This window comes from Bos javanicus, chromosome 25 (genome assembly GCF_032452875.1).
Source record: "Bos javanicus breed banteng chromosome 25, ARS-OSU_banteng_1.0, whole genome shotgun sequence".
NCBI lineage: Eukaryota > Metazoa > Chordata > Mammalia > Artiodactyla > Bovidae > Bos > Bos javanicus.
The window spans coordinates 42399018-42467680 of record NC_083892.1 but is presented as its reverse complement, the minus strand read 5'-3'; the positions used below and the strand labels follow the sequence as shown (position 1 = coordinate 42467680).

General features: G+C 54.2%; 7 protein-coding genes across 7 annotated transcripts; all 7 read right to left on the bottom strand.

Annotated features, from left to right (window-relative positions):
* Positions 1–27324: 27324 nt before the first annotated feature.
* LOC133238864 (ubiquitin carboxyl-terminal hydrolase 17-like protein 6) lies at positions 27325–29093 on the bottom strand. The gene has a single exon (XM_061402460.1). The coding sequence runs from the start codon at positions 29020–29022 to the stop codon at positions 27421–27423; it is 1602 nt and encodes a 533-aa protein (XP_061258444.1). The 5' UTR covers positions 29023–29093; the 3' UTR covers positions 27325–27420.
* Positions 29094–29823: 730 nt separating this feature from the next.
* On the bottom strand, positions 29824–34623 carry LOC133238860 (ubiquitin carboxyl-terminal hydrolase 17-like protein 6). The gene has a single exon (XM_061402456.1). It carries the CDS (start codon positions 33650–33652, stop codon positions 32051–32053), a length of 1602 nt encoding a protein of 533 aa, XP_061258440.1. The 5' UTR covers positions 33653–34623; the 3' UTR covers positions 29824–32050.
* Positions 34624–35035: 412 nt separating this feature from the next.
* On the bottom strand, positions 35036–38976 carry LOC133238859 (ubiquitin carboxyl-terminal hydrolase 17-like protein 6). The gene has a single exon (XM_061402455.1). The coding sequence runs from the start codon at positions 38266–38268 to the stop codon at positions 36667–36669; it is 1602 nt and encodes a 533-aa protein (XP_061258439.1). The 5' UTR covers positions 38269–38976; the 3' UTR covers positions 35036–36666.
* Positions 38977–39068: 92 nt separating this feature from the next.
* Positions 39069–43060, bottom strand: LOC133238858 (ubiquitin carboxyl-terminal hydrolase 17-like protein 6). Its single transcript, XM_061402454.1, has one exon. The coding sequence runs from the start codon at positions 42885–42887 to the stop codon at positions 41274–41276; it is 1614 nt and encodes a 537-aa protein (XP_061258438.1). The 5' UTR covers positions 42888–43060; the 3' UTR covers positions 39069–41273.
* A 2763-nt stretch (positions 43061–45823) lies between these two features.
* Positions 45824–47686, bottom strand: LOC133238863 (ubiquitin carboxyl-terminal hydrolase 17-like protein 6). The gene has a single exon (XM_061402459.1). It carries the CDS (start codon positions 47511–47513, stop codon positions 45912–45914), a length of 1602 nt encoding a protein of 533 aa, XP_061258443.1. The 5' UTR covers positions 47514–47686; the 3' UTR covers positions 45824–45911.
* Positions 47687–48312: 626 nt separating this feature from the next.
* Positions 48313–52304, bottom strand: LOC133238861 (ubiquitin carboxyl-terminal hydrolase 17-like protein 6). Its single transcript, XM_061402457.1, has one exon. The coding sequence runs from the start codon at positions 52129–52131 to the stop codon at positions 50530–50532; it is 1602 nt and encodes a 533-aa protein (XP_061258441.1). The 5' UTR covers positions 52132–52304; the 3' UTR covers positions 48313–50529.
* An 800-nt stretch (positions 52305–53104) lies between these two features.
* LOC133238862 (ubiquitin carboxyl-terminal hydrolase 17-like protein 6) lies at positions 53105–57061 on the bottom strand. Its single transcript, XM_061402458.1, has one exon. The coding sequence runs from the start codon at positions 56752–56754 to the stop codon at positions 55153–55155; it is 1602 nt and encodes a 533-aa protein (XP_061258442.1). The 5' UTR covers positions 56755–57061; the 3' UTR covers positions 53105–55152.
* Between the last annotated feature and the right edge of the window lie 11602 nt (positions 57062–68663).

Genomic DNA, 68663 nt, shown 5'->3' with positions numbered 1-68663 from the left:
AAGACGGTTTCTAGTGATGTGGACTAAGCGACAATGGTAATTTTATATTCTGTGAGTTTTTCACAATTAAAAAGAAAAGAACTCGTGTGTGTGTGTGTGTTATAATGGCCTAGAAAGGAAAATTCTCAAGTCAGAGGAATGAATCGTGTGCTAAACATAGATGAATCTCAAAGACATAGCACCAAGTGTAAGAAACCAGCATACGTGGCCACAGTTGTACAAATCCGTGTACTTTAAATATGCAGAAAAGGCAAATCATTAGGGTCAAAAAGCACACAGACAATTGCTGAAAGCTGGGGGAAGGTGGAAGGGGAAGTGCCTGTTTGGTGGGTAGTGGCTTTCTCTGTGAGGAGATGAAGTGCTCTGATTTAGATAGCGGTGATAGCAGCACAGCTTTGCACACAGATGATGAATCACTGAGCTGCACATTTTACAGAGTAAATTTTATGATATGTGAGTTAGATTCCAACTTAAGAATTGTGATTGATAGAGGATTGGTTTTTTTAAAGAATTCACACAAGAAACACATCTTATCCTGAGTTTTGTTTGGTTCTTACCCTTCTAACATCTGTAGGCAAACAAACATCTGGACAGGGATGAGGATTCAGGTTTCCTCCTTCAGGGACTGACTTCTCTGAGCTTCCCTTCATCACCAAACAACGAGGATCCTCAGCCTCTGCAGCAGCTGCTCTCCATGTTCCTACCATCTCCTCTCCTTCTCCTCCCTCTGCTCTGATGGGCTTCTTCCCTCCAGCTCTGCCTCCTGAGTTCAGTCTGGGCTCCTCTCACCAGCGCTCTTGCTGGGCTCCTGACCACCCTCTGACTGCAGCCTCTCTGCCCTCCTGTTCGCTTTCTCCCTGTGGTACCTGATCTGCCTTAACTGCAGTTCTGAACATGTCCGTTCTCTACTCACAGCATCTGAGTGGCTCCCACTTCCCAGGAAGGATAGTGGCATCCCAGGCCAGGCTCTAAATGCCTTTCACTCTCTCTCACCTGCCCCCTTCCTCTGCCAGCCCTCACCCCCTGCGTCCACCCCGCAGTCCACATCAACTTTGACATCATCCAGGAGTTGAGATGAACGCTCTGCTTTCACATCTGCCTTTCTGGGGGAACCTGCTCTCTGTTACACCTACCACTGGCCCCTGGCTCTGGATTCCTGGCTGCTGAACTGCATTCCTCCGAGGCCTTGGCTTGAAAACCATCTGCTCTGCTGATTTTCCTGACTCCCTTGGGCTGTGTTGTAACTCCTTGTCTTTCTTCTGGTCCTGTGTGCCTTTTCTCAGTGAGCATGTGCCACATGGTGGGGCACTTCCGTCTTGTCTGATGCCCCTCTTAGGCCCAGGGCTTCCTGAGGACAGGAATCCAGGCCCCACGACTCTCCATGACTCTCTCAGGCCCCGAGGTGCTCACTGCTCACCTGCATGGTGACTGAAGGCTGTGGCTCCCCCGTCAGGCTTGCAGAGCCATCTGGCTCTCATCTCAGGCACTGTCCGTGCTGTGGGGTGCCGGGGACCAGCCCCGGCTGATCCAGGGTATTCGAAGGAGAGACGGCATAGGCGAGGATCAGGAAACAATTGCTTAATTAAACGTTAATTAAGGATATAAAGAGTAATAGAATGAGGATAGCTCAGTGAGGAAATTTAGTGGAGAAAAGCGGCTGAAATAAGGATAGCTCAGTGAGGAAATTCAGTGGAGAAAAGAGGCTGAATAATTCAGCCTGAAGGTAAGAGAAAGAACGACATGGTGAGACCAAGTTTCGGTGAACAAGGCCCGCACTTTATTTTCCAAAGTAGTTTTTATACCTTAAGTTATGCATAAAGGATAATGGGGGAAGGGGTAGAGTCAGGCAGCAAGCCAGGCTTTCTTCCTGCAAACTTATCATATGCAAAAGCTTAGGTGATTTGCATCATCTTCTGGCCTGAAGGCCTGTTAACATTTTAAGACCCTTTCTTCAGAAAACTTATTTTTCTCTAAAGGTGATTGGTCAGGAGCCACCCTCCAAAAGCATTAGATAAAGTTGCATTCCTACAGAGCAAAGGTGTGGTGGGCTACAACAAGAAAAAGAATTAACTCAAGGGTCCCAGGTTACAAACATTAAAGCTACTACTTATACCAATTATATTAATCAATACACTGCCAGGGACACAGCAGGTAAGGGATATGGAGACTTAGCAGCAAACACCGGCCCAACAAGTGAAAATCCCTTCACCAATACAATTTCTAATCAATCTTTTAACTGCTCAAAAGAATCTGTGTTTAGACAGTTTAGAACATCTCCTGCCTCTCACAGTTGGGAGGCTCTGAACAATCACATGTGGCCAGAAAAACCTATTCAGGCAGGCTAGAGGATTTCCAAAGGAGTTTGTAGGTTGAAACACTGTCACACCCAGGAATTATTAACTGGAGCTGTAAGCTAACTCTTTTTCAGAGAGGTAGTGGGGGACAGCCCCCCGTAAAGTCAGAGGTGTAGGTGAAAGCACAAAGCAGAAAGTAGGCAGACTCTGGTTTTGGGGGTATATGCTTGAGAATTTCCAGGGGGACTCCTGAAGCTCGATCCCGCCTTTGCGTATGCCGAGCCTCCTTCCTCAAGACCTTTGTCATGGGTGGAGTTCCTCACGCTGGTTCCAGGCAGTGATAGAATTCCAGTTGAGCTATTCCAGATCCTGAAAGATGATGCTGTGGAAAGTGCTGCACTCAATATGCAATATGCTGGCTCCCGGCAGTGGGGAAGCAGCTTCCACTCCAAGAAAGCCCCCTGCGCTCTTGTTGCAGATACAGGCTCTGGGAGGCCCGGGCGTCAGGGGTTGCGGCTCCGGGCTCTACAGGAGCAATGGTCGTGGTGCACGGACTTAGCTGCTCCACAGCGTGTGGGATCTTTCTGGATCGAACCTGTGTCTGTTGCATTGGCAGGCAGATTCTTTACCACTGAGTCAGCAGGGATGCCTGAGATAACACATTTTTGATTTCTGCCAATTTTGCTGAGGCCCAAGGACTGTTGAAAAGTCAAGAAACACCCAAGAGCAACCGGGCCGCTCGTCTTACACACGTGGAGGCCGACACCAGCGGAGCGCATAGATGGTGTCCTTGGGCTCGTGGCGCAGCTCAGGCCGGGGCCCTCACTCCACGCCCAGGGTCTCTCCTGAGGCCTGGATTCCTGTCCTCAGGAAGCCCTGGGCTTAGAGGGGCATCAGACAAGACATAAGTGCCCCACCATATGGCACGTGCTCACCGAGAAAAAGCACACAGGACCAGAAGAAAGACAAGGAGTTACAACACAGCCCTTCCTCCCCCAGGTCAGAGGAGAGCACTGGGACCCACACCAGGCTTCTCAGGGCCTGTGAGCCCCGGGAGGCATGGCTGAGGGTCTGGGGGTCAGACAGAGCCTTTATCAGAAGGGCTGAGGGGGCGGGAGCTCGGCCGGCTCATCTCCTGTGGCCCAGCTCTGTCTTCTGCAGGCTCACTTTCTACTCCTTGCGGTGACTAAGAATTTATAGCTTCCCAAGGAGGTCGCTTCCATATTTTAACAAGTATAGTAAAGGGTCCTTCCTGTCATTGTATATTTTGTTTGCCACCAGAGCTTTGAAGAAGCAGTGACACACTCCGTCAAGCCCTCATGTAATTGTAGACACTTCCAAGGAGTGTTCAAGGTAAAACTTAAAAAAAAAAAAAAAAATCTCCTAGGCAATTGAATCACTTGAGCTGTGACATAAAATCACTTCCCAAGGAGTGTTCAAGGTAAAACTTAAAAAAAAAAAAAAAAAATCTCCTAGGCAATTGAATCACTTGAGCTGTGACATAAAATCATTTCCTTTAATCTAGTTTAGTCATTGTGGATAGCACTCCAAAATAATACTTTAAAAGTTATAGTGGTCTTTTTGCCTTTATTTCTTTTTGTTTTTTCTTTTTTTTTTATGTATTTTTTTTTCTTACCCCATCCTGAACCCCCCTCCCGCCTCCCTCCCCATACCATCCCTCTGGGTCATCCCAGTGTACCAGCCCCAAGCTTCCTGTATCCTGCATCAAACCTGGACTGGCGATTCATTTCTTATATGATATTATGCATGTTTTAATGCCATTTTCCCAAATCATACCCGCCCCTCCCTCTCCCACAGAGTCCAAAAGACTGTTCTATACATCTGTGTCTCTTTTGCTGTCTTGCATACAGGGTTGTCATTACCAACTTTCTAAATTCCATATATATGCATTAGTATACTGTATTGGTGTTTTTCTTTCTGGCTTACTTCACTCTGTATAATAGGCTCCAGTTTCATCCACCTCATTAGAACTGATTCAAATGTTTTCTTTTTAATGGCTGAGTAATACTCCATTGTGTATATGTACCACAGCTTTCTTATCCATTCATCTGCTGATGGACATCTAGGTTGCTTTCATGTCCTGGCTATTGTAAACAGTGCTGCGATGAACATTGAGGTACACGTGTCTCTTTCAATTCTGTTTTCCTTGGTGTGTATGCCCAGCAGTGGGATTGCTGGGTCATACGGCAGTTCTATTTCCAGTTTTTTAAGGAATCTCCACACTGTTCTCCATAGTGGCTGTACTAGTTTGCATTCCCACCAACAGTGTAAGAGGGTTCCCTTTTTTGCCTTTATTTCTGAAGGTCTTTGCTGGTGGGTCCCATTTGTCTGAGGAGATCGGTATATGAACATGAAACAGCATCATTTCCAGTCTGATGAAAGTTGCCATTTTCCTCTTCTGTGCAAAGGAAACACCACCTCGGCTCACCCCGCAGCTATTTCACACCGTCAGGAATGGAGGTCAAAAAAGCCCCTGTGCTGTGCTCATAAATGTATCTGGATCCCTTAGAAACCAGACCAGCTAATCTCCACCCTCAGGAACTTTAACACCTTGCTACTCAAAGTGCAGCCAGGGGTCTGCAGGAATTGGCATTTCTTGGGAGCTTGTGAGAAATGCAGAGCCCCAGGCCTATCCCATCACTGTGTCCAAGTCCATAAGTATCCTTTACATCCCTGAGAGGAAGGGGAGACTGCAGACCCTGAGGCAAAGCTCCGTGCTTCCTCTTTCTCAGCAATTGTGAGAGCGCATACGGTCCTCCACCATTTTCTTTTTTTTAACTGATGCATAGTTGACATATCCCTTCATATTCATTTTGGATGAGCAACATAATGACTCAATATCTGTATGTATTGTGAAATCATCACCATGATGAGTCCATCGCACGTCCATCATCTCACATTGTTACATCTCGTGTGTGTGTGTGTGATGAGGACTTTTTAGATCCCCTCTTTTAGCAACTTTCAAGTATACAAAATAATTTAAAATAATATCATTAGCTGTAGCTGCCATGCTGCACATGATGATCCCATGAGTCACTTTCTGTAATTGGAAGTTTGTACCTGTTGACGACCTTCACCTACTTCCCACACCTACAGCCCACCTTCTGCAAACACCAAGTTGTGCCCTGTATTGAGGACCTTGGTGCTTTGCTTCTTATTTTATTTATTTTTTTAAGATGCCACATGTAAGTGAGCTCACCCTTTTTCTGTGCACCTGTAAGACTAGTGCAAGTCTTAGTAGGTCCTGGATCTGTTACCCTCTCAACATTCCATGTGGAATCTTGGGCTGCTGTGTGAGAATGATCATTCAGTGGATGGTAAACTCGGTAAGATGGGAATGTGATCTCCTCTTACCGCCTGTCATGGGGCAGATTCTCCCAGCCCTGGTGTGTGGCTCTGGGGCACTTCCACTCCACATCAGTAAAGTGTGTGGTCATTCAGTAATCACTCTGTTTCCAACAATCGTGATAATGGACATCACCTTTGATAAACGCTTCATTAATTAGAGCAACTGCTGTTTGGAAACACAGGTCCAGACCTGAATCTCTCCCTTTGAAATATCAAACATCCTGCAGGAAAACAACTCCCTGGGAGACTTTCCCCCAGATTTTAGTCACAGAGTCAGCAAACCATGAAAACTTCACATGTTCTATAGGCCTTTACAGAAGGTTGCTTTTACATTAATTAAACCACAGGAGTGGGGTTGAACCTGCCCTAATCCTAGGTGATGCAGAACTGACTTCTGTAACTCAGGGAACATTAATTGTGCTCTTGGAATCTATGGACAGATAGGAATGAGAATTTACCCATATAAAAAGCCACCAGCAAAGATCTTAACCCTTTCTCAAATTCTAATTGCAGGTATGGCTGGCAGAGTTTTGCCCTGAATATTTCCCATTTCAGAGATAGGTAAAAGCTTTGAATAAAGTGAAATTCCCATGGGGAGGACCCCTTGTGTTTCTAGAGTACAAGTTTCAACCTGATTGATTAGTTCCTCCAGAGGGACCTGGGGTGAGGGAATTAAAGCCAGTTGATCATCAATCCCTTTCCAGTGTCAGTATTTACCGGAAGATAAAGACTGCCATAAGTTACCTTCTCCATTGTCCAGGCATGGCTAGTTCCTAGACCTTCAGAGATAACACTTGGTTCTTTGGCTACAGTGCTTTAGTACCCAGGAAACTATGGCCAAGTGCATGACTATGTGATTGTGGTGGCTGTTCTCTGACCTGTGTAACTGGAGAAAGATCACAGAAATTATGCAGATTATTGTATGTGTGTACCAAGCAGCTGTCACTTTTAACTCTTTTATCCACAGCCTAATCTTGAATCTCAAGTTCAGTACAACAAAACTTCAACCAAATATCTAGGAGCAAATGGAACAGGCTGGGGGTAAGCCTAAAGGTTAATACATGTCAGAGCTGGTGAATGTTAGCAATTACCTACTCCAGTCTCCAAATCCTCCAAAGATGTGTGTCATCTCCAGATCATCGCAGAGCCAGGCCCCTCCCAGCACACCCCCATCACTCATCCTTCAACCATCCAATCAACAGTGACCAAGAATCAAATCTTGTCAGAAGCCAGGAAAGAACAGTGAGCAAGACACAGCCCTGCTCTCGCAGAGTTTTCAGTCCTGCAGAGGTTACATAAGAACTGGCAATCTGATGAATGTTACAGAGGGTGAATGCAGGTGCTCTGGGAGCTGATGGAAGGGTTAGGGAAGACTCCCCTGAACAAGGAGTATTGGACATCAAGATGAAATGATGGGGAGCTGGTGGAACAATGTGTAGGGAAGAGAACTCCCCAGGCAGGAGAAACAGCATATATAAAGCCTTGACTCGGGGGAAACGTATGGTGCCAGGCTCTAAAAGAAGTCCAGGGTGGCAGGGAGATTAGAGTGAGAAGAAACACCAGGGTCACTCATGGAAGGTCCTGGACTCTTGGGCCTGGTGGTAGTGAGAAACTACTGAAAGTTTTAAGGAGGATTTGGGTTTTTATTTTTTTAGTTACATTTTCTGCTGTAGGAAGGATAGGTTGGAAGGAATGCAGAGAGACTCTTTGAGGGCAGGGGGCAGGCAGAGATGGAAAACTTGACAAATCAAGGCAGAAAAGGGTGGGAGATTCAATTAAGGGGTGACATTTGAGACAGAAAGTAGAGTGAACATCACTCTGAGAGCTCGATTCAGCTTGACCATTCTCCTGAGAGGTTTTCCTGGTGGCTCAGATGGTACCGAATCCACCTGCAGTGAGGGAGACCCGGGTTCCATCCCTGGGTGGGGAATATCTCCTGGAGGAGGGCATGGCAACCCACTCCAGTATTCTTGGCAGGAGAATCCCCAGGACAGAAGAGCATGCAGGGCTACAGCCCATGGGGTCACAAAGAGACACAACTTAGCAACTGAGTAGCAACTGAGTACACAGGCTCAGTGTTCACTCTGGCTGAGATCACTGAGAGCAATGTAACCAGTACATCTGCCTACAGGAGGTTTGTTTCAAAGAACAACATTCACAGTGTAATGTGAATTAACTTCACATTAATTTGTAATGGGAACAAAATTCACAATGTTTCTAAAGTATAGCTCTCAGCATATGTGTTAAAACAAACAAACAACAACCAAAAAAAAAAAAAACCCTACCCTATTTCTACAGTGGAGGTGGGCAAACTTCTATAAAGATCCAGAGAGTAAGTATTTCAGCTTTGCCATACGACATCTGTTGCATCCTCTCAATTCAGTCATTGTATCCAAGAAGCACCACAGATAAAAAGTACATGAAAGAGCCTGTTTCAAGAAAACACTTATAGACCATGAAATCTGGATGAATATGAGTATAATGAATATAATTTTCATGCTGCAAATATTATCTTTAAGAATTATTTTCAACCATTTAAAGATATAAAAACCATTTTTAGCTTTCAGGCCCTACCAGCACAATCTGGGAGTGGAATTTGGTCCATGGAACATAAGATGCAATGGGCTATTCTATCCATTTATAGTGGACTCTCCCACCCATAGGGACCACCATTCCAAAACAGAGTGATTGAGCTATGTGCTGTGACTATGAAACCTATACTCAAAAAACAAAACCCAAATTACCAAAAGCTGCCTGAGGTGTGAGGGGTTCAAGTCCTCCCCCCACCGGATGCTCCCCCACCCCCCACCTCCCACTCATGGGTGGCCACCCTGTTACTGCCAAAATCTCGCCTTTCTCTGCCCACCAATGCCCAATTAAAAAATACAGAGACAGAATTTTGGAGGAAGTAGACGGCTTTACTCCTCAGCTGGCCGAGGGGGCACACAGCAGGCTAGCACCCCAGGAACAGTGCCCTGTCCCCACCCGGGGGACCTGAGAGACTCTATACAGCCGGGGTCTCCCAGGTTCCTCAGCCTGCCACCTTCCTTCCGAAATGCAAACAGCCCTAAGAGGTGACTGCTACAAGAGGGTGTAGGGAGAGCAAAAATGTGGTGCAGGATGAAGATTACGTAGATTAGGGGACTTCTGGTTACAGACACTACAGATTAGTAACACTTCAAGTAAAACTAGGAGTGAATAACTCTGACGACTGGTCATGTTTCTTCTCTAGGCTTCGCTGTTTACTTTCCTTGTTCTCAGCAGAGGAAACACTTCGTTTCTATTTTTGCTGCAACAACCTCATCTGTGTGTCCCCAGCCTCCAGCAGGGAGTGAAGCTGCCCTGTCCGGTACCCGCTTTCCTGCTGTGTGCTGGCGCCCATCGAGTTTTGAGCAGCAGTTACTTGCTGGGCAGAGTTCCTCACCCATCAAGTCGTCAGTACCTGCTGAGACTCCCAGAGGGACAGAAGCCGCCACGCTTCGTGTCCCCCGGCCCTCGGGTTGCAGACGTGGCGGCCGGCGGAGCCAGAAGCCGAGGCAGCCCCGTGTCCCCGTCCGACGGCGCCTCCAGCGGCCGCATCCTCCTGGCTGGGTCTGCCGCTCGGCCGGCCGCTCTGGGAAGCCGCGCTCGTGGGGCAGGCGACGCGCACGGAGGGTCCGGGGCCTTGCAAGATCTGCGGTCCCGTCCCCACAGAAGCTCCGGGCCCCTGGCCGCCGCTAGAACCCGGGAGCCGGGTGCGCCCAGAGAAGCCGGGAGGCGGCGAGGAGAGAGTGGGGCGGTCTCCGGGCGTCGGAGCCGGTTCCGATACCCCGCAGGCCGAAGATGCGGGGGACCCAGGGATCCCGCCGGCGGCACAGCGGCCCCTTCTCCGGGCTAAGGGCTTCCGACCGACCGGGCTCGGCCCCGCGGGGAGAAACTGCACCCGCTCCCCGCACGCGGCCACCCACGGGGCGCGAGTCCCCGCCCACTCGCCTCCCCGGGCCCGACCCCGGGCCTCCGGCCGCTGTGCGAACCCGGAGCGGAGGACCGGGAGAAAGGGCGCACGTGGCACACCCGAGCTCGGTCGCGGGGCCCAGGGCTCAGACGTGAGGGCGCCCGGGCCCCTCTCCAGAAGAGGACCGGAGCGGGAAGCTCCAGGACTGGGGATCACCGACGGGGCGGGGCGGAAGGAGTCTCCCGGGGCTCCGGGCTCAGCAGCGCTGCTCTTTCTCAAGTGCTTCTTGATCTCAGCGGTCCGAACCGCCCTCTGCAGTCCTGCCACGCTGCTGTTACCACGTTGTGCTTTTCTGTTGAATGGACGCTGTAGATCAGGACATCACGGGGGAACTAGGAGTTAGAGAGGGTGGGCACTTGCCCAAATAGGTGGTGAGAAGACGCTGCATCTTAGGGACACCCACACCCGCAGCCACATCCTGCCCACCCAGCTCCCACCCTAATGTCTGGGCTCCTCCTGCCTGAACCCTGCAGAGGCCTAGCTGTCCCTTGGATTCTGTGCCTGTGTTCACCGGGACCTCTCCAGGCTCAGCCCTGTCTGTGCAGATCCCACCCACCCTCCCCGACCTCAGGCTTCAGGAAACGACCCTGAGAGGTGTCACCCAAATGCAATCTGATCATTGTTTCTCGCTGGTTAAAAATTAGGAGAGCATTCTTCTAGGCCTGTTCATTGTGAGCCACATTATGACCCAATTGTTGTATTATCTGTATATCATATTTTAGTAGGTGATTATACTCTGAGCTGTTGTGAAGGTACTTCGCAATTGTTTAATTTTCTCTCAAGTTGTGCAGAAAGAGTAGTGTGATCAACAGTTTCCCTCCCCCCAAAAAACGTCTGGGTCCTAATCCCCAGAACCTGTGACTGTTAACTCAAATGGCAAAAGGGACTTGTGTGGATGTGGTTAAAGAAAGGATCTACACCCGGAGGCCCTCTGGGTTACTGGTGAGGGTGCAATGTAGTCCCAAGTGTCCTCAGAAGTCAGAGAGGGAGTCAGGAGGGTCACAGCTGGTGAAGGAGACGTGAGGACATGAGCTAGAGCGGGGCTGAAGTGGCTGCTGGGCCCACAAGCGAGCAGGACAGCGACCCCTAGAAAGAACACCCCCAGATCCTCCAAAAGGAACACAGACCCTCTGACACCTCCATGTCCGCACAGCGAGATCCACATTGGACTGCTCCAGAGGGATGGGAAAGTGAACTTGTGCTCATTTGTTATTCCAGCAGTAAGAAATGAATACAGGTAGGGAAATGTATCTTTTTTAAAGATACATGGGTCCCTACTGGTAGGAAGAATTTCTTTAACATTTAAAATGTGTTCTTTAAAAAATGTATCTTTTTAAAAGATACATGGCCCCCCTACTGGCAGGAAGAATTTCTTTGTATCAGGGAGTTAGAATGAGAAAAGGTAACTTGATAATATGTATCCTCTGAAAAGCAATTCAGAAGCCACTCTCCTGAGAAAGAGGGAAGGGAAGATGTGGGTAGATATGAAAGGCCCTCCCTGGGGGCAGAAAGGGACTGTGGGCAGAGGAGCCTCAGGGAAACAGCTGGGAGGGCTGGACTCAAGATCTTACTTAGATCTGGAGATGCTCTGGAGACAGCTGAGCTGAGAGAGGGTGATGCACAAGGGGCTCCTGGGGCCTTGCACCTGCATCTTGACCACCAGGTGAGCGCCGTCCCTCAGAGATGAGCATCCAGAACCGGGGAGGGGGGGTCCCACTGGAGGGAAAGAGTAACCAGGGAAAAAAATGACCTTATATCACAACGTGCCCCATGGAAACTTAGCTTTGTATCTTTTTTTTTCTTCTTCTGATACCTATCCGAAAGTGACAGTGATATGTTACCAAATGCTGAGGTAAGAAACCAGTCGTTCTCAGTGCACAAGCCTGAAGTAAACTGTGCTTGTGAGTCGGGGAGAACACGAGCCGGCTCTGAGTCACACAAACATCCACATTCTATCGCTACCCCTGTCTACTTGTGTGATTTTGGACAGGACACCTAATGTCTTTAATCACCTGTTTCTTTACTTCTAGAGTAGAAATGGCAATCTTATTGCATCATAGAGCTGTGTGGAAAATTACATGAGATAAGACATGTATTGGCACTTAGATGAGGGTAGCTCAGTTCAGTTCAGTCATGCAGTCATGTCCAACTCTCTGTGACCCCATGGACATCAGGCCTCCCTGTCCATCACCAACTCTGGAGCTTACTCAAACTCATGTCCATCGAGTCGGTGATGCCATCCAGCCATCCCATCCTCTGTCGTCCCCTTCTCCTGCTTTCAATCTTTCCCAGCATCAGGGTCTTTTCCAGTGAGTCAGTTCTTAACATTTGTGAGGGTAGCTAGCGATCTCCCAGATCCCAGGAAATGACTCTTGATACTGAGCACAGGGGGATCATGCTTAGCAGCCTCTGGATTCTGGTCCTGCTTTGGATTATTTCCATCCATCTGGCCTGTTTCCACTTCTGCATCCCCCTTGGTTCAAAAGACCTTATTACTCTCAACTTTAAAAATCTACTTTTCACTGTACAAGGTTGGAGGAGTTGGTGAGAAGCAGCCTTTCTCTGTGCCCACTCTGAGCCCTTTGAGTTCAGGAAACAAGGTTCTGAGGCAGCTGACAAAACTCAGACTTTGGTACTTTTAGAAACCTAGCCAAGATTACATCACAAGTGAGGGTGACCACGATTCAAATGCAGATACGTCCTGTCCCTGGGTCTCAGACCCACAGGAGGCCCGTTTCCCATTCTACTCAGATAGCCTCAGCAATTGCTTTCATGTTTCTAATTTTATAGATTTCTTGGGCTTCCCTGGAGGCTCAGCTGTAATAAATCTGCCTGCAGTGCAGGAGATATGGGTTCCATCCCTGAGTCAGGAAGATGCCCTGGAGAAGGAAATGGCAACCCACTTCAGTATTCTTGCCTGGGAAATCCATGAACAGAGGAGCCTAGCAGGCTATAGTCCATGGGTTCACAAAGAGTCAGACACAACTTAGTGATGAAACCACCACCACATTATTATCAAAGTAATCTATATTTTATTGTAGCAAATTTTGAAAAATATTGATAACTAGGAAAGAAGACATTTAAATTTACCTGTATAGAATTCAGAAAATCTACCTATCAGAGATTATCTTGCTTCATATTTTGGTTTATTTCCTTTCCAATTTAAACATTTCCATGGTGTGAAAATTGCTATACTTTGTTTAACCAAATCTTTATGCTGAGGGTAAAGATTATTTCTCATTTTAGAGTACATATTCTAATAGTCAAAATATTTACCTATTACTTGGTATGAATTCCCAGAATTGAGACTTAAAATTTCCATGCCAAACATAAATCATTTTTACCACTTTTTGATCTGTATGTACTGTCAAAGGACCAAACAAGAAGGAATGTTGAATACTTAATCTGCTAAGGATGATAGCTACAATCTTTGTTAAATGTGTATGATATTATTTTATGAGGCACTTGTCTCTATTTAATAGAAGACAAAATAATGTCTCAGCCTTAATTTGTTGAGGGAAGTTGACTTCTTCTTTTTTTTTTTTTTTCTGTTGTCTAACAAGCATTTGTATTTCTTTATATGAACATTTCAGTTTATGGATCTTGCCAAACTTTTTGCTAGATTACTTGTTTTATTACACACTTATAGGGGCTATGTATTGGTAATGTAAGACTTTTGTCAAGTATATTATAGTTTTGAGTTTGTAATCTTCCTTTTCCTTTTTGACATGTAAGTGTTTAGCAGTGTTGCAGTAAAACCCACAAAGACTTTTCTATGTACTTTGGCATTCAATGTAATGCTTATATATTAGTTTGCTGGGGCTGCCATGACAAAATTGCACATCCCCAGAAGCTTGAATGGCAGACATTTGTTTTCTTATAGCCCCAGAGGCTGGACACCCAAGATCATAGTGTGGTTGGGGTTGATTTTCCCAAGGACTTGCTCCTTGACTGGCAGACAATGGCTTTCTCTGGGTCCTCACTTGCCCCTTCCTCTGTGTGCACGCTTCCTGGGGTTTCTTTCTGTGTTCAACTTCCTTTTCTTACATGGACAAGAGTCATACTGGATTAGGGCACAACTTAAAGGCCTCAATTTATTTATCTCTTTAAAAACTCTGTCTGCAGATATAATCACATTCTGAGTCCCTGCAGGTTAGCACTTCAACACATCTCCCTGGGGGGACACAACCCAGTCCATCTGAGTTTATCAAGGTCTTCCCCATCTCAAGACTGCATACATGTTTATACTTTATTCTTAAGGTTTACGGTATCAGATTTTATATTAAATGCCAATTGGAATTTCTTTTGATATGTGGCACAAATCTTACTGAGAAATAGATTATACAAAGAAAAGCTTGTAGGTAATATAAGTACATAATTTGCAGAATAATAGTAAATCGAATTCTCATTTTCTCAACACCCACCCTTATTTTAAAAAATTCTAATTTTTCTGGATATCTCAATTCTATGTCATTCCCTGCCTTTTATTTGAGATTTGCACATGCATATGAGTTCCTAAGCATTACATAGGCTTTTCTTCTTTTGTCCCTTTATGTAAGTAGAATCACAGTGATTATCATTTTGTGACATACTATTTAATTTGTGTGTGGTATCGGTTTCTGAGGTTCATTCATTTGTATGCATGCCATTGAATTACTTTTACTGCTATATAGTAGTCCATACTTTAAATGTACCAGATCTATCCATTCTATTTTTGCTGGATGTTGGAGCTATTTACAGCTATTTGCTGTTAAGAATATCATTCACATGTATCTGCTTTATGAGCTGGATGGGAATTAATGAAACCTAGGGTGTGCACTTGTGCAGCTGTGCTATGTTACAACAGTTGCCATTCCGATTAACAAGGAATGACAGCTTCTTCTGTTCCACATCTGAGCCAGCCTTTTCATAGTCACTCACTAATGTTTGCTCAACTGTGAACTGTGAGATGGTGTTTTGTTGCAATTTTAACTACTATTTAATTTATCACAAATGAAATTGATCACATTTTAAGTGTTCATTGGACTTCCATGTTTCACCTTCCATGCAATGCCTGTTAACGTGTTTTTGACATCTACTTTAAAAAAATATTTATTGGTGAAAGACCTTTACACTTGCTGCACATGTCACTTCCCACTCCCTAGCTTTTGCTTTCTTCATTTCATGATGTCTTTTTGATGAGCAGCAGTTGTTACTTGTAACATGATCATATTTATCCATCTTTTGCTTACCCGTTTGTTTGGCTTTTTAAAGTAGTTCTTCATTCCCCAGACAGCATAATAGCATTCTGTTAGGTATTATCCAAAAGGTTTCATGTTTTTTGTCTTTCATAGTTAATGTTTATTAATACCTTCAATTTAAGTTTCAACTTACCTGCAGTTTATATTCATGCCTTGTCTCTGAAGAAAAACAGCTTCTTTTCCAGCAAAGCCTGTGGAGAGAAGATACCACCCTACCCTCTCCCCACATCTCCCTTCACCCACAGCCCCATCCCTAGAGCTGTCAGCGATGCAAGAAATAAGAGAGAGAGAGAGAGAGCAGGACAAGTGGAAGAGAAGGATAGAGCTGATGGCTTCCATGTGTGGTGTGGGGTCTCTCCCCCAGGAGGGAGCATTTAAGTAAAGGCCTGAAGCCAGTGAAGGAATGAGCTGTCTGTCGCTGGAAGAGAAGCGTGTTTCAGGGGAATCAGAGAGAAGGGAAATGCTCTGCAACTGCGGGGGCATGGGGATTTCAAAGAACAGCCCGGGATGCCATGTGGTCCAGCACCTGAGAGGAGAAGGGGTTCATTTTCACAAACTTTCCCATTCTTCACAAGAGCTGCCTCCACCTCCAGGTAAAAAAAGTCTCACTTTTAAAGACTCACTTGAACCTCCCCTCCTCTATGAGACTGTCAGGGCCCCCAGACCACTGGGTGGAGCGAGTGGACTCTCCACTGGCCTGTTATGGGGGTTACTTTCTGTATTACCAGCAGAGAATGAGCTTCTCAAAGAGAGATTTGTTCTTTATCACTATTGATAAAAATGTCCAGTAAATATAGGATGAATGTAGAAATGAATCCAAAAAGGAATGATGCTAACGTTTTCTTCCATCTTCACCTTGGCCCATTAGAAACTGGGTATAGTAGGAACCCTGGGCTTCTGTTAAAAAGAATCTAGTAACAGTCAGGTCCATCTTTAACCTTGTAGTAGGTCCTAGGAATGAGACTCAGGCCAAAGCTTCCCGCCTCCCCTCACTGAGAGTTGGTGACCAGTCAGCCCTTCTTTCTTTGTTCTGCCCATTGAGTGACAAGGTCTGCAGGCTCCATGGGCCGATCTTCCACCTGGCTTGGCTCTCCTTGGCCATCCCAGATTCACAAGTGCCCATCTGATACAGGGACCAAGACGCTGGTGTCATTACCTGCTGTGAGTCACAGCCCTGGGACCCTGGCTGATTTGCATTTGCTTCTGGTGACAAGGGCTCCCACCTGTCCCTGAATAGAGGGGCTGGCTATGCTGCCCTGGTCAGCTTCCTGCACAGAGAGCCTCCTCTCGTTTCACCTTGACTTTGCCTGTCCCTTTGTCTTATTGGGACGTCCTGCCTGTCACAGCCACTGCTGTTCCTCACCCTGAATGAGGAAGTAGGTAAGTTCTTATGACCCCGAGAATCCCCGGGTGGTGAGTTATGTGGCCAGCCCTGGCCTTAGCACCCCAGGATGATCAGCGACCTAGCCCGCACTGAATGCAGTTGATTCATTCTGCCTGAGAGAGAGGAGGAGAGGGTGGACTTGGGGTGGGTCCTGGAGGTATTTACTGAGTCAGAGATGCTGAGATCAGGCCTGGTTTTCCTGATGGGGAGTCTGAATCATCATTGAAAGACAGCAATCTTCCACAGCAGTCTGGGGGCTCAGGAAGCCCAGCCAGCCTGCAGGCTCTCTGCTGCCCTGAGTGAGCCCCGCAGACAGCTGCTCCAGGTTCCATGGGCTGCTCTCCTCGTGGGGTTTTCTGGTGGTTTTGGTTCATTGCTCCCCTCACATCTCCTTGGACTATTCAGCACAAGTGATGTGTGCCTGTTCCCTGAGATGCTGAACACACTGGGAATTCCTCCTTTTCTGTGACCTGGAGTTTTGTAAGCATCCGAAATATCTAACAGAACCAGGTACAAAATGTCAGAAGAAGAATGAAAATAAAGAGAAATGAAATGTCATTCTTTTTTTTTTTTTTTTTTTTTGCTGGATTCAGTCTTTTAAAAATGTAACTAATTGGTTGATTTATTTTGGCTGCACCGGGCCGTCACTGCCGCACACCCGCTGTCTGCAGTGTGACCTGCAGAGGCTCCTCTACTGCGGGGCCTGGCTTCTCACTGTGGCGGCTTCCCTTGCTGTGGAGCACCCGCTCCAGGGTGCGCACACTTCAGTAGTCGGGGTGCACAGGCTTCGTTGCTCTGTGGCTTGTGGGATCCCCCAGACCAGAGATCAAAGCTGTGTTCCCTGCATTGGCAGGTGGATTCTTAACCACTGCACGTCCAGGGAAGTCCCCGGACTCAATCTTTCTGAAAGAACTGAATTCAGTTTCAGGAGGGAAGTATAGCACGGCACACCAGGTCAATGGTGGTTGGGGATCTTTAAGGAACTACTCTAAAGGAAGTCCTAGGATGGCTGGGAAGAGCCCTCATGGTGAAATAAATGAAACAAGAAACCAGACCCAGAATTAGAGCTGCTGGGGACAGAATGGGGCGGTGCTGGGCTTCTGGGCACACTCTTCTCTTTCACACCAGCTGCTGCCCACAGAGGTCATTTAGGACAATAGCCCTGAGCAGGGGAGACTTGGCAGGTGAGTTGGGGAGGGAACGCAACTTCTCACCACATTAGCGACAGCTTCTCATTCTCCTGGGGCCACTATATCATCTGAGGTATTTATTTCGAGGGCGAACTTATGGCTGAGGCCCGAGCTCTCTTATAAAGACAAGAGAGTAGGTGGGACTTGTATTCAGAGGAAGCACACCCTTCTGGGAAAATGGGAAACCTAGAGATGAGCAGGGTGAAATGAAACAAATGATTATATTTCTTATCTTTGAAGAAGATGGAGAGTGTCAACTAAATGTCAGAATATGTTTTGAGTGAGCACACAAATTTGTTCGATGAAGAAAGTAATTATTTTAATTTTCCTTCCTCAGAGACAAATACCTTCCTATACAAAAATTATGAAATGAAGAATGTTTCTGCCAATAATATTTAGCAGGAGAGAAATCCATGTAGTATTTCATCATGCCTCTGAAGGTGTCAACTAGATTTCACCCCAAAGTAAACCTGCTCTGCATTTGATGAGTGTGTCTGCCCTGTGGGACTGTGACACCCACCAGGGGACTCATGATGTATGTGCTCCTGCTTCTTTCCTGTGCAAGGGGGTTTAAGAGCTTATCTGTGTGACCAGAGTGCCTGACCTTCCACCAAGACATGACCCCTTAGGTTGTTTCACCCACCACTGAAAAGGTTCACAGTGGCTTTGCCACATATCTGAGGCCTTGACAGAAGTAAGGTTAGGGCTCCAAAGCTGCCTCATTCCCACATGGGGAGGACTCAAGATGACTGAAGGCACTTGCATCCAGAGGGTCAAGGGAGGGCACAGCAGGAAGGGTGGGGACTCTAAACGACTTCGGTGGGTATCAGAGAACAAAGCCTGATGCATTTGATGAAGAATTAGTTATGGAAATGTTTGAGAGTGGTATTTGTTCTGTGGAGTCAAGATTCCCCAACTGATCATTGTGAGGGTTTCCTGGGATTTGATGTAAATCATAGGAATTGAATATTAATTAAATAACTCTGAACAAGTAGGTCTAATCAGAGTATAACAGCTCATGACTTTCATTTTTTTTTTCTGTGTAAAATGGAAATATTACTACGTTGTTTATGTGGGGAGTAGCCCATAGTGCTTTGACCCCAGAGAGGAGGGTTCCCCATATCTCTGCATGCCTGTGGTTTGGTAGGAGGGGTCACCCCCAGATGAGTGGTTGGGGACTCATGCCTGGAATATCTAGCAGGGTTTAGAGGCTTTGATCTCATGATGGTTTCTGTTTCCTGAGCTTTATCTGGTCAGTTTCAACTGTCCTGCATGAGGATGCAGAGGAGGACAGTGGTGGCTGAGTTCTTGCCTTGAAACAATGAGAGGGACTTGCTCTAACTCCTGGTTTGATCTGTGTCTTGCCAAATTGTCCGGTTTCTCCTTTCAGCCTGGATCTTCTAACACCACCCAGGAAATACTAATGCCAGTAACATCCACCACTCTGTTAGGCATATGGCAGCTCAGAGACTGATATGGAAACACCTCTTTCTGTCATTCACACCCAGTGTTACAGCATCCGCAAAGGTTGTGGCTTTAGAGGACAGATGGGAGAGGTCCTATTAAAAGAAAAAAAAAATACAACCCTCAGGCTCACTAGAGAAAAATCCCCTGATTTACCATGTGAATGGCTACCATGGCCTTAGGTGTGTAGTGAGCATAGAGGACAGTGATGAGTGTGAAAGAAGTCTCCAACCAGGAGAACAGGCATGTCGTCAGGTGAGCCCAGTGTGACAGAAGCTGGGGCAGAGGTGGTGATGGGCAAGAAGGAGTAATGAGGGATTATTTACTTTTCCTAATTTTAAAAAAATATTAAGCTTTTATAGACTATATTTGAACATTCTGGTAGCTACAAAAAAGATAAATAAAGTTTCCTCACTACCTTCTTCACAATAACTCAGTTTCTCTCTGCTAGTAAACTTTATTCAGGCTTGAGAATTGAATGCAGTGTGTGTCGATTCTTGTTTCTTAATGATGACTGTGCATTGGGGAGAGAGGGGAGAGTGGACCGAATAAAGCGCAGGGCGCTGGACAGCAAACTGCAGACTAGGGTGCCCCAAGCCCGCACTCCCCATGGTGAAGTCAGCAAAGCAACCAGGGTCTGCCAGCGCAGAGGACCCGAGAAGCAGCAACAATGATCTCTTTTCTGCTCCCACCATTGCCATCCCTAGCAGGAGTCCAGATTAGCTCCTGGGGTGTGTGTGTGCCTCTATGTTTGTACGTGGGTGTGTGTGCATGCATGTGTGTGTGTGTGTGTGTGTGTGTGTGTACTTCGTATTTCTTCCTGCCACATAAGTGAGTCCGGATGCTTCAAGTAAGCAATGGCCATGCCATGCAAGCAGCACAGTGGAAAGGGTAGTGTCTTTGGGAGTTGAGTGTGCACACAGAGTTTGTATCATGGGTCCAGGTGCAAACTTCCGGTTGTTCCCGTGGGTCATACCTGTTTTGTGAGGGGAATGGTCTTCCCTTGGGATATCAGCTCAAAACTTATGGAAAGAAGGACTACATAGGTATATGTTAGAGCCAGCAGCTCTGGGCATGGATGATTGGGCAAACCAAGTGAATTGCTACAGGCTCCTGATGTGAAGGAAGAGACTGTGGACATAGGAACCCCAGGCCTGCAGAGTCAGAGTTCTGATTGCCTGCAGGGGCTGTGGGTGTTAGTGGAGCAGAGAGGTGGAGGGGCTGAGATGCCAGCTGCCTTCCCAAGACTATAGCAGGAGGGAGCAGAGAAGCACGTAGTGTGGCCCATCTTTGTTTCTGGCACGTCTTTCTGTCCAGACACCAGGCTACAGGGCAGACTTGATTCTTGCTCTTTAAAACCGCTTTAGCTATTCTATTTTTCCACTTCACTTTTTTAAAAGATATGTATATATATACACATATATATATATATACACACCCCTACGTTATGCTATGCTAAGCTAAGTCACTTCAGTCGTGTCCGACTCTGTGCGACCCCATAGACGGCAGCCCACTAGGCTCCCCTGTCCCTGGGATTCTCCAGGCAAAAACACTGGAGTGGGTTGCCATTTCCTTCTCCAATGCATGAAAGTGAAAAGTGAAAGTGAAGTCGCTCAGTCGTGTCCGAACTACACCTTTCAGGCTTCTCCATCCATGGGATTTTCCAGGCAAGAGTACTGGAGTGGGGTGCCATTGCTTTCTTCGATGTATACCCCTGGAAGTGCTAAAACTTTCTGTTTTCATTTGACAGTTTGCCATCGACATCTTTCCAAGTCAATACCTATAGATTTAACTCGTTTAAATAACAGCAGTAAACCAAAAAGCATATTGATAGTCTTGTGTTATGTGAATGCACTGAAAACTTACTTAACTGATCCCTTGACGTGTTTTCTAAATATTCTGTTTTTACGTAATGCTGATATCAACATTCTTAATATATATGTAGTCACACAAATGTTCTCACACACCCATTTCTTGTCACCTGGCTTTGCTTGGTAAAGACTAAAAGATCAATTACATAGTCAAGTTTTCAGTCATTTCCTTCCTGACTTCTGAGCCTTGTATTTTTGTACTTTAGTAACATCTCAACTCTGAAATGACAGAATAAGATGTCTTCCGTGCTTTCCTTCTTTCTGTTTTACTTTCGCTGTTTCAGCTCACAGTTCACACAGCCCAGCCCCCTGCAGAATCTCCCTTGCTCAGGTTGGCCTGCGGCCCTGCAGTCTCGCGGGGAGGGCCTCTCCGCCGCGGCCTCCCGCTCTCCGCCCGCCCTCGTCTGCCGCCTGGGCCGCTCCGCGACGCCGCGTCGCGCTGTCCCAAGCAGGGAGCCCCCTCCGAGGCAGAGGCCCCGGGCGAGCTCGGGCGTTAGGGCGGTCGGTGCCGCTGCGGCCTGCCGGCGACTCGTCCCGGGGACACTCGAGCCGGTTGTCGGGCGCCCCTGGCGGCCGCTTTCAGAGCGTTCCTGTCCTTCCGCGACCTTCATAAGGGCTGCCACTCAGCCAGCGAAACCGGCATAGAGCTCCAGAGACTCGCAGCACTGGCAGCGATAACCCCGGTGCTGTGGTGACCTAGGCACGTCTGCTCCTGCTGAAGATTGGATCCGCAGGGCTTTGAGAGGCGGTCGAGTGCCGCGGCCAGCGGTAGGTTGCCGCTCGCTCTGGTCGACCAGCATCTCCCCTCATTCTTCCATCCGTAGAGCCTCGGAGCGGGCAGGTAGAGGATCTTCAGCGCCGGAGTGCCTGTGGCTCGGCGGCCAGGCTCCTGGTCACCGTTAGGGGCGTCCGTCTCCCCTCGGCGGTCCCCCCGCTCCAGGGTCTGTGTCTTCTCCAGCTTGGCCGAGACAGTGGTCGCAGGGTTCGTTGGCGAGCGCCCCTGGGCCCCGTCTCCGTGCCTGGACGCGTCCTGCTCACGCCGTACATGAACGTTCAGGCTTGCATGGCGAGGACGTGCCGTGTCTCTAGAAACTGTGCGGCGATTCGAACGTTTCGTCCGCCTGGGGTACAGCTCGCGGCAAAGAGTAACGGTGCCCCGCGTGGTGTCCTGGGTCCACATTTTCCTGTTTTCCCGCCTCGGGTGATAATGGCCATGTGTCTCCGTCGGCAGACGTTGCGGGGTTCCCGCCTGCCGTCCATGAATTCCGGGCGTCCTACCCCGGAGTGGGGCCTAGCCGGACGCGCTGAACAAGGCTGCGCTGGGCTGCACGCCCAGCCCCCCACGAGCTCGTATCTACCGGCGCCACGTCCTCGCCGCCTGGGGGCCCAGGGCCGTGCGGCGGGGGGCTGCTCCCTGACGGACGCTGTCGTGTCACCAAGCCCTACGGACGTGCGAGCGCGAGCTGCGTCTTCGCGTGGACCGCCTGTAGTTTCTGCTGTTCTTGCGGGCTCGTCGTTTGTGTGAACCACACACGGGTCCCCCGACGCGGGCGAGCAAGGAGGTCGCCTAATGCGCGGCTCTAGTCCTGCCCGGGCTCGGTGGTGAGAAGCGCCAAACAAAACTTTGAGATCCAAAAAGTGGCCGGAGACGTCCGTTGATGGTACCAGGGTTACCGAACCTGGCTCGTTCTTTACTTCTAAAAGAGCCTCTGAACACGCGTCGACGGGAGGACGCTTAGGGGAGAGAAATGCAACCTGCGTGGAACTCGTAGGAAATGAGTGCAGAGTGGTGGTGCTGTACCTTCTCCGCCCTCCGTTCCGGATTTGTACAGGTGGCATTCACGCTGTTTGGTCGTAGCCGGGTGGTCACGGTCGACCAGGTGGCCAGGCAACTTTGGCGCTCTAAAACTCACTATACTATGGGTTGTAGTAGATGAAGGACATTAAAATCTATAATAATGAAAATTACTATTATCGTTATCACTCGCCGTTACTGTAATTATTACCATTGTCTGTAATTAATGATAAAAGTTTACCCACAAAATAGCTAGCTGCTCAATTGAAGAGGACCAAAGAGGAGTTTCAGTATGTCTTACATATTCGTTTAAAAGCAGAGGAAACTCTCTACAGCCCCCGAGGCCCTGCCCCATGCCCCGCAGCAACCATTCTGGAAACCCACACCCCCAAATTCTGCAGCAATAGGCCTCAAGGTCTGGTCTTGGTGAGTGACTGTTTCCTCATTTATCCTTTCCAATTAGAAACAAATAGGCGGGAATATGTTCCTCTAAGCAATCCCGTGGGTGCCCCTGTTCCTGTCAGCCTCCAACTTCCCTACATCACAAGCTCTCAGCAGGACATGCCTTCCTGTTTTGCTACCACTCCTATGCGTACCCCTAGTCTCAGCCTAATGCAAGTGGTGCTGGCTGACCCCTTGCAATGCAAATAGTAGCTGCTCAATGCACTTACTGATCTGTATTTTTAAATATTCATAAACCTGATAATGGAAGGATAATATCGAGTTAGGAACATGTGTGACATTGTTAACAATTTCCTTAGTATTTAGACATTAAATGTAGGGCTCCTTATAACGTTTCCATCCTAAAACTAAAGCTATTGAAAGAGGGGAGAGAAGCTCAAGAAGCAAGTGATATACAAATATATACATATATATAATTATTGGCTAATTTGCACTGTATGGCAGAAGCCAACACAAAATGGTAAAACAATTTCCCACCAATTAAAAACAATTTTTAAAGAATACTCAAGCTATCCGAATGCCTCTTGTATGCAAAGACATATTGCCACGTTAATTTTTTCACTTTTAGTAGGATTCTAAAATTGGAATGACAAGAGGTTTGTTGACATCTTTTAAAAAACTGCTTTCTAGAAACATATCCATTTATGTATGTGTGTACTGCACACTAGCCTTCATTTAATTGCCATATTTTGAAAAAAATTAATGTAGAAGGAATTGATTTTTTGCTTGTGAGACCAATGTTTTATGTTTTTGTGTTTTTATTCATTATGGAATCTCACCTGTGTGTCCTCATATTGATATTCGATAAAGATTTAAAGGGATCATTAAGCAGTTGTGAAACTTTTTCTCTGAGTAGCTCCCTCCTTTTTGATGCTCTGCCACACAGATTATAGCCTCCCTGGCCTCCCAGCTCACCAGTGTTCTCAATTCAGATTTTTGCCAGAATGTTTATGGTTCCTCTACCCTCAGCTGCAGCGTGAAAACCTCCTGAAGGCAGAGAGCTGCAGAGTCATGAGGTTGATGTGTGTGCTCACCTTCACTCGAGGAACCTAGTCCTGGAGCCTAACACTGCCTGCTGTTCAGGGTCTGAGAATCGGTTCCTATTTTGTTCAGCTTTCTAATTCCCAATAGTAGGTGAGGAAGTCTAGACGCTGTTCCTCTTATCGTTGCAGTAAGGGGAACCCTTCCCAGGGCCCTAGAGTGGGCTCACACGTGCTGACAAAGCAAGAGGCTTGATGGGGAAGGGCAGGCAGGAGGACAGCAGCAGGGCAAGGAAGCCCAGGGGACTTCTCACCACGTGACTTTCAGTCTCAGGTTTTATGGCGATGGGGTTGGTTTCCAGGTTGTCTCTGGCCAAGCATTCTGACTCAAGGTTCATTTCATGTATTTTGTTCAGCTTTCTAATTGCCAATAGTAGGTGAGGAAGTCCAGATACTCCTTCTTGTATTTAGAAGCAGAAATCACATTTCATTTTAAGAGAAAATTATACTTTTGAATCAATAATTTAAAATCGCCTAACCACAAAGGTTTGAAGGTGTCTTTTGTTTCATATTCTTTGTTTTGCTCATGAACATGTTAAAATGAAATATCAGGGGACACACTTAGATGGCTTTCCCCCTGCCGCCCCCAGAAGAACTTTCTCCCAATAAATCCTGGGTAAGGTCTTAGGAGTCTCTGAGTTTGAATTCTTAAGGTATATCAAGTCACTGAGGCCATTTTTGCTCCTGTTTTCATAAGATCTGTTGGTCTAATAAGTCACACTAAATTTTCCCACAGTTTATATTGTGGGGAATTTTTTTCACCAGAATCCCAGTGTCCATCTTCTTTTTCAGTCACTAGCAGTTCATTCTGTTCTAAAGTGTGCAGTTCACTATCTCTGGATTGGCTTGAGGTGACCACTTGTGGGAAACTTGGAAGCTCACTTCTCATTTCTAATCCATGAATTTGAATTAAAGGGACCTTAAGGCTCTTGTATTCATTACTAAATAAATACTTATCAACGGAGAATTGTAATCAATGGAGCCACGTTAACAAATGAACAGATAGGGACCCTGACCTCATGTGACTTTCTGGAGTACACAGACTCTTATAAATAAAAATTTTAATTGGAGAAAAGTTTTGATTAGCATTATAAAGAAAAAACTAAGCTTTCCAGGTGAGTCCGTGGTAAAGAATCCACTTGCGAAGCAGGAGACACGGGTTCAATCTCTGGGTCAGGAAAATCCCCTGGAGAAGAAAATGGCAACCCACTCCAGTATTCCTCCCTGGGAAATCCCATGGACAGAGGAGCCAAAATGCGGTATAACTCAAGGTATAAAAAAGGTTTCCCTCCTGGAGGAGGATGACTCTTGCTGTCCTTCTCGGTGTGTGACATGTGTGTTTGTTGGCTCTCCCGTCCTGGACATTATGCTTGCCTTCCAGGACTATGGGGGTTTGACCGTCCACAGGTTTACCATAGCTGGAGTGTTGATTCCGTTGGTCCTTACTAGGAAAGAAGGGCCCTGACCCCGTTTACTTCCTTAGCCTATTGCACCCCTCCCACCTCCCGCTCCCCCCATCCCATCCTAGGAGCCTACCGCTTTGTGCTTTATGATCCAAGTGCTCACACCCTTGCTGTCCCCTTACCTCCTTCCCATGGCACAGAGAAACGAGATCAGCCAGGAGTTTTCTCTCTTTTGCACGGATTTCGCCCAGCATAAGGCCACCTTCCCTTTCCCTCTGTCACGCCACCCCAATCGACATTCTCCTCCTCCTCCTCCTCCTCCTCCTCCTCCTTCTTCAGAGGGTGTGGATGGGGCAAGCAGTAAGTCCATTTGAGACGATGGGGCGGAGGAAGATGCGTGGTGATGATGAGGGCGGACTGTGGGTGGCTCCGCTTCCTCGTGCAGGGCACGCTTGTTCGTGTTCTCGGGGGAAGATACTGCTCATCATTCTTTGTCCTCTCTACGTGCGGAGGGCATGGTGCGGCGTAGGTAGCCATGCGGGGGAAACAAGCCATCGGAACGTTCTCTGTTCCTTGCCACGCCGACTAGCGCAGTCAGGAGCCAGAGTTGGCCCTCGAGGTCGGAGATGTTACATCGCAACTTCCCGGTCTGCCGTTTGATGGAGGGTTTGGGGTTTGAAGCCATCAGCCAAGCCAAAGAAAGAAAAACGCAAGAGGTGGTCGATAAGGGGCCTCAGGTGCCCCTCCAGCGGGTCACGGGCCCATGAGGCAGTCGAGAAAGCAGCTAGGGGAGGACAGCTTCCCCACCGCCCCAGGCACTTTGGAGGCCGGCCGCATCTCCTCGCGTCCAGAGGCGTTTGCCCGGGGCCCAGCTGGATGAGACTGCCAGACAGGACGGGCAGAGTCGGAAGTCCAGTTGTCTTGCTATCACAATCTAGGGTAGGCTCGGGTCTTTCCTCAGTGCGGGGAGGACCTTTGCTTTCAGAAATGAACGTTGCGCGACATGTCTCCACTCAGGCACCGGTGCGATGCTGGTGGAGAAGTTTCTTTGGGACTGGTTGGGTTGCCTTTCTCCCCTTGGCCTTCGTGTTGGTGCTGGTGGTGCTGGTGGTGCTGGTGGTGCTGGTGGTGCTGGTGGCGGTGCTCATGGCCTTGTGGATCGCTTCTCCTGTTTGGCACTTGGAGCTTCTCCAGCGTACTCCTTGCACCGGACATGGAGCCCCAGGGATCTTTGCGGACGAGCGTCGTGCCGGGGACGCGCGCATCCCCGCCTCATTCCTGCCGGACCCTCCGCCAAGTAGCACGAGGCCTCCCAAGGACAGACACCCATAAAGGCTGCTTGCCCGTCTTCTCCCCGGACGCCTCTCGACGTCTGGGGCATTTTCGAGAGCCTGACCGGCCGGAAGGAGACGGTTCATGGACCTGCACCCGCTCTTCCCTGCCCCCCGAAGGGCTCCCGAGATCTTCTCCTTGCTCGGCTGGCTGTGAGCGCTCTGTGAGGCGTCTCCAGGCCGCGTCACTCACCCGAGGCCAGCGGTGCGGCCAGGGAACGGAGACGGGGAACGAAAGGCAAACCCACACCCAAAGTCCCATCCCGAGAGGACTCTCCCACCCTCGCAGAAGTGGGAGGCCCTCGGACCGTGCCCAGGCCCGCTCATGCACCCCATCACCCCATCCTCTCCAGCGACTTCCCAGCAGAGCCAGCCCTCCAGAGCTCAGCCGCTCAGGCACGAGCCCGTCCCAAGTGAACACCGAGACCCCGGGCACACTCCAGGCCCCGCTTTTCCCAGGAGGCTGCATCACGCACACGGCCGAGAGGAACTCGCTCCGCGTCGGAACTCTTGGTGCGTCACACAGGGCGTGCCCCACACAGCGTGTGCCTGGGCGTCTGCACGCATGTGCGTCAGAGCCGACCTACCGCCACAGCCCCAGAGACGGCCGCGGCTTCTTGTTCTTCCCCTTGGTGGCTCTGGCCCTCCCGCTGGCACAAGGGCCGTTGCCGACGTTCCTCGGCCCCGGAGGCGGGGTGTCCGTGCTGGGACGGTCGAGCCGCTCGTGCTCCTGTTGGGGCGGCGTGCGGTTTCTCCCTCCTCCGTGTTTGGACTGGTGAATCACGACTGCGCCGGCCGGCAGGGCAGACGGGACCTTCCGCAGCTCCAAGGCCGCCTTCGGTCGGCTGTGTTCTTGCAGGCGTCTCCACTGCTCTAAGCTCATCCCTTCGACCTCTGTGTCCCCCGGGGACTCCTCCGGCCCAGGAGCTCTGCCGCTGGCGTCTCCTGCAGGCTGCCCGGGGTCTGTGGGGTCAGCCCCGACGGCGGCCGCTGCCCCTCCCCCAGCGCCCCCTTCCCACGCACCCTCCCGGGCGTAGAACAGGACGTAGGCGCTCTGGCTCAGGGCAGCGGTCTCGTCACAGGCGGTCACCTTGGCATCGTCCATCTTATACCATTGGCCGTTGCCCGCTCGGACGTAACAGAAGTAGTGTCCTCGCTCACAGCTCCACCCGGAGTGCACCAGCACGGCATAGAGCACGTAGCCCAGTGGCCCTGCCTTCCGCTCGGACGTGTAGGGCTGCAGGTCCAGGCACTGGGGATAGCGCACCTCCTGAGCCCTTTTGGCCCCGCTCACCGGTGTGAACCGCTTCAGCACCAGCACCAGGACCTGGGAGGTGCTGTGCAAAGTCAACCTCTTGGTGGCAGGCACCTTCCGGAGACAGACGCCACAGTCATAGGCATTGTCCGCGTCCAGCTTCTCGGGCTTCACCAGCTCTCTCAGAGCTTGCTCCACACTCTGAGCCGCCGTGATATCCAGGCTGATGTCCAGATAAGGGTCGAACGTGTCCGAGACACCGAGGCAGCGGAGACACTGGATCTGAGACCTCCAGGTCCCGCCGAAGATCTGACGGATGACGGTGGTGTCCTCGGAGGCATGGCCCGACGGCTGGGATGCACTCAAGCACCCTTGCTGCATGGCATTCAGAGTGAACATCAGAAACTCGTGGGCATCTTCCTGCTGGTGTCTGTGGAAGCCCGCCAGCAGGTCCTTGCGGGGCCGGATCACCTCTCCCGCGTGAAGGAGGGCTCGGGTCACGTGAGCTCGCATGGCACAGAGCGTGCAGGCGCTGCGGGCCGCACAGAGGGTGGCGTGCTGCTGGGACACCATCCAGCTGGCCAGGGGCGGCGTGTGGCTCAGACACTGCAGCGCCGCATTCACGTAGCAGGTGTTCCCCAGGTTCTGAAGCCCAGCCCCCACCCCCCACGGCCCCTTCCAACTCAGGGCGCCTTTCTGGCCAGGCGTCAGCCCTGCTGACCCAGGAGCCAAGTCACCCCGCTGGGGACGCCCAAGCGCCGGCGACGGCCCCTCAGGGACAGAGGGTCCCCGAAGGGCATCCGCACCAGCGGCGCTGGGCCCACAACCTTGCCCTCCGGGGAAGACGTCGAAGGGAGACGGACACACACCGCCCCCGTGCTCAGAAGCAGCCCCCGGGGCTCTGCACACAAGGCCCACGAGGGTTTCCATCTCCTACCTGCAGCTGCACGCCGACGCCTCCTTCCCTCAGACGGTCCGGCTCCAGAAAAGGGCCTGGGCCCCGCCCCTCGGGCCTTTGGGGGCTTCCCCACAGCCCCACCCCCGCACGTGCAGGCTCCTCATTGGCTGAGGCGGCCGAGGGCGTGCCCACTCCCACTCCCGCCATCCAACCACCCACACTTTTCTCGGGGAATTCCCCTTGACGAGGCCCCACACGCACTTCCGACCTGACCCCCTGGACCAAAGGGCTCAGGATGCAAATGATTCGGGGGCATTGGGCCTTCCAGCCTTGCCCGCTAGAGATTTCACTGCGGGGCTTCCAAGTTCAGCACACAAATGCCGGCTGCACAGGACTTCCGTGGGCTCACCATTCACATCCTAACACACGTGTGGAAACATATGTCTGCCCACCGAACCTCTCCCCTTTAGGGGTCTCCCGACCCCAGACCCCTGCCTGAGGACAACCCCTCCCCGGACAACAATAAACCCTTGCCTCAACTTTGCGCTCCAGCGAGGTCCTCCCCAATTTCTATGCGTTCTCACTGGACACTCTTCTAGCGTTCAGGGTCCTAGCACCAAAAGATGCCAGCAGAGTGCCACATATGCTTTTCTCCCTTCAGGGCCGTTGCTCAAGACCCAAAGCGAGCTCATTTAGAAAGGCATAGGCTTCCTGCAACTTTGGATTCATTTCTGCAGCTCCTTTTCTCTCTCCGCTGCCCTTTTTTCTTCCTTTTCCTTCTTCCTTTATCATTTACTTTTTTTTTTTTTTTTTCCTGCTTGGTGTTTTAGGGGTTTTTGAGTTTTTTTTTTTTTCCATTTATTTTTAAACTTTTTTTTAAATTTTGTGTTCATTTTGTTATTTTTTTGTTGCTTTTATTCTCTTTCTCTCTTTTATATACACTAGTTGACTCATACAGTCGTCTTTCGAATTCCGGGGCTCAAAATGCGGTATAACTCAAGGTATAAAAAAGGTTTCCCTCCTGGAGGAGGATGACTCTTGCTGTCCTTCTCGGTGTGTGACATGTGTGTTTGTTGGCTCTCCCGTCCTGGACATTATGCTTGCCTTCCAGGACTATGGGGGTTTGACCGTCCACAGGTTTACCATAGCTGGAGTGTTGATTCCGTTGGTCCTTACTAGGAAAGAAGGGCCCTGACCCCGTTTACTTCCTTAGCCTATTGCACCCCTCCCACCTCCCGCTCCCCCCATCCCATCCTAGGAGCCTACCGCTTTGTGCTTTATGATCCAAGTGCTCACACCCTTGCTGTCCCCTTACCTCCTTCCCATGGCACAGAGAAACGAGATCAGCCAGGAGTTTTCTCTCTTTTGCACGGATTTCGCCCAGCATAAGGCCACCTTCCCTTTCCCTCTGTCACGCCACCCCAATCGACATTCTCCTCCTCCTCCTCCTCCTCCTCCTCCTCCTCCTTCTTCAGAGGGTGTGGATGGGGCAAGCAGTAAGTCCATTTGAGACGATGGGGCGGAGGAAGATGCGTGGTGATGATGAGGGCGGACTGTGGGTGGCTCCGCTTCCTCGTGCAGGGCACGCTTGTTCGTGTTCTCGGGGGAAGATACTGCTCATCATTCTTTGTCCTCTCTACGTGCGGAGGGCATGGTGCGGCGTAGGTAGCCATGCGGGGGAAACAAGCCATCGGAACGTTCTCTGTTCCTTGCCACGCCGACTAGCGCAGTCAGGAGCCAGAGTTGGCCCTCGAGGTCGGAGATGTTACATCGCAACTTCCCGGTCTGCCGTTTGATGGAGGGTTTGGGGTTTGAAGCCATCAGCCAAGCCAAAGAAAGAAAAACGCAAGAGGTGGTCGATAAGGGGCCTCAGGTGCCCCTCCAGCGGGTCACGGGCCCATGAGGCAGTCGAGAAAGCAGCTAGGGGAGGACAGCTTCCCCACCGCCCCAGGCACTTTGGAGGCCGGCCGCATCTCCTCGCGTCCAGAGGCGTTTGCCCGGGGCCCAGCTGGATGAGACTGCCAGACAGGACGGGCAGAGTCGGAAGTCCAGTTGTCTTGCTATCACAATCTAGGGTAGGCTCGGGTCTTTCCTCAGTGCGGGGAGGACCTTTGCTTTCAGAAATGAACGTTGCGCGACATGTCTCCACTCAGGCACCGGTGCGATGCTGGTGGAGAAGTTTCTTTGGGACTGGTTGGGTTGCCTTTCTCCCCTTGGCCTTCGTGTTGGTGCTGGTGGTGCTGGTGGTGCTGGTGGTGCTGGTGGTGCTGGTGGTGCTGGTGGCGGTGCTCATGGCCTTGTGGATCGCTTCTCCTGTTTGGCACTTGGAGCTTCTCCAGCGTACTCCTTGCACCGGACATGGAGCCCCAGGGATCTTTGCGGACGAGCGTCGTGCCGGGGACGCGCGCATCCCCGCCTCATTCCTGCCGGACCCTCCGCCAAGTAGCACGAGGCCTCCCAAGGACAGACACCCATAAAGGCTGCTTGCCCGTCTTCTCCCCGGACGCCTCTCGACGTCTGGGGCATTTTCGAGAGCCTGACCGGCCGGAAGGAGACGGTTCATGGACCTGCACCCGCTCTTCCCTGCCCCCCGAAGGGCTCCCGAGATCTTCTCCTTGCTCGGCTGGCTGTGAGCGCTCTGTGAGGCGTCTCCAGGCCGCGTCACTCACCCGAGGCCAGCGGTGCGGCCAGGGAACGGAGACGGGGAACGAAAGGCAAACCCACACCCAAAGTCCCATCCCGAGAGGACTCTCCCACCCTCGCAGAAGTGGGAGGCCCTCGGACCGTGCCCAGGCCCGCTCATGCACCCCATCACCCCATCCTCTCCAGCGACTTCCCAGCAGAGCCAGCCCTCCAGAGCTCAGCCGCTCAGGCACGAGCCCGTCCCAAGTGAACACCGAGACCCCGGGCACACTCCAGGCCCCGCTTTTTCCCAGGAGGCTGCATCACGCACACGGCCGAGAGGAACTCGCTCCGCGTCGGAACTCTTGGTGCGTCACACAGGGCGTGCCCCACACAGCGTGTGCCTGGGCGTCTGCACGCATGTGCGTCAGAGCCGACCTACCGCCACAGCCCCAGAGACGGCCGCGGCTTCTTGTTCTTCCCCTTGGTGGCTCTGGCCCTCCCGCTGGCACAAGGGCCGTTGCCGACGTTCCTCGGCCCCGGAGGCGGGGTGTCCGTGCTGGGACGGTCGAGCCGCTCGTGCTCCTGTTGGGGCGGCGTGCGGTTTCTCCCTCCTCCGTGTTTGGACTGGTGAATCACGACTGCGCCGGCAGGCGGGGCAGACGGGACCTTCCGCAGCTCCAAGGCCGCCTTCGGTCGGCTGTGTTCTTGCAGGCGTCTCCACTGCTCTAAGCTCATCCCTTCGACCTCTGTGTCCCCCGGGGACTCCTCCGGCCCAGGAGCTCTGCCGCTGGCGTCTCCTGCAGGCTGCCCGGGGTCTGTGGGGTCAGCCCCGACGGCGGCCGCTGCCCCTCCCCCAGCGCCCCCTTCCCACGCACCCTCCCGGGCGTAGAACAGGACGTAGGCGCTCTGGCTCAGGGCAGCGGTCTCGTCACAGGCGGTCACCTTGGCATCGTCCATCTTATACCATTGGCCGTTGCCCGCTCGGACGTAACAGAAGTAGTGTCCTCGCTCACAGCTCCACCCGGAGTGCACCAGCACGGCATAGAGCACGTAGCCCAGTGGCCCTGCCTTCCGCTCGGACGTGTAGGGCTGCAGGTGCAGGCACTGGGGATAGCGCACCTCCTGAGCCCTTTTGGCCCCGCTCACCGGTGTGAACCGCTTCAGCACCAGCACCAGGACCTGGGAGGTGCTGTGCAAAGTCAACCTCTTGGTGGCAGGCACCTTCCGGAGACAGACGCCACAGTCATAGGCATTGTCCGCGTCCAGCTTCTCGGGCTTCACCAGCTCTCTCAGAGCTTGCTCCACACTCTGAGCCGCCGTGATATCCAGGCTGATGTCCAGATAAGGGTCGAACGTGTCCGAGACACCGAGGCAGCGGAGACACTGGATCTGAGACCTCCAGGTCCCGCCGAAGATCTGACGGATGACGGTGGTGTCCTCGGAGGCATGGCCCGACGGCTGGGATGCACTCAAGCACCCTTGCTGCATGGCATTCAGAGTGAACATCAGAAACTCGTGGGCATCTTCCTGCTGGTGTCTGTGGAAGCCCGCCAGCAGGTCCTTGCGGGGCCGGATCACCTCTCCCGCGTGAAGGAGGGCTCGGGTCACGTGAGCTCGCATGGCACAGAGCGTGCAGGCGCTGCGGGCCGCACAGAGGGTGGCGTGCTGCTGGGACACCATCCAGCTGGCCAGGGGCGGCGTGTGGCTCAGACACTGCAGCGCCGCATTCACGTAGCAGGTGTTCCCCAGGTTCTGAAGCCCAGCCCCCACCCCCCACGGCCCCTTCCAACTCAGGGCGCCTTTCTGGCCAGGCGTCAGCCCTGCTGACCCAGGAGCCAAGTCACCCCGCTGGGGACGCCCAAGCGCCGGCGACGGCCCCTCAGGGACAGAGGGTCCCCGAAGGGCATCCGCACCAGCGGCGCTGGGCCCACAACCTTGCCCTCCGGGGAAGACGTCGAAGGGAGACGGACACACACCGCCCCCGTGCTCAGAAGCAGCCCCCGGGGCTCTGCACACAAGGCCCACGAGGGTTTCCATCTCCTACCTGCAGCTGCACGCCGACGCCTCCTTCCCTCAGACGGTCCGGCTCCAGAAAAGGGCCTGGGCCCCGCCCCCTCGGGCCTTTGGGGGCTTCCCCACAGCCCCACCCCCGCACGTGCAGGCTCCTCATTGGCTGAGGCGGCCGAGGGCGTGCCCACTCCCACTCCCGCCATCCAACCACCCACACTTTTCTCGGGGAATTCCCCTTGACGAGGCCCCACACGCACTTCCGACCTGACCCCCTGGACCAAAGGGCTCAGGATGCAAATGATTCGGGGGCATTGGGCCTTCCAGCCTTGCCCGCTAGAGATTCACTGCGGGGCTTCCAAGTTCAGCACACAAATGCCGGCTGCACAGGACTTCCGTGGGCTCACCATTCACATCCTAACACACGTGTGGAAACATATGTCTGCCCACCGAACCTCTCCCCTTTAGGGGTCTCCCGACCCCAGACCCCTGCCTGAGGACAACCCCTCCCCGGACAACAATAAACCCTTGCCTCAACTTTGCGCTCCAGCGAGGTCCTCCCCAATTTCTATGCGTTCTCACTGGACACTCTTCTAGCGTTCAGGGTCCTAGCACCAAAAGATGCCAGCAGAGTGCCACATATGCTTTTCTCCCTTCAGGGCCGTTGCTCAAGACCCAAAGCGAGCTCATTTAGAAAGGCATAGGCTTCCTGCAACTTTGGATTCATTTCTGCAGCTCCTTTTCTCTCTCCGCTGCCCTTTTTTCTTCCTTTTCCTTCTTCCTTTATCATTTACTTTTTTTTTTTTTTTTCCTGCTTGGTGTTTTAGGGGTTTTTGAGTTTTTTTTTTTTTCCATTTATTTTTAAACTTTTTTTTAAATTTTGTGTTCATTTTGTTATTTTTTTGTTGCTTTTATTCTCTTTCTCTCTTTTATATACACTAGTTGACTCATACAGTCGTCTTTCGAATTCCGGGGCTCAAAATGCGGTATAACTCAAGGTATAAAAAGGTTTCCCTCCTGGAGGAGGATGACTCTTGCTGTCCTTCTCGGTGTGTGACATGTGTGTTTGTTGGCTCTCCCGTCCTGGACATTATGCTTGCCTTCCAGGACTATGGGGGTTTGACCGTCCACAGGTTTACCATAGCTGGAGTGTTGATTCCGTTGGTCCTTACTAGGAAAGAAGGGCCCTGACCCCGTTTACTTCCTTAGCCTATTGCACCCCTCCCACCTCCCGCTCCCCCCATCCCATCCTAGGAGCCTACCGCTTTGTGCTTTATGATCCAAGTGCTCACACCCTTGCTGTCCCCTTACCTCCTTCCCATGGCACAGAGAAACGAGATCAGCCAGGAGTTTTCTCTCTTTTGCACGGATTTCGCCCAGCATAAGGCCACCTTCCCTTTCCCTCTGTCACGCCACCCCAATCGACATTCTCCTCCTCCTCCTCCTCCTCCTCCTCCTCCTTCTTCAGAGGGTGTGGATGGGGCAAGCAGTAAGTCCATTTGAGACGATGGGGCGGAGGAAGATGCGTGGTGATGATGAGGGCGGACTGTGGGTGGCTCCGCTTCCTCGTGCAGGGCACGCTTGTTCGTGTTCTCGGGGGAAGATACTGCTCATCATTCTTTGTCCTCTCTACGTGCGGAGGGCATGGTGCGGCGTAGGTAGCCATGCGGGGGAAACAAGCCATCGGAACGTTCTCTGTTCCTTGCCACGCCGACTAGCGCAGTCAGGAGCCAGAGTTGGCCCTCGAGGTCGGAGATGTTACATCGCAACTTCCCGGTCTGCCGTTTGATGGAGGGTTTGGGGTTTGAAGCCATCAGCCAAGCCAAAGAAAGAAAAACGCAAGAGGTGGTCGATAAGGGGCCTCAGGTGCCCCTCCAGCGGGTCACGGGCCCATGAGGCAGTCGAGAAAGCAGCTAGGGGAGGACAGCTTCCCCACCGCCCCAGGCACTTTGGAGGCCGGCCGCATCTCCTCGCGTCCAGAGGCGTTTGCCCGGGGCCCAGCTGGATGAGACTGCCAGACAGGACGGGCAGAGTCGGAAGTCCAGTTGTCTTGCTATCACAATCTAGGGTAGGCTCGGGTCTTTCCTCAGTGCGGGGAGGACCTTTGCTTTCAGAAATGAACGTTGCGCGACATGTCTCCACTCAGGCACCGGTGCGATGCTGGTGGAGAAGTTTCTTTGGGACTGGTTGGGTTGCCTTTCTCCCCTTGGCCTTCGTGTTGGTGCTGGTGGTGCTGGTGGTGCTGGTGGTGCTGGTGGTGCTGGTGGCGGTGCTCATGGCCTTGTGGATCGCTTCTCCTGTTTGGCACTTGGAGCTTCTCCAGCGTACTCCTTGCACCGGACATGGAGCCCCAGGGATCTTTGCGGACGAGCGTCGTGCCGGGGACGCGCGCATCCCCGCCTCATTCCTGCCGGACCCTCCGCCAAGTAGCACGAGGCCTCCCAAGGACAGACACCCATAAAGGCTGCTTGCCCGTCTTCTCCCCGGACGCCTCTCGACGTCTGGGGCATTTTCGAGAGCCTGACCGGCCGGAAGGAGACGGTTCATGGACCTGCACCCGCTCTTCCCTGCCCCCCGAAGGGCTCCCGAGATCTTCTCCTTGCTCGGCTGGCTGTGAGCGCTCTGTGAGGCGTCTCCAGGCCGCGTCACTCACCCGAGGCCAGCGGTGCGGCCAGGGAACGGAGACGGGGAACGAAAGGCAAACCCACACCCAAAGTCCCATCCCGAGAGGACTCTCCCACCCTCGCAGAAGTGGGAGGCCCTCGGACCGTGCCCAGGCCCGCTCATGCACCCCATCACCCCATCCTCTCCAGCGACTTCCCAGCAGAGCCAGCCCTCCAGAGCTCAGCCGCTCAGGCACGAGCCCGTCCCAAGTGAACACCGAGACCCCGGGCACACTCCAGGCCCCGCTTTTTCCCAGGAGGCTGCATCACGCACACGGCCGAGAGGAACTCGCTCCGCGTCGGAACTCTTGGTGCGTCACACAGGGCGTGCCCCACACAGCGTGTGCCTGGGCGTCTGCACGCATGTGCGTCAGAGCCGACCTACCGCCACAGCCCCAGAGACGGCCGCGGCTTCTTGTTCTTCCCCTTGGTGGCTCTGGCCCTCCCGCTGGCACAAGGGCCGTTGCCGACGTTCCTCGGCCCCGGAGGCGGGGTGTCCGTGCTGGGACGGTCGAGCCGCTCGTGCTCCTGTTGGGGCGGCGTGCGGTTTCTCCCTCCTCCGTGTTTGGACTGGTGAATCACGACTGCGCCGGCCGGCAGGGCAGACGGGACCTTCCGCAGCTCCAAGGCCGCCTTCGGTCGGCTGTGTTCTTGCAGGCGTCTCCACTGCTCTAAGCTCATCCCTTCGACCTCTGTGTCCCCCGGGGACTCCTCCGGCCCAGGAGCTCTGCCGCTGGCGTCTCCTGCAGGCTGCCCGGGGTCTGTGGGGTCAGCCCCGACGGCGGCCGCTGCCCCTCCCCCAGCGCCCCCTTCCCACGCACCCTCCCGGGCGTAGAACAGGACGTAGGCGCTCTGGCTCAGGGCAGCGGTCTCGTCACAGGCGGTCACCTTGGCATCGTCCATCTTATACCATTGGCCGTTGCCCGCTCGGACGTAACAGAAGTAGTGTCCTCGCTCACAGCTCCACCCGGAGTGCACCAGCACGGCATAGAGCACGTAGCCCAGTGGCCCTGCCTTCCGCTCGGACGTGTAGGGCTGCAGGTCCAGGCACTGGGGATAGCGCACCTCCTGAGCCCTTTTGGCCCCGCTCACCGGTGTGAACCGCTTCAGCACCAGCACCAGGACCTGGGAGGTGCTGTGCAAAGTCAACCTCTTGGTGGCAGGCACCTTCCGGAGACAGACGCCACAGTCATAGGCATTGTCCGCGTCCAGCTTCTCGGGCTTCACCAGCTCTCTCAGAGCTTGCTCCACACTCTGAGCCGCCGTGATATCCAGGCTGATGTCCAGATAAGGGTCGAACGTGTCCGAGACACCGAGGCAGCGGAGACACTGGATCTGAGACCTCCAGGTCCCGCCGAAGATCTGACGGATGACGGTGGTGTCCTCGGAGGCATGGCCCGACGGCTGGGATGCACTCAAGCACCCTTGCTGCATGGCATTCAGAGTGAACATCAGAAACTCGTGGGCATCTTCCTGCTGGTGTCTGTGGAAGCCCGCCAGCAGGTCCTTGCGGGGCCGGATCACCTCTCCCGCGTGAAGGAGGGCTCGGGTCACGTGAGCTCGCATGGCACAGAGCGTGCAGGCGCTGCGGGCCGCACAGAGGGTGGCGTGCTGCTGGGACACCATCCAGCTGGCCAGGGGCGGCGTGTGGCTCAGACACTGCAGCGCCGCATTCACGTAGCAGGTGTTCCCCAGGTTCTGAAGCCCAGCCCCCACCCCCCACGGCCCCTTCCAACTCAGGGCGCCTTTCTGGCCAGGCGTCAGCCCTGCTGACCCAGGAGCCAAGTCACCCCGCTGGGGACGCCCAAGCGCCGGCGACGGCCCCTCAGGGACAGAGGGTCCCCGAAGGGCATCCGCACCAGCGGCGCTGGGCCCACAACCTTGCCCTCCGGGGAAGACGTCGAAGGGAGACGGACACACACCGCCCCCGTGCTCAGAAGCAGCCCCCGGGGCTCTGCACACAAGGCCCACGAGGGTTTCCATCTCCTACCTGCAGCTGCACGCCGACGCCTCCTTCCCTCAGACGGTCCGGCTCCAGAAAAGGGCCTGGGCCCCGCCCCCTCGGGCCTTTGGGGGCTTCCCCACAGCCCCACCCCCGCACGTGCAGGCTCCTCATTGGCTGAGGCGGCCGAGGGCGTGCCCACTCCCACTCCCGCCATCCAGCCACCCACACTTTTCTCGGGGAATTCCCCTTGACGAGGCCCCACACGCACTTCCGACCTGACCCCCTGGACCAAAGGGCTCAGGATGCAAATGATTCGGGGGCATTGGGCCTTCCAGCCTTGCCCGCTAGAGATTCACTGCGGGGCTTCCAAGTTCAGCACACAAATGCCGGCTGCACAGGACTTCCGTGGGCTCACCATTCACATCCTAACACACGTGTGGAAACATATGTCTGCCCACCGAACCTCTCCCCTTTAGGGGTCTCCCGACCCCAGACCCCTGCCTGAGGACAACCCCTCCCCGGACAACAATAAACCCTTGCCTCAACTTTGCGCTCCAGCGAGGTCCTCCCCAATTTCTATGCGTTCTCACTGGACACTCTTCTAGCGTTCAGGGTCCTAGCACCAAAAGATGCCAGCAGAGTGCCACATATGCTTTTCTCCCTTCAGGGCCGTTGCTCAAGACCCAAAGCGAGCTCATTTAGAAAGGCATAGGCTTCCTGCAACTTTGGATTCATTTCTGCAGCTCCTTTTCTCTCTCCGCTGCCCTTTTTTCTTCCTTTTCCTTCTTCCTTTATCATTTACTTTTTTTTTTTTTTTTTCCTGCTTGGTGTTTTAGGGTTTTTTGAGTTTTTTTTTTTTTTCCATTTATTTTTAAACTTTTTTTTAAATTTTGTGTTCATTTTGTTATTTTTTTGTTGCTTTTATTCTCTTTCTCTCTTTTATATACACTAGTTGACTCATACAGTCGTCTTTCGAATTCCGGGGCTCAAAATGCGGTATAACTCAAGGTATAAAAAAGGTTTCCCTCCTGGAGGAGGATGACTCTTGCTGTCCTTCTCGGTGTGTGACATGTGTGTTTGTTGGCTCTCCCGTCCTGGACATTATGCTTGCCTTCCAGGACTATGGGGGTTTGACCGTCCACAGGTTTACCATAGCTGGAGTGTTGATTCCGTTGGTCCTTACTAGGAAAGAAGGGCCCTGACCCCGTTTACTTCCTTAGCCTATTGCACCCCTCCCACCTCCCGCTCCCCCCATCCCATCCTAGGAGCCTACCGCTTTGTGCTTTATGATCCAAGTGCTCACACCCTTGCTGTCCCCTTACCTCCTTCCCATGGCACAGAGAAACGAGATCAGCCAGGATTTTTCTCTCTTTTGCACGGATTTCGCCCAGCATAAGGCCACCTTCCCTTTCCCTCTGTCACGCCACCCCAATCGACATTCTTCTCCTCCTCCTCCTCCTCCTCCTCCTCCTTCTTCAGAGGGTGTGGATGGGGCAAGCAGTAAGTCCATTTGAGACGATGGGGCGGAGGAAGATGCGTGGTGATGATGAGGGCGGACTGTGGGTGGCTCCGCTTCCTCGTGCAGGGCACGCTTGTTCGTGTTCTCGGGGGAAGATACTGCTCATCATTCTTTGTCCTCTCTACGTGCGGAGGGCATGGTGCGGCGTAGGTAGCCATGCGGGGGAAACAAGCCATCGGAACGTTCTCTGTTCCTTGCCACGCCGACTAGCGCAGTCAGGAGCCAGAGTTGGCCCTCGAGGTCGGAGATGTTACATCGCAACTTCCCGGTCTGCCGTTTGATGGAGGGTTTGGGGTTTGAAGCCATCAGCCAAGCCAAAGAAAGAAAAACGCAAGAGGTGGTCGATAAGGGGCCTCAGGTGCCCCTCCAGCGGGTCACGGGCCCATGAGGCAGTCGAGAAAGCAGCTAGGGGAGGACAGCTTCCCCACCGCCCCAGGCACTTTGGAGGCCGGCCGCATCTCCTCGCGTCCAGAGGCGTTTGCCCGGGGCCCAGCTGGATGAGACTGCCAGACAGGACGGGCAGAGTCGGAAGTCCAGTTGTCTTGCTATCACAATCTAGGGTAGGCTCGGGTCTTTCCTCAGTGCGGGGAGGACCTTTGCTTTCAGAAATGAACGTTGCGCGACATGTCTCCACTCAGGCACCGGTGCGATGCTGGTGGAGAAGTTTCTTTGGGACTGGTTGGGTTGCCTTTCTCCCCTTGGCCTTCGTGTTGGTGCTGGTGGTGCTGGTGGTGCTGGTGGTGCTGGTGGTGCTGGTGGCGGTGCTCATGGCCTTGTGGATCGCTTCTCCTGTTTGGCACTTGGAGCTTCTCCAGCGTACTCCTTGCACCGGACATGGAGCCCCAGGGATCTTTGCGGACGAGCGTCGTGCCGGGGACGCGCGCATCCCCGCCTCATTCCTGCCGGACCCTCCGCCAAGTAGCACGAGGCCTCCCAAGGACAGACACCCATAAAGGCTGCTTGCCCGTCTTCTCCCCGGACGCCTCTCGACGTCTGGGGCATTTTCGAGAGCCTGACCGGCCGGAAGGAGACGGTTCATGGACCTGCACCCGCTCTTCCCTGCCCCCCGAAGGGCTCCCGAGATCTTCTCCTTGCTCGGCTGGCTGTGAGCGCTCTGTGAGGCGTCTCCAGGCCGCGTCACTCACCCGAGGCCAGCGGTGCGGCCAGGGAACGGAGACGGGGAACGAAAGGCAAACCCACACCCAAAGTCCCATCCCGAGAGGACTCTCCCACCCTCGCAGAAGTGGGAGGCCCTCGGACCGTGCCCAGGCCCGCTCATGCACCCCATCACCCCATCCTCTCCAGCGACTTCCCAGCAGAGCCAGCCCTCCAGAGCTCAGCCGCTCAGGCACGAGCCCGTCCCAAGTGAACACCGAGACCCCGGGCACACTCCAGGCCCCGCTTTTCCCAGGAGGCTGCATCACGCACACGGCCGAGAGGAACTCGCTCCGCGTCGGAACTCTTGGTGCGTCACACAGGGCGTGCCCCACACAGCGTGTGCCTGGGCGTCTGCACGCATGTGCGTCAGAGCCGACCTACCGCCACAGCCCCAGAGACGGCCGCGGCTTCTTGTTCTTCCCCTTGGTGGCTCTGGCCCTCCCGCTGGCACAAGGGCCGTTGCCGACGTTCCTCGGCCCCGGAGGCGGGGTGTCCGTGCTGGGACGGTCGAGCCGCTCGTGCTCCTGTTGGGGGCGGCGTGCGGTTTCTCCCTCCTCCGTGTTTGGACTGGTGAATCACGACTGCGCCGGCCGGCAGGGCAGACGGGACCTTCCGCAGCTCCAAGGCCGCCTTCGGTCGGCTGTGTTCTTGCAGGCGTCTCCACTGCTCTAAGCTCATCCCTTCGACCTCTGTGTCCCCCGGGGACTCCTCCGGCCCAGGAGCTCTGCCGCTGGCGTCTCCTGCAGGCTGCCCGGGGTCTGTGGGGTCAGCCCCGACGGCGGCCGCTGCCCCTCCCCCAGCGCCCCCTTCCCACGCACCCTCCCGGGCGTAGAACAGGACGTAGGCGCTCTGGCTCAGGGCAGCGGTCTCGTCACAGGCGGTCACCTTGGCATCGTCCATCTTATACCATTGGCCGTTGCCCGCTCGGACGTAACAGAAGTAGTGTCCTCGCTCACAGCTCCACCCGGAGTGCACCAGCACGGCATAGAGCACGTAGCCCAGTGGCCCTGCCTTCCGCTCGGACGTGTAGGGCTGCAGGTCCAGGCACTGGGGATAGCGCACCTCCTGAGCCCTTTTGGCCCCGCTCACCGGTGTGAACCGCTTCAGCACCAGCACCAGGACCTGGGAGGTGCTGTGCAAAGTCAACCTCTTGGTGGCAGGCACCTTCCGGAGACAGACGCCACAGTCATAGGCATTGTCCGCGTCCAGCTTCTCGGGCTTCACCAGCTCTCTCAGAGCTTGCTCCACACTCTGAGCCGCCGTGATATCCAGGCTGATGTCCAGATAAGGGTCGAACGTGTCCGAGACACCGAGGCAGCGGAGACACTGGATCTGAGACCTCCAGGTCCCGCCGAAGATCTGACGGATGACGGTGGTGTCCTCGGAGGCATGGCCCGACGGCTGGGATGCACTCAAGCACCCTTGCTGCATGGCATTCAGAGTGAACATCAGAAACTCGTGGGCATCTTCCTGCTGGTGTCTGTGGAAGCCCGCCAGCAGGTCCTTGCGGGGCCGGATCACCTCTCCCGCGTGAAGGAGGGCTCGGGTCACGTGAGCTCGCATGGCACAGAGCGTGCAGGCGCTGCGGGCCGCACAGAGGGTGGCGTGCTGCTGGGACACCATCCAGCTGGCCAGGGGCGGCGTGTGGCTCAGACACTGCAGCGCCGCATTCACGTAGCAGGTGTTCCCCAGGTTCTGAAGCCCAGCCCCCACCCCCCACGGCCCCTTCCAACTCAGGGCGCCTTTCTGGCCAGGCGTCAGCCCTGCTGACCCAGGAGCCAAGTCACCCCGCTGGGGACGCCCAAGCGCCGGCGACGGCCCCTCAGGGACAGAGGGTCCCCGAAGGGCATCCGCACCAGCGGCGCTGGGCCCACAACCTTGCCCTCCGGGGAAGACGTCGAAGGGAGACGGACACACACCGCCCCCGTGCTCAGAAGCAGCCCCCGGGGCTCTGCACACAAGGCCCACGAGGGTTTCCATCTCCTACCTGCAGCTGCACGCCGACGCCTCCTTCCCTCAGACGGTCCGGCTCCAGAAAAGGGCCTGGGCCCCGCCCCCTCGGGCCTTTGGGGGCTTCCCCACAGCCCCACCCCCGCACGTGCAGGCTCCTCATTGGCTGAGGCGGCCGAGGGCGTGCCCACTCCCACTCCCGCCATCCAGCCACCCACACTTTTCTCGGGGAATTCCCCTTGACGAGGCCCCACACGCACTTCCGACCTGACCCCCTGGACCAAAGGGCTCAGGATGCAAATGATTCGGGGGCATTGGGCCTTCCAGCCTTGCCCGCTAGAGATTCACTGCGGGGCTTCCAAGTTCAGCACACAAATGCCGGCTGCACAGGACTTCCGTGGGCTCACCATTCACATCCTAACACACGTGTGGAAACATATGTCTGCCCACCGAACCTCTCCCCTTTAGGGGTCTCCCGACCCCAGACCCCTGCCTGAGGACAACCCCTCCCCGGACAACAATAAACCCTTGCCTCAACTTTGCGCTCCAGCGAGGTCCTCCCCAATTTCTATGCGTTCTCACTGGACACTCTTCTAGCGTTCAGGGTCCTAGCACCAAAAGATGCCAGCAGAGTGCCACATATGCTTTTCTCCCTTCAGGGCCGTTGCTCAAGACCCAAAGCGAGCTCATTTAGAAAGGCATAGGCTTCCTGCAACTTTGGATTCATTTCTGCAGCTCCTTTTCTCTCTCCGCTGCCCTTTTTTCTTCCTTTTCCTTCTTCCTTTATCATTTACTTTTTTTTTTTTTTTTCCTGCTTGGTGTTTTAGGGTTTTTTGAGTTTTTTTTTTTTTTCCATTTATTTTTAAACTTTTTTTTAAATTTTGTGTTCATTTTGTTATTTTTTTGTTGCTTTTATTCTCTTTCTCTCTTTTATATACACTAGTTGACTCATACAGTCGTCTTTCGAATTCCGGGGCTCAAAATGCGGTATAACTCAAGGTATAAAAAAGGTTTCCCTCCTGGAGGAGGATGACTCTTGCTGTCCTTCTCGGTGTGTGACATGTGTGTTTGTTGGCTCTCCCGTCCTGGACATTATGCTTGCCTTCCAGGACTATGGGGGTTTGACCGTCCACAGGTTTACCATAGCTGGAGTGTTGATTCCGTTGGTCCTTACTAGGAAAGAAGGGCCCTGACCCCGTTTACTTCCTTAGCCTATTGCACCCCTCCCACCTCCCGCTCCCCCCATCCCATCCTAGGAGCCTACCGCTTTGTGCTTTATGATCCAAGTGCTCACACCCTTGCTGTCCCCTTACCTCCTTCCCATGGCACAGAGAAACGAGATCAGCCAGGAGTTTTCTCTCTTTTGCACGGATTTCGCCCAGCATAAGGCCACCTTCCCTTTCCCTCTGTCACGCCACCCCAATCGACATTCTCCTCCTCCTCCTCCTCCTCCTCCTCCTCCTTCTTCAGAGGGTGTGGATGGGGCAAGCAGTAAGTCCATTTGAGACGATGGGGCGGAGGAAGATGCGTGGTGATGATGAGGGCGGACTGTGGGTGGCTCCGCTTCCTCGTGCAGGGCACGCTTGTTCGTGTTCTCGGGGGAAGATACTGCTCATCATTCTTTGTCCTCTCTACGTGCGGAGGGCATGGTGCGGCGTAGGTAGCCATGCGGGGGAAACAAGCCATCGGAACGTTCTCTGTTCCTTGCCACGCCGACTAGCGCAGTCAGGAGCCAGAGTTGGCCCTCGAGGTCGGAGATGTTACATCGCAACTTCCCGGTCTGCCGTTTGATGGAGGGTTTGGGGTTTGAAGCCATCAGCCAAGCCAAAGAAAGAAAAACGCAAGAGGTGGTCGATAAGGGGCCTCAGGTGCCCCTCCAGCGGGTCACGGGCCCATGAGGCAGTCGAGAAAGCAGCTAGGGGAGGACAGCTTCCCCACCGCCCCAGGCACTTTGGAGGCCGGCCGCATCTCCTCGCGTCCAGAGGCGTTTGCCCGGGGCCCAGCTGGATGAGACTGCCAGACAGGACGGGCAGAGTCGGAAGTCCAGTTGTCTTGCTATCACAATCTAGGGTAGGCTCGGGTCTTTCCTCAGTGCGGGGAGGACCTTTGCTTTCAGAAATGAACGTTGCGCGACATGTCTCCACTCAGGCACCGGTGCGATGCTGGTGGAGAAGTTTCTTTGGGACTGGTTGGGTTGCCTTTCTCCCCTTGGCCTTCGTGTTGGTGCTGGTGGTGCTGGTGGTGCTGGTGGTGCTGGTGGTGCTGGTGGTGCTGGTGGCGGTGCTCATGGCCTTGTGGATCGCTTCTCCTGTTTGGCACTTGGAGCTTCTCCAGCGTACTCCTTGCACCGGACATGGAGCCCCAGGGATCTTTGCGGACGAGCGTCGTGCCGGGGACGCGCGCATCCCCGCCTCATTCCTGCCGGACCCTCCGCCAAGTAGCACGAGGCCTCCCAAGGACAGACACCCATAAAGGCTGCTTGCCCGTCTTCTCCCCGGACGCCTCTCGACGTCTGGGGCATTTTCGAGAGCCTGACCGGCCGGAAGGAGACGGTTCATGGACCTGCACCCGCTCTTCCCTGCCCCCCGAAGGGCTCCCGAGATCTTCTCCTTGCTCGGCTGGCTGTGAGCGCTCTGTGAGGCGTCTCCAGGCCGCGTCACTCACCCGAGGCCAGCGGTGCGGCCAGGGAACGGAGACGGGGAACGAAAGGCAAACCCACACCCAAAGTCCCATCCCGAGAGGACTCTCCCACCCTCGCAGAAGTGGGAGGCCCTCGGACCGTGCCCAGGCCCGCTCATGCACCCCATCACCCCATCCTCTCCAGCGACTTCCCAGCAGAGCCAGCCCTCCAGAGCTCAGCCGCTCAGGCACGAGCCCGTCCCAAGTGAACACCGAGACCCCGGGCACACTCCAGGCCCCGCTTTTCCCAGGAGGCTGCATCACGCACACGGCCGAGAGGAACTCGCTCCGCGTCGGAACTCTTGGTGCGTCACACAGGGCGTGCCCCACACAGCGTGTGCCTGGGCGTCTGCACGCATGTGCGTCAGAGCCGACCTACCGCCACAGCCCCAGAGACGGCCGCGGCTTCTTGTTCTTCCCCTTGGTGGCTCTGGCCCTCCCGCTGGCACAAGGGCCGTTGCCGACGTTCCTCGGCCCCGGAGGCGGGGTGTCCGTGCTGGGACGGTCGAGCCGCTCGTGCTCCTGTTGGGGCGGCGTGCGGTTTCTCCCTCCTCCGTGTTTGGACTGGTGAATCACGACTGCGCCGGCCGGCAGGGCAGACGGGACCTTCCGCAGCTCCAAGGCCGCCTTCGGTCGGCTGTGTTCTTGCAGGCGTCTCCACTGCTCTAAGCTCATCCCTTCGACCTCTGTGTCCCCCGGGGACTCCTCCGGCCCAGGAGCTCTGCCGCTGGCGTCTCCTGCAGGCTGCCCGGGGTCTGTGGGGTCAGCCCCGACGGCGGCCGCTGCCCCTCCCCCAGCGCCCCCTTCCCACGCACCCTCCCGGGCGTAGAACAGGACGTAGGCGCTCTGGCTCAGGGCAGCGGTCTCGTCACAGGCGGTCACCTTGGCATCGTCCATCTTATACCATTGGCCGTTGCCCGCTCGGACGTAACAGAAGTAGTGTCCTCGCTCACAGCTCCACCCGGAGTGCACCAGCACGGCATAGAGCACGTAGCCCAGTGGCCCTGCCTTCCGCTCGGACGTGTAGGGCTGCAGGTCCAGGCACTGGGGATAGCGCACCTCCTGAGCCCTTTTGGCCCCGCTCACCGGTGTGAACCGCTTCAGCACCAGCACCAGGACCTGGGAGGTGCTGTGCAAAGTCAACCTCTTGGTGGCAGGCACCTTCCGGAGACAGACGCCACAGTCATAGGCATTGTCCGCGTCCAGCTTCTCGGGCTTCACCAGCTCTCTCAGAGCTTGCTCCACACTCTGAGCCGCCGTGATATCCAGGCTGATGTCCAGATAAGGGTCGAACGTGTCCGAGACACCGAGGCAGCGGAGACACTGGATCTGAGACCTCCAGGTCCCGCCGAAGATCTGACGGATGACGGTGGTGTCCTCGGAGGCATGGCCCGACGGCTGGGATGCACTCAAGCACCCTTGCTGCATGGCATTCAGAGTGAACATCAGAAACTCGTGGGCATCTTCCTGCTGGTGTCTGTGGAAGCCCGCCAGCAGGTCCTTGCGGGGCCGGATCACCTCTCCCGCGTGAAGGAGGGCTCGGGTCACGTGAGCTCGCATGGCACAGAGCGTGCAGGCGCTGCGGGCCGCACAGAGGGTGGCGTGCTGCTGGGACACCATCCAGCTGGCCAGGGGCGGCGTGTGGCTCAGACACTGCAGCGCCGCATTCACGTAGCAGGTGTTCCCCAGGTTCTGAAGCCCAGCCCCCACCCCCCACGGCCCCTTCCAACTCAGGGCGCCTTTCTGGCCAGGCGTCAGCCCTGCTGACCCAGGAGCCAAGTCACCCCGCTGGGGACGCCCAAGCGCCGGCGACGGCCCCTCAGGGACAGAGGGTCCCCGAAGGGCATCCGCACCAGCGGCGCTGGGCCCACAACCTTGCCCTCCGGGGAAGACGTCGAAGGGAGACGGACACACACCGCCCCCGTGCTCAGAAGCAGCCCCCGGGGCTCTGCACACAAGGCCCACGAGGGTTTCCATCTCCTACCTGCAGCTGCACGCCGACGCCTCCTTCCCTCAGACGGTCCGGCTCCAGAAAAGGGCCTGGGCCCCGCCCCCTCGGGCCTTTGGGGGCTTCCCCACAGCCCCACCCCCGCACGTGCAGGCTCCTCATTGGCTGAGGCGGCCGAGGGCGTGCCCACTCCCACTCCCGCCATCCAGCCACCCACACTTTTCTCGGGGAATTCCCCTTGACGAGGCCCCACACGCACTTCCGACCTGACCCCCTGGACCAAAGGGCTCAGGATGCAAATGATTCGGGGGCATTGGGCCTTCCAGCCTTGCCCGCTAGAGATTCACTGCGGGGCTTCCAAGTTCAGCACACAAATGCCGGCTGCACAGGACTTCCGTGGGCTCACCATTCACATCCTAACACACGTGTGGAAACATATGTCTGCCCACCGAACCTCTCCCCTTTAGGGGTCTCCCGACCCCAGACCCCTGCCTGAGGACAACCCCTCCCCGGACAACAATAAACCCTTGCCTCAACTTTGCGCTCCAGCGAGGTCCTCCCCAATTTCTATGCGTTCTCACTGGACACTCTTCTAGCGTTCAGGGTCCTAGCACCAAAAGATGCCAGCAGAGTGCCACATATGCTTTTCTCCCTTCAGGGCCGTTGCTCAAGACCCAAAGCGAGCTCATTTAGAAAGGCATAGGCTTCCTGCAACTTTGGATTCATTTCTGCAGCTCCTTTTCTCTCTCCGCTGCCCTTTTTTCTTCCTTTTCCTTCTTCCTTTATCATTTACTTTTTTTTTTTTTTTTCCTGCTTGGTGTTTTAGGGTTTTTTGAGTTTTTTTTTTTTTTCCATTTATTTTTAAACTTTTTTTTAAATTTTGTGTTCATTTTGTTATTTTTTTGTTGCTTTTATTCTCTTTCTCTCTTTTATATACACTAGTTGACTCATACAGTCGTCTTTCGAATTCCGGGGCTCAAAATGCGGTATAACTCAAGGTATAAAAAAGGTTTCCCTCCTGGAGGAGGATGACTCTTGCTGTCCTTCTCGGTGTGTGACATGTGTGTTTGTTGGCTCTCCCGTCCTGGACATTATGCTTGCCTTCCAGGACTATGGGGGTTTGACCGTCCACAGGTTTACCATAGCTGGAGTGTTGATTCCGTTGGTCCTTACTAGGAAAGAAGGGCCCTGACCCCGTTTACTTCCTTAGCCTATTGCACCCCTCCCACCTCCCGCTCCCCCCATCCCATCCTAGGAGCCTACCGCTTTGTGCTTTATGATCCAAGTGCTCACACCCTTGCTGTCCCCTTACCTCCTTCCCATGGCACAGAGAAACGAGATCAGCCAGGAGTTTTCTCTCTTTTGCACGGATTTCGCCCAGCATAAGGCCACCTTCCCTTTCCCTCTGTCACGCCACCCCAATCGACATTCTCCTCCTCCTCCTCCTCCTCCTCCTCCTCCTTCTTCAGAGGGTGTGGATGGGGCAAGCAGTAAGTCCATTTGAGACGATGGGGCGGAGGAAGATGCGTGGTGATGATGAGGGCGGACTGTGGGTGGCTCCGCTTCCTCGTGCAGGGCACGCTTGTTCGTGTTCTCGGGGGAAGATACTGCTCATCATTCTTTGTCCTCTCTACGTGCGGAGGGCATGGTGCGGCGTAGGTAGCCATGCGGGGGAAACAAGCCATCGGAACGTTCTCTGTTCCTTGCCACGCCGACTAGCGCAGTCAGGAGCCAGAGTTGGCCCTCGAGGTCGGAGATGTTACATCGCAACTTCCCGGTCTGCCGTTTGATGGAGGGTTTGGGGTTTGAAGCCATCAGCCAAGCCAAAGAAAGAAAAACGCAAGAGGTGGTCGATAAGGGGCCTCAGGTGCCCCTCCAGCGGGTCACGGGCCCATGAGGCAGTCGAGAAAGCAGCTAGGGGAGGACAGCTTCCCCACCGCCCCAGGCACTTTGGAGGCCGGCCGCATCTCCTCGCGTCCAGAGGCGTTTGCCCGGGGCCCAGCTGGATGAGACTGCCAGACAGGACGGGCAGAGTCGGAAGTCCAGTTGTCTTGCTATCACAATCTAGGGTAGGCTCGGGTCTTTCCTCAGTGCGGGGAGGACCTTTGCTTTCAGAAATGAACGTTGCGCGACATGTCTCCACTCAGGCACCGGTGCGATGCTGGTGGAGAAGTTTCTTTGGGACTGGTTGGGTTGCCTTTCTCCCCTTGGCCTTCGTGTTGGTGCTGGTGGTGCTGGTGGTGCTGGTGGTGCTGGTGGTGCTGGTGGCGGTGCTCATGGCCTTGTGGATCGCTTCTCCTGTTTGGCACTTGGAGCTTCTCCAGCGTACTCCTTGCACCGGACATGGAGCCCCAGGGATCTTTGCGGACGAGCGTCGTGCCGGGGACGCGCGCATCCCCGCCTCATTCCTGCCGGACCCTCCGCCAAGTAGCACGAGGCCTCCCAAGGACAGACACCCATAAAGGCTGCTTGCCCGTCTTCTCCCCGGACGCCTCTCGACGTCTGGGGCATTTTCGAGAGCCTGACCGGCCGGAAGGAGACGGTTCATGGACCTGCACCCGCTCTTCCCTGCCCCCCGAAGGGCTCCCGAGATCTTCTCCTTGCTCGGCTGGCTGTGAGCGCTCTGTGAGGCGTCTCCAGGCCGCGTCACTCACCCGAGGCCAGCGGTGCGGCCAGGGAACGGAGACGGGGAACGAAAGGCAAACCCACACCCAAAGTCCCATCCCGAGAGGACTCTCCCACCCTCGCAGAAGTGGGAGGCCCTCGGACCGTGCCCAGGCCCGCTCATGCACCCCATCACCCCATCCTCTCCAGCGACTTCCCAGCAGAGCCAGCCCTCCAGAGCTCAGCCGCTCAGGCACGAGCCCGTCCCAAGTGAACACCGAGACCCCGGGCACACTCCAGGCCCCGCTTTTTCCCAGGAGGCTGCATCACGCACACGGCCGAGAGGAACTCGCTCCGCGTCGGAACTCTTGGTGCGTCACACAGGGCGTGCCCCACACAGCGTGTGCCTGGGCGTCTGCACGCATGTGCGTCAGAGCCGACCTACCGCCACAGCCCCAGAGACGGCCGCGGCTTCTTGTTCTTCCCCTTGGTGGCTCTGGCCCTCCCGCTGGCACAAGGGCCGTTGCCGACGTTCCTCGGCCCCGGAGGCGGGGTGTCCGTGCTGGGACGGTCGAGCCGCTCGTGCTCCTGTTGGGGCGGCGTGCGGTTTCTCCCTCCTCCGTGTTTGGACTGGTGAATCACGACTGCGCCGGCCGGCAGGGCAGACGGGACCTTCCGCAGCTCCAAGGCCGCCTTCGGTCGGCTGTGTTCTTGCAGGCGTCTCCACTGCTCTAAGCTCATCCCTTCGACCTCTGTGTCCCCCGGGGACTCCTCCGGCCCAGGAGCTCTGCCGCTGGCGTCTCCTGCAGGCTGCCCGGGGTCTGTGGGGTCAGCCCCGACGGCGGCCGCTGCCCCTCCCCCAGCGCCCCCTTCCCACGCACCCTCCCGGGCGTAGAACAGGACGTAGGCGCTCTGGCTCAGGGCAGCGGTCTCGTCACAGGCGGTCACCTTGGCATCGTCCATCTTATACCATTGGCCGTTGCCCGCTCGGACGTAACAGAAGTAGTGTCCTCGCTCACAGCTCCACCCGGAGTGCACCAGCACGGCATAGAGCACGTAGCCCAGTGGCCCTGCCTTCCGCTCGGACGTGTAGGGCTGCAGGTCCAGGCACTGGGGATAGCGCACCTCCTGAGCCCTTTTGGCCCCGCTCACCGGTGTGAACCGCTTCAGCACCAGCACCAGGACCTGGGAGGTGCTGTGCAAAGTCAACCTCTTGGTGGCAGGCACCTTCCGGAGACAGACGCCACAGTCATAGGCATTGTCCGCGTCCAGCTTCTCGGGCTTCACCAGCTCTCTCAGAGCTTGCTCCACACTCTGAGCCGCCGTGATATCCAGGCTGATGTCCAGATAAGGGTCGAACGTGTCCGAGACACCGAGGCAGCGGAGACACTGGATCTGAGACCTCCAGGTCCCGCCGAAGATCTGACGGATGACGGTGGTGTCCTCGGAGGCATGGCCCGACGGCTGGGATGCACTCAAGCACCCTTGCTGCATGGCATTCAGAGTGAACATCAGAAACTCGTGGGCATCTTCCTGCTGGTGTCTGTGGAAGCCCGCCAGCAGGTCCTTGCGGGGCCGGATCACCTCTCCCGCGTGAAGGAGGGCTCGGGTCACGTGAGCTCGCATGGCACAGAGCGTGCAGGCGCTGCGGGCCGCACAGAGGGTGGCGTGCTGCTGGGACACCATCCAGCTGGCCAGGGGCGGCGTGTGGCTCAGACACTGCAGCGCCGCATTCACGTAGCAGGTGTTCCCCAGGTTCTGAAGCCCAGCCCCCACCCCCCACGGCCCCTTCCAACTCAGGGCGCCTTTCTGGCCAGGCGTCAGCCCTGCTGACCCAGGAGCCAAGTCACCCCGCTGGGGACGCCCAAGCGCCGGCGACGGCCCCTCAGGGACAGAGGGTCCCCGAAGGGCATCCGCACCAGCGGCGCTGGGCCCACAACCTTGCCCTCCGGGGAAGACGTCGAAGGGAGACGGACACACACCGCCCCCGTGCTCAGAAGCAGCCCCCGGGGCTCTGCACACAAGGCCCACGAGGGTTTCCATCTCCTACCTGCAGCTGCACGCCGACGCCTCCTTCCCTCAGACGGTCCGGCTCCAGAAAAGGGCCTGGGCCCCGCCCCCTCGGGCCTTTGGGGGCTTCCCCACAGCCCCACCCCCGCACGTGCAGGCTCCTCATTGGCTGAGGCGGCCGAGGGCGTGCCCACTCCCACTCCCGCCATCCAGCCACCCACACTTTTCTCGGGAATTCCCCTTGACGAGGCCCCACACGCACTTCCGACCTGACCCCCTGGACCAAAGGGCTCAGGATGCAAATGATTCGGGGGCATTGGGCCTTCCAGCCTTGCCCGCTAGAGATTCACTGCGGGGCTTCCAAGTTCAGCACACAAATGCCGGCTGCACAGGACTTCCGTGGGCTCACCATTCACATCCTAACACACGTGTGGAAACATATGTCTGCCCACCGAACCTCTCCCCTTTAGGGGTCTCCCGACCCCAGACCCCTGCCTGAGGACAACCCCTCCCCGGACAACAATAAACCCTTGCCTCAACTTTGCGCTCCAGCGAGGTCCTCCCCAATTTCTATGCGTTCTCACTGGACACTCTTCTAGCGTTCAGGGTCCTAGCACCAAAAGATGCCAGCAGAGTGCCACATATGCTTTTCTCCCTTCAGGGCCGTTGCTCAAGACCCAAAGCGAGCTCATTTAGAAAGGCATAGGCTTCCTGCAACTTTGGATTCATTTCTGCAGCTCCTTTTCTCTCTCCGCTGCCCTTTTTTCTTCCTTTTCCTTCTTCCTTTATCATTTACTTTTTTTTTTTTTTTTCCTGCTTGGTGTTTTAGGGGTTTTTGAGTTTTTTTTTTTTCCATTTATTTTTAAACTTTTTTTTAAATTTTGTGTTCATTTTGTTATTTTTTTGTTGCTTTTATTCTCTTTCTCTCTTTTATATACACTAGTTGACTCATACAGTCGTCTTTCGAATTCCGGGGCTCAAAATGCGGTATAACTCAAGGTATAAAAAGGTTTCCCTCCTGGAGGAGGATGACTCTTGCTGTCCTTCTCGGTGTGTGACATGTGTGTTTGTTGGCTCTCCCGTCCTGGACATTATGCTTGCCTTCCAGGACTATGGGGGTTTGACCGTCCACAGGTTTACCATAGCTGGAGTGTTGATTCCGTTGGTCCTTACTAGGAAAGAAGGGCCCTGACCCCGTTTACTTCCTTAGCCTATTGCACCCCTCCCACCTCCCGCTCCCCCCATCCCATCCTAGGAGCCTACCGCTTTGTGCTTTATGATCCAAGTGCTCACACCCTTGCTGTCCCCTTACCTCCTTCCCATGGCACAGAGAAACGAGATCAGCCAGGATTTTTCTCTCTTTTGCACGGATTTCGCCCAGCATAAGGCCACCTTCCCTTTCCCTCTGTCACGCCACCCCAATCGACATTCTCCTCCTCCTCCTCCTCCTCCTCCTCCTCCTTCTTCAGAGGGTGTGGATGGGGCAAGCAGTAAGTCCATTTGAGACGATGGGGCGGAGGAAGATGCGTGGTGATGATGAGGGCGGACTGTGGGTGGCTCCGCTTCCTCGTGCAGGGCACGCTTGTTCGTGTTCTCGGGGGAAGATACTGCTCATCATTCTTTGTCCTCTCTACGTGCGGAGGGCATGGTGCGGCGTAGGTAGCCATGCGGGGGAAACAAGCCATCGGAACGTTCTCTGTTCCTTGCCACGCCGACTAGCGCAGTCAGGAGCCAGAGTTGGCCCTCGAGGTCGGAGATGTTACATCGCAACTTCCCGGTCTGCCGTTTGATGGAGGGTTTGGGGTTTGAAGCCATCAGCCAAGCCAAAGAAAGAAAAACGCAAGAGGTGGTCGATAAGGGGCCTCAGGTGCCCCTCCAGCGGGTCACGGGCCCATGAGGCAGTCGAGAAAGCAGCTAGGGGAGGACAGCTTCCCCACCGCCCCAGGCACTTTGGAGGCCGGCCGCATCTCCTCGCGTCCAGAGGCGTTTGCCCGGGGCCCAGCTGGATGAGACTGCCAGACAGGACGGGCAGAGTCGGAAGTCCAGTTGTCTTGCTATCACAATCTAGGGTAGGCTCGGGTCTTTCCTCAGTGCGGGGAGGACCTTTGCTTTCAGAAATGAACGTTGCGCGACATGTCTCCACTCAGGCACCGGTGCGATGCTGGTGGAGAAGTTTCTTTGGGACTGGTTGGGTTGCCTTTCTCCCCTTGGCCTTCGTGTTGGTGCTGGTGGTGCTGGTGGTGCTGGTGGTGCTGGTGGTGCTGGTGGTGCTGGTGGCGGTGCTCATGGCCTTGTGGATCGCTTCTCCTGTTTGGCACTTGGAGCTTCTCCAGCGTACTCCTTGCACCGGACATGGAGCCCCAGGGATCTTTGCGGACGAGCGTCGTGCCGGGGACGCGCGCATCCCCGCCTCATTCCTGCCGGACCCTCCGCCAAGTAGCACGAGGCCTCCCAAGGACAGACACCCATAAAGGCTGCTTGCCCGTCTTCTCCCCGGACGCCTCTCGACGTCTGGGGCATTTTCGAGAGCCTGACCGGCCGGAAGGAGACGGTTCATGGACCTGCACCCGCTCTTCCCTGCCCCCCGAAGGGCTCCCGAGATCTTCTCCTTGCTCGGCTGGCTGTGAGCGCTCTGTGAGGCGTCTCCAGGCCGCGTCACTCACCCGAGGCCAGCGGTGCGGCCAGGGAACGGAGACGGGGAACGAAAGGCAAACCCACACCCAAAGTCCCATCCCGAGAGGACTCTCCCACCCTCGCAGAAGTGGGAGGCCCTCGGACCGTGCCCAGGCCCGCTCATGCACCCCATCACCCCATCCTCTCCAGCGACTTCCCAGCAGAGCCAGCCCTCCAGAGCTCAGCCGCTCAGGCACGAGCCCGTCCCAAGTGAACACCGAGACCCCGGGCACACTCCAGGCCCCGCTTTTTCCCAGGAGGCTGCATCACGCACACGGCCGAGAGGAACTCGCTCCGCGTCGGAACTCTTGGTGCGTCACACAGGGCGTGCCCCACACAGCGTGTGCCTGGGCGTCTGCACGCATGTGCGTCAGAGCCGACCTACCGCCACAGCCCCAGAGACGGCCGCGGCTTCTTGTTCTTCCCCTTGGTGGCTCTGGCCCTCCCGCTGGCACAAGGGCCGTTGCCGACGTTCCTCGGCCCCGGAGGCGGGGTGTCCGTGCTGGGACGGTCGAGCCGCTCGTGCTCCTGTTGGGGCGGCGTGCGGTTTCTCCCTCCTCCGTGTTTGGACTGGTGAATCACGACTGCGCCGGCCGGCAGGGCAGACGGGACCTTCCGCAGCTCCAAGGCCGCCTTCGGTCGGCTGTGTTCTTGCAGGCGTCTCCACTGCTCTAAGCTCATCCCTTCGACCTCTGTGTCCCCCGGGGACTCCTCCGGCCCAGGAGCTCTGCCGCTGGCGTCTCCTGCAGGCTGCCCGGGGTCTGTGGGGTCAGCCCCGACGGCGGCCGCTGCCCCTCCCCCAGCGCCCCCTTCCCACGCACCCTCCCGGGCGTAGAACAGGACGTAGGCGCTCTGGCTCAGGGCAGCGGTCTCGTCACAGGCGGTCACCTTGGCATCGTCCATCTTATACCATTGGCCGTTGCCCGCTCGGACGTAACAGAAGTAGTGTCCTCGCTCACAGCTCCACCCGGAGTGCACCAGCACGGCATAGAGCACGTAGCCCAGTGGCCCTGCCTTCCGCTCGGACGTGTAGGGCTGCAGGTCCAGGCACTGGGGATAGCGCACCTCCTGAGCCCTTTTGGCCCCGCTCACCGGTGTGAACCGCTTCAGCACCAGCACCAGGACCTGGGAGGTGCTGTGCAAAGTCAACCTCTTGGTGGCAGGCACCTTCCGGAGACAGACGCCACAGTCATAGGCATTGTCCGCGTCCAGCTTCTCGGGCTTCACCAGCTCTCTCAGAGCTTGCTCCACACTCTGAGCCGCCGTGATATCCAGGCTGATGTCCAGATAAGGGTCGAACGTGTCCGAGACACCGAGGCAGCGGAGACACTGGATCTGAGACCTCCAGGTCCCGCCGAAGATCTGACGGATGACGGTGGTGTCCTCGGAGGCATGGCCCGACGGCTGGGATGCACTCAAGCACCCTTGCTGCATGGCATTCAGAGTGAACATCAGAAACTCGTGGGCATCTTCCTGCTGGTGTCTGTGGAAGCCCGCCAGCAGGTCCTTGCGGGGCCGGATCACCTCTCCCGCGTGAAGGAGGGCTCGGGTCACGTGAGCTCGCATGGCACAGAGCGTGCAGGCGCTGCGGGCCGCACAGAGGGTGGCGTGCTGCTGGGACACCATCCAGCTGGCCAGGGGCGGCGTGTGGCTCAGACACTGCAGCGCCGCATTCACGTAGCAGGTGTTCCCCAGGTTCTGAAGCCCAGCCCCCACCCCCCACGGCCCCTTCCAACTCAGGGCGCCTTTCTGGCCAGGCGTCAGCCCTGCTGACCCAGGAGCCAAGTCACCCCGCTGGGGACGCCCAAGCGCCGGCGACGGCCCCTCAGGGACAGAGGGTCCCCGAAGGGCATCCGCACCAGCGGCGCTGGGCCCACAACCTTGCCCTCCGGGGAAGACGTCGAAGGGAGACGGACACACACCGCCCCCGTGCTCAGAAGCAGCCCCCGGGGCTCTGCACACAAGGCCCACGAGGGTTTCCATCTCCTACCTGCAGCTGCACGCCGACGCCTCCTTCCCTCAGACGGTCCGGCTCCAGAAAAGGGCCTGGGCCCCGCCCCCTCGGGCCTTTGGGGGCTTCCCCACAGCCCCACCCCCGCACGTGCAGGCTCCTCATTGGCTGAGGCGGCCGAGGGCGTGCCCACTCCCACTCCCGCCATCCAGCCACCCACACTTTTCTCGGGGAATTCCCCTTGACGAGGCCCCACACGCACTTCCGACCTGACCCCCTGGACCAAAGGGCTCAGGATGCAAATGATTCGGGGGCATTGGGCCTTCCAGCCTTGCCCGCTAGAGATTTCACTGCGGGGCTTCCAAGTTCAGCACACAAATGCCGGCTGCACAGGACTTCCGTGGGCTCACCATTCACATCCTAACACACGTGTGGAAACATATGTCTGCCCACCGAACCTCTCCCCTTTAGGGGTCTCCCGACCCCAGACCCCTGCCTGAGGACAACCCCTCCCCGGACAACAATAAACCCTTGCCTCAACTTTGCGCTCCAGCGAGGTCCTCCCCAATTTCTATGCGTTCTCACTGGACACTCTTCTAGCGTTCAGGGTCCTAGCACCAAAAGATGCCAGCAGAGTGCCACATATGCTTTTCTCCCTTCAGGGCCGTTGCTCAAGACCCAAAGCGAGCTCATTTAGAAAGGCATAGGCTTCCTGCAACTTTGGATTCATTTCTGCAGCTCCTTTTCTCTCTCCGCTGCCCTTTTTTCTTCCTTTTCCTTCTTCCTTTATCATTTACTTTTTTTTTTTTTTTTCCTGCTTGGTGTTTTAGGGGTTTTTGAGTTTTTTTTTTTTTTTCCATTTATTTTTAAACTTTTTTTTAAATTTTGTGTTCATTTTGTTATTTTTTTGTTGCTTTTATTCTCTTTCTCTCTTTTATATACACTAGTTGACTCATACAGTCGTCTTTCGAATTCCGGGGCTCAAAATGCGGTATAACTCAAGGTATAAAAAAGGTTTCCCTCCTGGAGGAGGATGACTCTTGCTGTCCTTCTCGGTGTGTGACATGTGTGTTTGTTGGCTCTCCCGTCCTGGACATTATGCTTGCCTTCCAGGACTATGGGGGTTTGACCGTCCACAGGTTTACCATAGCTGGAGTGTTGATTCCGTTGGTCCTTACTAGGAAAGAAGGGCCCTGACCCCGTTTACTTCCTTAGCCTATTGCACCCCTCCCACCTCCCGCTCCCCCCATCCCATCCTAGGAGCCTACCGCTTTGTGCTTTATGATCCAAGTGCTCACACCCTTGCTGTCCCCTTACCTCCTTCCCATGGCACAGAGAAACGAGATCAGCCAGGATTTTTCTCTCTTTTGCACGGATTTCGCCCAGCATAAGGCCACCTTCCCTTTCCCTCTGTCACGCCACCCCAATCGACATTCTTCTCCTCCTCCTCCTCCTTCTTCAGAGGGTGTGGATGGGGCAAGCAGTAAGTCCATTTGAGACGATGGGGCGGAGGAAGATGCGTGGTGATGATGAGGGCGGACTGTGGGTGGCTCCGCTTCCTCGTGCAGGGCACGCTTGTTCGTGTTCTCGGGGGAAGATACTGCTCATCATTCTTTGTCCTCTCTACGTGCGGAGGGCATGGTGCGGCGTAGGTAGCCATGCGGGGGAAACAAGCCATCGGAACGTTCTCTGTTCCTTGCCACGCCGACTAGCGCAGTCAGGAGCCAGAGTTGGCCCTCGAGGTCGGAGATGTTACATCGCAACTTCCCGGTCTGCCGTTTGATGGAGGGTTTGGGGTTTGAAGCCATCAGCCAAGCCAAAGAAAGAAAAACGCAAGAGGTGGTCGATAAGGGGCCTCAGGTGCCCCTCCAGCGGGTCACGGGCCCATGAGGCAGTCGAGAAAGCAGCTAGGGGAGGACAGCTTCCCCACCGCCCCAGGCACTTTGGAGGCCGGCCGCATCTCCTCGCGTCCAGAGGCGTTTGCCCGGGGCCCAGCTGGATGAGACTGCCAGACAGGACGGGCAGAGTCGGAAGTCCAGTTGTCTTGCTATCACAATCTAGGGTAGGCTCGGGTCTTTCCTCAGTGCGGGGAGGACCTTTGCTTTCAGAAATGAACGTTGCGCGACATGTCTCCACTCAGGCACCGGTGCGATGCTGGTGGAGAAGTTTCTTTGGGACTGGTTGGGTTGCCTTTCTCCCCTTGGCCTTCGTGTTGGTGCTGGTGGTGCTGGTGGTGCTGGTGGTGCTGGTGGTGCTGGTGGCGGTGCTCATGGCCTTGTGGATCGCTTCTCCTGTTTGGCACTTGGAGCTTCTCCAGCGTACTCCTTGCACCGGACATGGAGCCCCAGGGATCTTTGCGGACGAGCGTCGTGCCGGGGACGCGCGCATCCCCGCCTCATTCCTGCCGGGCCCTCCGCCAAGTAGCACGAGGCCTCCCAAGGACAGACACCCATAAAGGCTGCTTGCCCGTCTTCTCCCCGGACGCCTCTCGACGTCTGGGGCATTTTCGAGAGCCTGACCGGCCGGAAGGAGACGGTTCATGGACCTGCACCCGCTCTTCCCTGCCCCCCGAAGGGCTCCCGAGATCTTCTCCTTGCTCGGCTGGCTGTGAGCGCTCTGTGAGGCGTCTCCAGGCCGCGTCACTCACCCGAGGCCAGCGGTGCGGCCAGGGAACGGAGACGGGGAACGAAAGGCAAACCCACACCCAAAGTCCCATCCCGAGAGGACTCTCCCACCCTCGCCGAAGTGGGAGGCCCTCGGACCGTGCCCAGGCCCGCTCATGCACCCCATCACCCCATCCTCTCCAGCGACTTCCCAGCAGAGCCAGCCCTCCAGAGCTCAGCCGCTCAGGCACGAGCCCGTCCCAAGTGAACGCCGAGACCCCGGGCACACTCCAGGCCCCGCTTTTTCCCAGGAGGCTGCAGCACGCACACGGCCGAGAGGAACTCGCTCCGCGTCGGAACTCTTGGTGCGTCACACAGGGCGTGCCCCACACAGCGTGTGCCTGGGCGTCTGCACGCATGTGCGTCAGAGCCGACCTACCGCCACAGCCCCAGAGACGGCCGCGGCTTCTTGTTCTTCCCCTTGGTGGCTCTGGCCCTCCCGCTGGCACAAGGGCCGTTGCCGACGTTCTTCGGCCCCGGAGGCGGGGTGTCCGTGCTGGGACGGTCGAGCCGCTCGTGCTCCTGTCGGGGCGGCGTGCGGTTTCTCCCTCCTCCGTGTTTGGACTGGTGAATCACGACTGCGCCGGCCGGCGGGGCAGACTGGACCTTCCGCAGCTCCAAGGCCGCCTTCGGTCGGCTGTGTTCTTGCAGGCGTCTCCACTGCTCTAAGCTCATCCCTTCGACCTCTGTGTCCCCCGGGGACTCCTCCGGCCCAGGAGCTCTGCCGCTGGCGTCTCCTGCAGGCTGCCCGGGGTCTGTGGGGTCAGCCCCGACGGCGGCCGCTGCCCCTCCCCCAGCGCCCCCTTCCCACGCACCCTCCCGGGCGTAGAACAGGACGTAGGCGCTCTGGCTCAGGGCAGTGGTCTCGTCACAGGCGGTCACCTTGGCATCGTCCATCTTATACCATTGGCCGTTGCCCGCTCGCACCACAAATGTAGTGGCCTCGCTCACAGGTCCTCACTGGAACATAGTATTTTCAATACTCTCTGCCTGAATTTTTCTTGAAGAAATGTAAAATTTTAGTAAATTTTGCCCAATGAAATAAATCTTTTTTAAGTAATGTAAATCTGGCCATATTAGTCTCAGTAATCTCAGAATAAACACAAAGACATCAAATATTTATTCATAATTAAAATTTTTTAAAGAATCAAGTCATTTACATGATATTACATCTGCATGACACATTGACATGTTTGATTCCACAGTTGCATTTTCACTTAGTATCAGGTGGTTGCTTTAGCCTCTCCTTTGTGTGTGTGTGTGTTTGTGGCTTGAATGATTGCATGCTTCCCTATTCTTGCCACCCTGGTGTTGCTTAGAGACCCTGGATATTTTATGAGAGCAATGGCCACACCACACTAAGAGGCCTAACCCTGTCTCTGTCTTGTGTCTTCAGGAGCTCAATGCATACAAAACGTGTATGAAAGGTCCAGATGTGAAAGCTCAGGCTTCCAGTTGATTCACACCTCCTATGTAAAGGGAATTGTCTTCTTCTACCCTCATGGGCATAATTGGGACCAGATGTGAGGACAAAGTGTACGATGGGTCCAGGTGCAAAAAGTCAGTCATCCCCTTGCTTCATACCTGCGGTGCAAAGGGAAAATCCTTCCTTTGGGAAAACAGCTCAGAGCTCATAGAGACAAGGGCTGCCCCCTGCAGAGTGGGGCCAGTCGCCTCTGGTGGGGAAGACTGGGGTGATGACTGACTGTCTGGGGGCTCCCAGGATGAGGCAAGAGGCCGAGGAGCCCAAGTCTGCAGAGCCAAGGTCATACCAACCCCTCCTTGGATCTGCGTCTGTCTGAGTGGAGCAGTGACTTTAAGGGGCTAGGATGCCAGCTGCCTGCCTGGAGGCCACAGGAGGAGGAGGCAGAAAAGCAGGTGGTGTGGCTCGTTTTGGTTTCTGAAGACACTTCTTTCTGGCACCAGGTGCCAAGCTATGCGAAAGATTGTATTCTTTTTATAAAACTGCTTTCGCTGTTCTAATTCATTTGCCTTTCCATCTTAGTTCGTTTAAAAGATAAATGTACAAATGTATATATATTTTTTTCTTTTAGCACCAGTGGAAATCCTATAACTTGGCTATTTTATCCAACAATTCATCATACAGATCTTTCCAAGTCAGTACCGATACAAATTTCCTTCCCAGATCCCTCTTAATGGCTGTTTCCTGAATGATCTGTTTTTATACTGAGTGCTACTAATATCAACACTCTTAGTACACAGGTATTTGCACAAATGTTCCTCCCACGCTGAGTTGTTATCTTGGACCTTCCGTGTGGAATATGAAAAGGTGATCTATGGCTGTTTATCATTCATTTCTTTGATGGCTTCTGAAGAGACTGTTTTAAAACAAATGTTGTATCATGATTCCACTCTTTCTATTCCACAGAATAAAAATCATTCATACATGATTTTACCCAGTCCTTTCATGGTTTCAGTTTTACCGTCCACACAGTCTAAGTCTCACTAAATTCCTAAGTCCGCCCGGGAGCAGGGACCTGCCCTCTGGGCCGCCTGGGGCCCAGCCTCGGGAATCGCTGAGGAGCGCGCCTTCTCCCGCAGCTGCCCGGGGAGGTCTTCCCAGCTCCCGCCCTCCCGTCTGGTGTCTGGGTCTCCGCGCCCTGCCGGGCCGGGAGCCGGCTCCCAGGCGGACGCCCGGGAGAAGCGGGGCGTCAGGGCGGCCCGGCGGTCGGGGTCCGCCCGGGGCCGTGTGCGCCGCCCGTCGGGAGCCACCCAGCGGCCGCCGTGAGCCGGTCCCTTCCTGGGGAACGTTGGCGACTCCCGCGAAGGTTCGGCCGCCGAGCCCGGGGCAGAGCTCCAGAGGCCGGGGTGACAGCGGCAACGCTCCCGGTGCCATGAGACCCGGGAGGAGCCTGCTGTCTCCGGAGATTCGGGCTGCAGGTCGGCGGACAGGGCGGGCGGCGGCGGGCGGTGTCGCTGCCCGGCCGGGTGGACCAGCGCGCCGCGGGGCCCCTTCTGCCCGCGGGCACCGCCGGGGCAGCTGAGCGCGAGCAGGAAAGGTCACGGCGCCGGCGTCCGCGGGGTTACACCTTCTCCATGTTTCCCACGCGCCCGGAGGTGCGGACCACACGGATGCACGCAGACATGTCCAGTCTTCCCAGCCTCCCCCATGGACCCCGATAGTCCCGATTCACAAACGTGTGTCCTCTCCCCGGAGACGGCCGGCCCTGGTGTCCAGAACCGGAGGCACCGGCAGGGACCACGGGCCGCCCGTCCTCCTCCCCGAAGTGCGCCGGAAGCGCTTCCTTGCCTCCTTGGGGGAACGGTCGTCCCGCTGCCTTCACGGTCGTCCCCCAGGCGGCCACGGTTCCCGGTCAAGTGCTCAGGACTCCGCAGACGGGTTTCTGCAGGTCGGGCTGCATCTATTCCAGGGGCGCCAGGAGTCCCTTCTATTCTCCTCGGGCTCAGAAGTGGAAAGGATGGTGTCCGGGTGGAGGCGCTGTGTTTCCCGGGTATGAGACACGGATACATCTGGGTGAGAATCACAAAGCTGACAGATTGGTGGCTGCTGTGGCGAGGTCGACCAGATGGCCCGACAGGTTGTTGGGGATTTTTGTTAATATTTGTATTGTAATGTAGGTATTCAATGAGAAATCTTGAAATTAATTATAATGAAAATTAACATTATCATTGTTACTCAACAATAACGTAATTATTACCTTTGCAGTTAATTTAAGAAACACTGTTTCAAGTTTATCCACAGAGTATCCAATTGAAGACGACCAGAGAAGGATGTTGAAATGAAGAACTTTCTTAACACACTGGGAAGTTGGGGAACCTCTCCTTCCAGTCACGAGGTCCTGCCCTGCAGCAACCGACCTGGAAAACCAGACCCCAGCCCCTGCAGCAATGGGCTCCAGGATACAGTGCGTGGTCAGTGACTGCCACCTTCCTTATTTTTCTTCCTTTCTATTTAGTGCCAAATGGGGGAAGCCAAATCTCATCTAAGCTGTCACCTGGGACGGCCCTCTTCCTGCCAGCCTGCCTCTGGCTTCCCCATATTACACGCTCTGAGCAGTACATGCTTTCCCTCTTTCCCACCAGAGCATGTCCCCACTCCTCTGTGTGCCCTGAGTCTCAGCCTAGGCGAGTGGTGCTGGCTGACTCCTTGCTCTGGAGACAAATTCTGAAGAAACAGTGAAGGATCAGGAAAATATCCTGGAGTAGGGAATGGCCACCCACTCCAGTATTCTTGCCTGGAAAATTCCATGAACAGAGGAGCCTGGCCATCTACAGGCCGTGGGGTCACAAAGAGTCAAACACGACTGAGCATGCACACACAGACACAGGCATGTTTGTTTATGTCTACAGAGCTTAGAGTGAGAACCAAATAAAGCACTGAGGATAATATGTGGGTTTTGTTATTTTTGAAAAAAAATTCAAATTAATCATTTTAAGTTGAAATATATATCATATACCCAAAAATTCTCCTTTGAGCACTATATTTTAGTGATTGCCTATTTATATAGTTGTGTAGCCATCATCACTATCTGATCCAGAAGATTTTATATTTTATCTCCCTACAAAGACACCTAGTGTTCCTTAATCAGTCACTTTTAATTCCACATTCCTCACTCTTTCATCCTCATGGAATTGCCTATTCTGTGTATTTCAAGCACATGGGTTTGTACAACTGTGGCCATTTAGGTCCGGTTTCTTACACAGTGTCATGTTTTTGAAGCTCATTCATATTTTATCATGGGATCCAATTTTTTGTTTGGCTTCAGAATTTTCCTGTCTTTAACACATGCACACACACACATACACACACACACAGACGTGCTACAGTTCTTTAAATGTGGAAAATACACAGAGGTCCAATGTTACCATTAGAACCATTTTATGCACACAGTTCCATGGCATAAAGTACTGCCTTCCTGTAGGCACTCAACCTGCCCACCAACCCACAGTGGCCAGCAAGCACAGAGGACGACAGCCCAACTGTGCTGCCCATTGTCAGAACCCCCACAGCACCCACCCAGGCCAAGGCTAAACAATAGGTCCACCTCCCAATGGCCAAAGAAGAGACCAAGGGTGGCCAAGGGTGAGAGAGAGGAAAGGAGAGACAAGCGGGAAAGTCCACAGCACCTGGTCTTTCCAGCTGGTCTTGCAACCAAGTACTAATCAGGCTCAACCTCGCTTTGGATTCTGAGCTCAGAAATTACCAGGTGCCTTCATGGTGCTATGGCCCTAGATGATGGCAGCCCCGACCAGGCACCCCAATACCCTGTGCTGTGGGGCCCTGCCATGCCAGCCTCACCAGTCCCTGTCAGAGCCCTGGGGTGCCCAGCATCTGTGGACAAACGGCTCCTGACACATCCTTCAGCCCTCTGGAGGCCCAGCCATCAGGCTGTGACTTGGAGTTCCCAGGAGATGGTTATCACTCAGGGTATGTGGCCAGTGGCAATAGGGCCTGACCCTCTGGAAGTGAGTGGAGAAAAGCCCAGTGCTCTAATTCAATGCTGTCCTGGCACCAACTGCGTGTCTCTCGCTGACATCTTCACTGCTTTATCCAGATATTGCACGTACCACTCGTGTTCCGGCTGGGGTTCTAGGGGCAGCCTTCACGGGGCTGCAGCCTTTCAGTGACCAATCCCAAGTGCCGATGCCTCTGCCTCTGGGCCTCACATAGGTAGTACCGCTGTCAATGCTTAGGGTTAAAACAGCAGATCTGAGACGCTGAAGACTTGTCCTAGGTCTGGCAAACAGCTCAGAACTGAGGTCTGGTGGCCTGTAATGCTGTGACCTAAGACCACACCATCTGCCAGCAGACATGTCAATCTCCAGATAATCAGAATCAGATTGATTAAGTACAAAGAGGGACAAGTGTGTCATGTTGGGAGGAGGGAGGTGGAAACAACACCCCTCTGCCTTTGTCTCCCTCCTTCCAGCTGCCCAGGGGCCCAGCCACCTCCTCAGTATCCTGTGTTCATGTAGTGTTCTGTTTTGACTCAGACAACATGGAGGGTCCCTGCCCCTCAAGTAGTAATTTTCTCAATTTTGTGGGGTACAGTCATGAAATATCTTCCAGTGTAAAAATAAAGAAAAGATAAGTATCTCCCAGACCACTGGAGTTCCATATGAGGTGAGGGTGATATAAGGTCCCTTGAACTTCTGTTCTGGAAAGAGGGAGGAGGAAGAAAAAGCTAATCTTCAGTGAATGTAACCTTCACATGGACTCTGTGTAGTCATTTTATCTGCACAGTTATTCAGTCATCATAACATTTACTCAAGGTCTTTTCTCTTTCTGGCCTGATGTTCTCATGGAGCTCACAGGCTGAAGAGGTGCTCAAAGTGAGAGACTCAATTCGTAGGCAGGTTGATAAGAAGTCCGAGGGAAGCCGAGGAGAGAGGGGCCTGGAGTTCTCAAGGAGGAGGAAAGGACAAACATCTTTTTCCCTCTACATTTCTTAGTCTTAGTCACTTAAAACATTTGTTTTTCCTTTCTTTCTTTAGGCCCAGAACTGATGATTACACAACTCAGTTTAAACTCTGTGAAAGAAAGTGAAGTTGCTCGGTCATGCCTGACTCTTTGCAACCCCATGGACTGTAGCCTACCAGGCTCCTCTGTCCATGGGATTTTCCAGGCAAGAGTACTGGAGTGGGTTGCCATTTCCTTCTCCAGGGGATCTTCCCAACCCAGGGATCCAGCCCGGGTCTCCCACATTGTAGGGAGATGCTTTACCATCTGAGCCACTTAAACTCTGTACTAGGGATCATATAACAACAATGTATCCTGCTTGAGGACAGTTTCTTCTTCCTGAAAACCTTCTAATTAATCCTGATACCTTAGAATGTATATTATGGGAATGGGTCTGGTAGGATCTTTCTGTTAAATTCCAATCCTGTTACCCTAAAATGCTAATTGTGGGAGTGGGTCTGGTAAAACTTTCACAAACCTGAGACATTCTTTTGATTTATTGTAGTAACTAATTTAAAAAGTATATACCTCCCTTGCTAACACTAGCAAGGGGGCACTCCCCACCCCCTTCTGCTGTCCATGTCAGAAGCTTTCTCTGACCTTTTCCCACTGTCATAAAACTGCTACACAAACGCTCTTAAGTGATCAATCCTGTTCCCTGGTCTTGAAGCTAAATCTTTGGAGATCCTGAATCTGACATCGTTCACAGTAAGCTCTATTGAATCTATAACAATCTCTTAAAAGCCAAATATAATCGTAAAATAAGCTATGCTGCTGCTAAGCCCCTTCAGTCGTGTCTGACTCTGTGCGACCCCATAGACGGCAGCCCACCAGGCTCCCCTGTCCCTGGGATTCTCCAGACAAGAACACTGGAGTGGGTTGCCATTTGAAAAATGAAAGTAAAGTCTCTCAGTCGTGTCCTACTCTTAGCGACCCCATGGACCACAGCCTACCAGGCTCCTCCATCCATGGGATTTTCCAGGCAAGAGTACTGGAGTGGGGTGCCATTGCCTTCTCCAAATTAAGCTATACGCCCTATTAAAATAAAATAAAATTTTAAAACCTTAGTGCCTTTATTTAAAGATTTATGAATCAGGCAGCATCCAACTTAGCAGTTAGAAACTCTGAGGAGTCGCACAAAATAAAAGACTTTTATAGGCATAAGGGGTCGGGAACAAGGAAGTTGTACTGGGCAAAGAACCCCAGTGGTTACTGCGAGGTTACTTTCCAATAGAGGCTGGAAAGCTTTCTCAGGCAGATGACTTAACTAGTGATAATCAGAAGATTCCTGGCTGACTGGTTCAAGAGTTCATTTCTGGAAGAGCCAAAACTGCATTTAAGTCTATTTTGCTAGTATGGCTCCTAACTAAGCAACTCCTCTGGGGCTGTTGTCTTGTTTTAAACAGTCCCCTGGGGGGCAGCAACAAGGCTTCCCGCTGCTGGTTCCTTGCTAAGCATTTACTCAGATGACCATTATGTCTACTCCTGTGGCAGGAAGCCCTAGAAGAAATGGAGTAGCCATCATAGTCAACAGAAGAGTCTGAAATGCAGTACTTGGATGCAATCTCAAAAATGACAGAATGATCTCTGTTCATTTCCAAGGCAAACCTCTCAATATCACAGTAATCCAAGTCTATGCCCCAACCAGTATTGCTGAAGAAGCTGAAGTTGAATGCTTCTATGAAGACCTATAAAACCTTCTAGAACTAACACCCAAAAAAAGATGTCCTTTTCATTATAGGGGACTGGAATGCAAAAGTAGAAGTCAAGAAACACCTGGAGTAGCAAGCAAATTTGGCCTTGGAATACGGAATGAAGCAGGGCAAAGGCTAATAGAGCTTTGCCAAGAGAATGCACTGGTCATAGCAAACACCCTATTCCAACAACACAAGAGAAGACTCTACACTTGGACATCACCAGATGGTCAACACCAAAATCAGATTGATTATATTCTTTGCAGCCAAAGATGGAGAAGCTCTATACAGTCAGCAAAAACAAGACCAGGAGCTGACTGTGGCTCAGAATATGAACTCCTTATTGCCAAATTCAGACTTAAATTGAAGAAAATAGGGAAAATCACTAGACCATTCAGGTATGACCTAAATCAAATCCCTTGTGATTATACAATGGAAATGAAAAATAGATTTAAGGTACTAGATCTGATAGACAGGTGCCTGATGAACTATGGATGGAGATTCGTGACATTGTACAGGAGACAGGGATCAAGACTATCCCCATCGAAAAGAAATGCAAAAAACAAAATGGCTGTCTGGGAAGGCCTTACAAATAGCTGTGAAAAGAAGAGAAGTGAAAAGCAAAGGAGAAAAGGAAAGATATAAGCATCTGAATGCAGAGTTCCAAAGAATAGCAAGAAGAGATAAGAAAGCCTTCTTCAGCAATCAATGCAAAGAAATAGAGGAAAACAACAGATTGGGAAAGACTAGAGATCTCTTCAAGAAAATTAGAGATACCAAGGGAACATTTCATGCAAAGATGGGCTCCATAAAGGACAGAAATGGTATGGACCTAACAGAAGCAGAAGATATTAAGAGGTGGCAAGAATACACAGAAGAATTGCACAAAAAAGATCTTCATGACCAAGATAATCACGATGGTGTGATCACTCACCTGGAGCCAGACATCCTGGAATGTGAAGTCAAGTGGGCCTTAGAAAGCATCACTACGAACAAAGCGAGTGGAGGTGATGGAATTCCAGTTGAGCTATTTCAAATCCTGAAAGATGATGCTGTGAAAGTGCTGCACTCAAAATGCCAGCAAATTTGGAAAACTCAGCAGTCGCCACAGGACTGGAAAACATCAGTTTTCATTCCAACCC

Bases quoted from the DNA above. Each gene is read 5' to 3' on its own strand.
- LOC133238863 (XM_061402459.1), bottom strand. From the start codon at position 47,513: ATGGAAACCCTCGTGGGCCTTGTGTGCAGAGCCCCGGGGGCTGCTTCT.
- LOC133238859 (XM_061402455.1), bottom strand. From the start codon at position 38,268: ATGGAAACCCTCGTGGGCCTTGTGTGCAGAGCCCCGGGGGCTGCTTCT.
- LOC133238861 (XM_061402457.1), bottom strand. From the start codon at position 52,131: ATGGAAACCCTCGTGGGCCTTGTGTGCAGAGCCCCGGGGGCTGCTTCT.
- LOC133238858 (XM_061402454.1), bottom strand. From the start codon at position 42,887: ATGGAAACCCTCGTGGGCCTTGTGTGCAGAGCCCCGGGGGCTGCTTCT.
- LOC133238860 (XM_061402456.1), bottom strand. From the start codon at position 33,652: ATGGAAACCCTCGTGGGCCTTGTGTGCAGAGCCCCGGGGGCTGCTTCT.
- LOC133238864 (XM_061402460.1), bottom strand. From the start codon at position 29,022: ATGGAAACCCTCGTGGGCCTTGTGTGCAGAGCCCCGGGGGCTGCTTCT.
- LOC133238862 (XM_061402458.1), bottom strand. From the start codon at position 56,754: ATGGAAACCCTCGTGGGCCTTGTGTGCAGAGCCCCGGGGGCTGCTTCT.